This window comes from Cavia porcellus, unplaced genomic scaffold, assembly GCF_034190915.1.
Source record: "Cavia porcellus strain 051 isolate PalLab524CR breed Dunkin Hartley unplaced genomic scaffold, mCavPor4.1 scaffold_7, whole genome shotgun sequence".
Classification (NCBI taxonomy): domain Eukaryota; kingdom Metazoa; phylum Chordata; class Mammalia; order Rodentia; family Caviidae; genus Cavia; species Cavia porcellus.
In genome coordinates, this window is record NW_026947490.1 from 29,195,978 (window position 1) to 29,268,066 (window position 72,089).

Here is a 72,089-nt window from a genome sequence, read left to right on the forward strand (position 1 = left end):
GTCATAGATGGCCTTTATCATATTGAGGTAAATGCCATCTATTCCAATTTTCTGTTAAGGTTCTTATCATGAATGAATGTTGAACCTTATCAAAAGATTTTTCTGCATCTATAGAAATGATCATGTGATTCTTACTTTTGTCTTTATTGATACGGTGGATTACATTTATTGATTTATATATGTTGAACTATCCCTGCATGCCTGGGATGAATCCCAGTTGGTCATGGTGTATAATCTTCTTGATGATTTGCTGCATCCTATTTGCCAATATTTTTTTGAGGATTTTTACCTCTGTGTTCATTAGGGAGATTGGCCTGTAATTATCATTTTTAGGTGGGTCTTTCTCAGGTTTTGGTACTAGAGTAATATTTGATTACAGAAATGACTTAGAAAGGATTGCTTTCCTTTCAAACTCTTCAAAATGATTTTTGAAGAGTTTGAGGAGTGTCAGCATTAATCTTCTTTGTATTTCTTGTAGAATTTCACACTGAATCTGTCTGGGCCTGGACTCTTCTTTGTAAGTAAGGAGTTAATCACGTTTTCAATTTCATTAACAGAGATTGGGTTATTCAGCAGTTTCTTGACCCAGCTTTGGTACTTCATACGTTTCTAAGTATCTGTCCATTTCTTCTGTGTTATCAAACCTATGAGAGTAGAGGTTTTTGAAATAGGTGTTGATGATCTTCTGTATTTCTACAGAGTCTATAGTGATTTCACCTTTTTCATTCCTTATTACATGAATCTGAGCTTTTTTCCCCTTTTTTAAATGAGGTTGGCTAGGGGCTTATCAATTTTATTTATTCTTTCCAAGAATAAACTCTTTGATTTATTGATTCATTGGATGGTTTTCTTAGTCTCTATTGCATTAATTTCTGCTCTGATTTTTTTTTTTGTCTTTTTCATTTTTATCGGTACCAGGGATTGAACTCACAACCACCTACTTGCAAGGCAGGTGCTTATGCCGCTGAACTAAATCCCCAGCCCCTCTGCTCTGATTTTTATAATTACCTCTTTTCTTTTGGCTTTGGGCTTGACTTGCTCTTCTTTTTCTAGATGTTTGAGATGTAGCATCAGGTTATTTCTTTGTATTAGTTCTGTTTTCCTGATGTGGGAAGTCAGTACAATAAATTTTCTTCTGAGGACGGCTTTCATTACATCTCACAGATTCCGGTAAGTTGTATTTGTGTTTTTGTTTGCTTGTGGGTATTCTTTAATTTCTTCTTTAATTTCCTCTGTAACCCACTGATTACTCCAGAGTGTGTTATTCAGTTTCCATGTGTTTGTGGGATTTTTGCAGTATCTTTTATCATTAATTTCTAGTTTCATAGCGCTATGATCCGATAACCTGCAAGGGATAATTTCAACTCTTTTGCCTTTATTTAAATATGTTCTGTGGGCTAGTACATGGTCTGTTTTAGAGTATGCCCAATGTACTGCTGAGAAGAATGTATATTCTGATGTTGTTGGATGGAACACTCTGGATATGTCTATTAAGTCCATTTCTTCACAGGCGTGATTCAGTTCTGTTATTTGTTTGCTGATTTTCTTTCTGATTTATCTGTCCCTTGGTGTCAATGGTGTGTTAAGATCTATTATAATTGTGCTACTGCTAATTTGGTTTTTCATTTCTGTTAATACTTGTTTTATATAACTAGGTGCTCTGTAATTTGGTGCATATATATTTAAGATTGTTATCTCTTCCTCTTGAAGTTTTCCCCTAACCAGTATGTAATGACCTTCTTTATCTCTTCTGATCATTTTTGGTTGAAATTCACATTGTGTGCACACATAATAGCTACTCCTGCTTTTTTGGGGGTTCCTGTTGCATGAAGTATTGTTTTCAATCCTTTGCGTTTCAGTCTGTGAGTATTCTTTTGGGTTAGATGGGTTTCTTGTAAACACCATGTGGTTGGATGTTGTTTCTTGATCCATTCTGCCAGTCTGTTTCTTTTAATTGGTGCATTGAGACCATTTACATTAATGGTTATAACTGTTATATGTTGATTTATTGTTGACATGTTAACTTTCTGCTGTTGCATCTTTATCTTTCCATTCTGTTTAATTGTCTGCTTTGCATAGTGGTTTTTTCCTAAGTGTATCTAAACTGTCTTTCAGTATTCTTTGCAGGGTTGGCTTGGTGATTATGGAGTTCTTTAGCTGTTCTTTTTCATGTAAGTATCTTATTTCTCCATCGATTTTGAAGGACAGTTTTTCAGGGTACATAAGTCTAGGGTGGAAATCATTTTCCTTAAAGATCTGAAATACTTCACTCCATGCTCTTCTTGACTTTATTGTTTGTGCTGAGAAGTCTGCTGTGATTCTGATAGGTTTTCCTTTAAAACTGATCTGTCTTTTCTTTCTGATAGCTTTTAATATTCTATTCTTGTGTTGGATTTCTGAGATGGTGATTATTATATGTCTGGGGTTAGTTTCATTTTGGTTATGTCTATTTGGACTTATTTCTATATGCTTCACTAATCCTGATGTCAGTTTCCACTCTCATGTTTGGGAAATTTTCAGCTATTACTTCTCTAAATATCCTCTTGACATCCTTTATGTTGTCTCCTTTTTCATTTATCCCTGTCAATCTTATGTTGTTTTTCTTTGCATCATCTTGCAGCTAATGAATTGTTATTTTCTGATATCTTCTTATTTTTAAAAGATCTTTCCTTTCCTGTTGACTAGCTGCAATCTTGTCTTTAAGGTCTGAAATTCTATGTTCACTTTCCTTGAGGCAGTTTTGACAACTTTCAATGGAATTTTTGATTTCCTGTATATCTGTTTGCATCTGCTTTATATGTTCTGTTTGTTTGTTTGTTATATTGTTCATCCAGGCATTCTACCTTTTTGTTTAGTTCCTCCAATTTTTTAACTATGTCTTCTTCAGATATGTTTAGCATCCCTTTCATTTCTTTTATCATTTCTTCTTTTACCTGGGAGATTATTTCTAGTTTGAATTCCTTTAAAGCTTCCTGGAGTTGCTTCTTTATTTCAGTTGCTATTATTTCAGGTATTTCAGGTGTATGGCCTGTGTTTTCTTCTCTGTTCGTAGCTCTCAAGGTTTCTTGGGATTTGCTGGAGGCTTGAGATTGTATTTTGGTCTTTCATTTTTTCATTTTTCTATATTTTGTGTTTCAGTATTATTCCAAGGCTTCCTCTGGGCCTGGTGGAAAGCCTCTTCTGTGCTCTCTTCTTCTGGGACTCTGGCCACCATGTTCCACAGATTGAGAGAGGGTCACTGTGTGTGGAGCAGGCAGGCTCAAGCCCTGCTGAACCTCTCAGCTGAGTGGCAGGAAGCCACAAAGTTCCCTGGCTGGCTGGAGCAATGATCTTAACTCCCTCCTGGGGCTCAGGATGATGCATGGACACTCACCCCAGGCCACCCAGTCTCCTGAGTTGAAGTCAGAGGCAGGCAGGCCCAAATCCCCAGTGCTGGCCGAGTACAGCTCCCGGGAAAGTTGGTGTGGGCTAGCCTAAGCCCTACTGAGCTGGTTCAGTGCAGCAGGAAGCCATACAATTCCCTTTCTAGCGAGAGTTAAGATCTTAAACTCCCTCCCGGAGCTCAGGAGGATGCAGGGACACTCATTCTAGACTGCCTAGTCTCCTGATTGGAGAAATTTGAATGAGCGTTTCTTGTACTTTGAGTAACTACTTTAAAGATCCCAATATGGAATGTGTTAACTACTGTTGTTCTCTTATTATTTTCTTACAAAATTTTGTTTTTCCTTTTTTCCATAAAATGAAAAAATCTGAACTTGTTGTAGATCAGCTGGACCCCAGATGGGTGGTAATAGTGCTTGTTTTGCTCTGAGCTCTTTTAGGAAGTTTCCATGAAATGGTGGCCTTTGCTGCGTTGGAAATGTGACAGCTTACACTCCCTCCACCCAAAGACCTCTACATCACAGTGCCCAGGACTGCTGACACAGGGGCCCAGGGATCCATGGAGCAGAATGGAAGTTGTCAGATCTTCTCACTGTTGGGGCCAGGAAAGTCTCCGAACATTTTGCCTTCTGTATTCTATTGATCAAAGTGGTCATGTTGATAGTAGTATTATTAGTAATATTAATTCTAAACTCTCTATTGTATTAAGTATTGTATTAAGTATATTTGGGGAGACAATTGTTTGGGGATTACGTCCTATGGTACCTTACCCACCTGTGTGGTTGTCAATTGCCTCTCCTGTCTGGTGTGTGTGTGTGTGTGTGTGTGTGTGTGTTTGTGTGTGCGCGCGCGCATGTGCGTGTGTGCATGTATGTGTGTGGGATTACCCATCTTGGTCAGAAGCATTGGGAGAACTGTGTATGTGTATAGGGAAATACAGTACAGAGTGTCAGGCTTCCCTGTCCTCAGGATGAGGACAACAGCTGGGTGTTTTCTGAGGACAGTCCTGGGCAGAAAGTCAAGGAGAGGAAATACAATCTATGCCTGTCCTGACAGTCTTCTCCCAGGTGGACACAGTATCTCCTCATCCCATCTGACACGTTGACACTCTGGCTGCAGACCTGAGACCTCTGCCTGTGTGTTCAGGATCTTCCACAAAGCTGCAGACATCCCCAAGTTAAAACCACTATGGATGAGCACCATGGACAGTGCCACCACCCTTCCACAAGAAGTGCCAGAACCAGCCTGGCCAAGGCAGAGGGAGGGCTTCTGGGCAGAGTTCTGACCCTTTGGGAAGAATGGGATCTGACATATTGATATATGGAAACCCAAACCCACAGAAAAAAAAACTGTGTAGTTTCCTGAGGATCTACAATGTGGTGGGAAAGTGAGAGGTATTAGGAATATAGGAGCAAAGTGTCCAGGAATTCTCTTTGTTTCAGGGTCATGTGTGGAATTTATATCCCTCATGGTTCCTCAAGTCCTTACCACGTCTACTCTGCTCATTTCTCCTTGAGAATTCACCTTCTTAATAAGAGTGAGATCCCCACCCACTCATGGCCCATGCTTTTACCATCATGACCACACACCAAGTGGCCCTGTGTCAGGACACCATCTACCAAATGTAGCTGTCCTTCAAGAAAGCCACTGTGTCTGTCCTTTTCTCTGCTGGAAATCATAAGGCATAGCTTGATTGTTCACTGCTTGGCTCCTGAAAGAATAAATTCTTTCCTTAGCCTACGTGGTAGACTCAATGGCTTTCTGTACTATCCCATTCAATCTTGGATGGTCAAAAGCTGACAAAGTGACTCCCCAGGGAAACAGTGGCACATGAGATACAGTAACTGTGTGAATTATGGGATTTACTACTGTCTTAATCTTCTTGGACTGCTGGAGGAAGACACAGTATTACAGACTCAGTGTCTTATGAAGAACAGAAATTTAGTTTTTACAGTTCAGGAGGCATTGTGTCCCCATATGGTGATGAGTGCCCATAAGTTCCTTTGGGTTTCTTTTATAAAGCCACTAACCTGACTCATGAGGGCTCTGGTCCCATGACCTAATCAGTTCCCAAGACATCCCCCTAAAGAGGACTGGAATTTTGATATATCAATTTTAGATAAAGACTGTTCATGTCATAGCACTTGACATTCTACATAAGATCCTGTTCTTAAAATTGGAAGTGGGGCTAGATGGCCTCCCTGACATAGGAGCTTTAATTTACTTTAAAAAAAACCCTCTGTGATTTCTCCAGTACTCCCTTCCCAGTCTGCTGATTTTCTTTACTAACTGGAGATAATAGGAATCAGATGAGCCAGTCCTTCTAACCACTGGCATACTGAACTGTTTTGTGTGGGATCTTGGAGGATTATAGAATGAAAAACCAGGTGGATATTCATGCAGTGGTGATGGTATACATAGAGTGTGTGTGTGTGTGTGTGTGTGTGTGTGTGTGTGTGTGTGTGTGTGTTCCACATCCCAGGAGAGGGGAACCCTGGCAGTGGGTGAGGTTGTGGAAGTTCACAGAGCTTCACAGGTCATGATGTAGAGTTTTAAGTATATTCAGAGGGTGATCAGAGCCAAAGAAGACTATGGAGCTGTGAAGAAATGTGATCTGGCAGGTTTTAAAGATTCCCCATGCGTGGTGGTGAAGATGGCAAGATGCAGTGGCTGAAAGAGGAGGCCAGCATGCAGGCTGCAGCGGTAGTATGGAGGAGACAAGCTGGACTGCACAGGACTAGGGCTCAGTAGGTACACAGATGGGACACAGAAGTTGGCTCCCTTCCAGAATACAACCTTATCATAAGGACAGACAACGTGTCATGATTCCATCAGGACTGAGGCTCTAGAGCAGGTGAGTTCGCTCCAGGACATATCTACCTGGGGTCAGGGGCAAGTGGATGCTCCTATCCCAACAAGAGGAAGGGGATGACCCAGCAACAGAAGGGCCAGTGTGTGTGGGAGGCAGTGTTGGAAATCACAGAGACAAGTGTCACCACCCCAGAGAGATCCTCAACCCTCCCATGGCACCACCACATACCGCACAACATGAGAGCCAGTAGAGGGAGACTTCCTAGGGCAGAAAGCAGCTAGAAAATGTCCAAAACCCCAAGCATCCGGAAGTGGAATGGAAATGGCTCTGATACTGTGATTCCCACAATGGCTTAGAGGTACCTTGTTGTGGCTCCCATGATGCAACATGTCTGCCACAATGATCCTAGGTCAGTCTGACCCAGTCTTGCTCCCCAAATGCACTGCTCCCTTTCTCTACTGCACCTGTGCACTGGCATTAGCCAGTGAGACCACTTCTAATGTGGTTGCCAGGGCAGCACATAGTTACTATTTAGGATACTTTAAAGGCAAAAGGACTGCACTCTGACCTCATAGTTTTGTGGGATTGCTATATGCTTTCGAAGTGATTATGTAACAGCTTATTTCTATTCTTTGAAGAGGAATTGCAGGTGGGAATTTCAGGGGTTTTCACTTGTGTAAGTAGGAAAATGTGCATTCACAGAGGGACATTCTGATGACTGTGTCAGTTAATAGATGATACCCACAGGGGTGGTACAGTGGGCTTGGCAGGGAGATTTGCAGGCTAAGGGTTTCTATAATCACGTTAGCCATCGGTGATGACATGATAGAGCTCCAGGTAATGGTGCAAAGGCAGGGTCCATAGTTATGTGGGTTCATAAACAATATAGGAATCCAAGCAGCCAAAATGATAAATTTTGGAATTTTATTAGCTGAGCTCAGCGACCACTCTCATAGACCCCTGTTTCAAAGTCAAACTGAGTGGTCTTGAACTAGAGGGTCACTAGGAATTCAAATCAAAAAACTGCACAGTAAGACATCTTGTTGGAAACAATTTAGCTAGAAACTTATATTAATTTTGGTTGGCACCTATATCCTGCTTCTTTGTTGAGCAGGTTAATTTTTTTCTCTTGTGGGTGCAGTTCATTCTGCTTTTCTCATGGGACTCCACATCTGTGTCCTGTCTGTGCACCTACTGAGCCCTGCTTTCTCTCTCTCTCTCTCTCTCTCTCTCTCTCTCTCTCTCTGTCTCTCTCTCTCTCTCTCTCTCTCTCTCTCTCACACACACACACACACACACACACACACACACACACACGTGCTGTGTCTCATGCAGTCTAGATCATCTCCTCCCTGCTGCTGCAGCCTGTGTGCTGGCTTCCTCTTTCAGCAACTGCATCTTGCCATCTTCCCCACCATGCCACCAATATGTCCAGGCATTGATAAAAACATTAATGCATTAACCAGTGAGAAAATGAAGTCTTCAACCTGACTCCTTTGAGGAACTGGCTTCTGCCAGAAAACAGAAAATATCCTGTAATTGGACCGTTGCTCTAAAGTTTTGAAATGATTACAGACTCGCTTAATGTCTTGATTGGAGTGTGTGACAGACACTGTCACAGGCAGTGAAACTCAACTCTCATTCCAGAGCATGCCTTCCCTGCTTGTATGCAGAGTGCTCCATCTCCTCCTTGGTCTTGACCCAGACATCTGATACTTAAATGCCATATTTGTTTGTTGGGGATCAGGGGATATGAAATATTTTACTGTGCTGGGGACCAGGTTACATGACCAGAATCCTGTTGTCTTGAGGCTGGTGTGACCTGTGTTGGGGACAGAAGTATGCAGAAGGTGGCCATGCTTCCTGGCTGCAAAGAGAAGGTCCATAACTGCATAATTCCTAGGCAAGATAACATCTGATGAGGACAACCTAAAGAATGAAGGCACATTGAAATTTCATTGTCCATTAACTTTGCCCTATCACAGTCACTGTTCCAGGAAAAATACACCACCCCCTTCCCTGTGCCCTTCACTTGCTAATAATATTGGGCCAACTGCAGAGATTGGTGTGCCTGTACACTAGAGGTAGGCTCCTCCCGATCTCCTTATACCTCAAAATTTGTCTTTTGGTCTTTTTATATTCTCTGTCATTCCCTTCATTGGTATTCAGGGGTTTGATAAGCCCCTGGCATTCCTTACAGCCTGGTACCCTAGAATCTGACCTATGTCGGCCAGAGTGCCCACCTCAATTCTCACTGATGGAGCCCTTCTGATATCCTTAGATTCAAGAAGACCTTCCAGCCCATTGCTAACCTACCTTGGCATTTTGGGAGCCACCGTGATAACCTATTGGGCAAAATTCATGGAGCTATTGTGACTATAGAGAGAACTCACTTTTCTGGCCTTGAGGGACAGACTCTGACACTTGGGTTCCCAAGAGAAGTGAGAATGGAAATGGGTGTGGCAATTGGTAATTAGGGTGTGGATTCTGGCAACTAATATGGTTCCAGAAGGATATCAGTTTCCACTTCCCCATATGCATGAACCTTCTGCAGTGAGAGAGTGTGGGTCAACACCAACTACTTTCTGCCAAGTAACTCTGTCCTAGATCCTTCAGAGTAACTGTTTGCCACCACAGTGGCATAGCTATGAGCACAGCTGATACCAACACTGAGCAAGGCTTCAATCTCAATCCCTGGAAGCCAATATTGTGGCCAACACTTTTGACAAAAAGAAAGATCTTCAATATGGTGATAAGGAAACAGGAGGCACACTCAAACCTTCCTCACTGTTTGGATAATGAAGAAGAAATTTAAATGCCCAGGGAAAAGGAATTAAAAGCTGATTGGTCAAAACCAGGAGTGTTGGTAGGAAAACCCATGCATGGTGAGCTGCTCTACTGGTGACTGATGGACACATCATCACTGAGGATTTCCAGTCCTTCCATCATTCTAGCCCCTCGAGCTGAAGGTGAATGGACATTTGCCTCTTCTGTAGGTCCACAAAGCCCTCTACCTGCTCCACAGTTTTGGGTCACTGAAGATTTTTTGATTTTCTAGAATATCAAGGTCATTTCAGTTCATCCATTAGGGTTCTGTACCCAAGTCTTAAAACACAGCCTGAACAGTTTCTCAGTTCTGAAACTTTGGACTTGTAGGGTTGAGTCTTAAGACCTCTGGAAACTTCACATTAGAGGTGAGGAAACAGTCTCTGGTTTCCTTTTCTCCTTGATGCCAGGAAAACTCTCTCTGATGGATCTTGTTAACCTCTCTAAGTCTTGTCCTTTTTTTTTCTCACCCCAGCAGCCTTTTATAAGTTCCAACAGTTCACACCTTGTCCTCTTTCTCTCTGCTGATTTCTCAAAGTTCTCCTGTGAGGTTCTTATGTCTTTCTGCTCTCTTCAGTCTACAGGGAGCCCTAGACAACCACATTTTCCAGATTTGATGACGGAATCATCATGACTATCCAAATGAGGACCATGCAGTGATACAGATATCTTCCTCTGACCCGCCACACCCCGTGAAACGGTGTCTTGCAGATATTCTGTTCTGCAATGGACTCTCATTACTTCCTCTTCCAACGTTCCCCTCGCTCCTGCTCCAGCTCATGCTTTATTCTCTTGCTCTTCCCCTCAGATCACCGCACTCTCTTCCCACCTATTGGGCACCAATTCCCTCTGCTCTTACTAAACCCTCCAGTCTGATAGTGCAGTCCTGTGAGGTCTGGTTCTTTTTCATTCCTTCAGTGTCACCAAGATTTGATTCATGAGTAAGTTAGCAAATTCTGTTCCTTAACGCAGCCATCTCATTCTTTCTCATTTTTGTTTATTTTCTTCACTTGGAATGCTACTTTACACATGTTGCTCTTTCGGTTAATAATGTTGGAGGTAAAAATGATGTTTTGTGCAAGATCTTCCTATCCCCGTTCTTTGTGCCTGCCCTAACAATTCTGATTGTTTTGGTATTGTAATACTTCCAATAGTCTTAACCTGCAAATTGGTGATCCTACAGGAACAGGAAGTGGAACATTTTGGCTCCAAGAGAAATTCATTAAATTTTGCTAACAGAAGAGAAATCTGCCTAGGATCAATGAATCCTGGAAGGCAAAACAGGCAAGCTGGAGAGTTCACTTCCTGTGTAGCAAATGATGAGCCTGCTCCATGTCCTAGAAGGAGACATTATTTCATCCCTTCCTACAGATGTAACCTTGCAGACTTAGGCAGGTTAAGAGAAGTCCCTGCACCATGGTTTGTGTATAACCAGCAAGATCATGACCAGGCCCCTCAAGAGTAGTCCTTCCTCACTCCCTATCATTCTCTAGAAGATCTCCCTCCAACTAGGGTCCCATAATTATTTGTTAGATATTGGATTGGACAGCCTTCTGAAATGGGCTCAATGATCTCCACCTCTTAATTTGACACTTGCGATACAGATTTTCAGCACCACAACAAGTACACGAGCACAAACAATGTATTCAGCAGGTAGATTTATTAGGCCCATAGTTTTGGTGGCCCATAATTTTGTCTTTGCCAGAGCCCTATTGACTGGATAAACAATGATGGAGAACTGAAGGAAGAACTGGCCACATGCAGAAGTAGTCTGATGTGTAGGGTAAAATAGTTTTGTAATAGTTAGCTTCTGTGAGAACTGACCTTCTGCAGAATTTGTACTAGTCTCTTGGGAGAGCCATGGCCCACTGAGCATTATAATAGGCCTCACTTCCAAGGCTCTGAGACGTTTGACATTGACTCACAGGGTTACCACGCTTCTAGCACAGGCATCATTTGAGTAAAAACCAAATCTAAACCACAGGTACAACTTATATAGTTTTCTTCCTTCCATGCGTGCTGGACCTCATAACTGTGTCCTAATGAGCAGAGCAGAGGGAAGGTGGTCGGGGTGATAGGTGTTACCACCAGGATCACACCATAAAATACTGTATCTGGCCTGTTCTTGTACTGGATTTCTCAGTTTAAAAAAGGGAGATCGTGCTATGAGCTGCTTTATTAAATATCTGTATTGCTAGGAACTGTGGGCAGCATTAACCCAATAACCAGTGAGAAACTGAAGCCCTTGGCCCAATCACTTTGAGGAACAGACTCTTGCCAGCAACCAAGGAGAATCCTGGAAGTGAATCCTTTTCGGTGATCCTCTGAATGATCGCAAGATCAGTTGATATCTTGATTGCATCTTGTGACAGACCCTCTGTCCTGGGGTCAGTAAAATTGGACTCTGACTCCAGACTCAAAGAAACTAGGGGAAAATGTTCTGTTTTAAGTCATTGAGTCTTGATGTACTTTGTTATGTGGGAATAGATAATTAACACACTGCTTTTGGTAAGAGCTTTGATCATTTGGGGGTTTCTCACACTCTCATCCTGATGCAAGGACGGCCTCCCTTCCCTTGATCTTCTCATCTTTATAGTTATCAGTTTCTCCCCCACCAAGAATCATTCACAACACCTCCAAGAGTGGTCCTTGCTCCCACTTGAGCTCCACAGCACTGGTCATAGCTGCCACTGTAATCACAGCGTGCTGACAGTGCACTGCAGCCAGAGACCTTCTACAGATCTAGAACTAGAACTAGAACTAGAACTAGAACTAGAACTAGAACTAGAGCTAGAGCTAGAGCTAGAACTAGAACTAGAACTAGAACTAGAACTAGAACTAGAACTAGAACTAGAGGTAGAACTAAAGACATCCAGTATGTGGGTTCTCACAATCGCTTAAGACATAAGGCTAATCTGATACCCATTATGGCATATGGGAGTGTGGACAGGACATACAGGGCTCTGAATCAAAAGGGCAGGATGTGGATAGGCTGATGATAGAAGGGTCTAGGACACTTAGCTGGGTGAGGGCTCATCTGAGTAGATGAGCCCTGCTCCTTCTTTCCCTCTTTTCTCTCCTCCATCTTCTTTCTGTCCTCCTCTTCCCTCTATCTCTTTTCTTCTTGCCTGTGTCTTGTCCTTTCTTTTTTCTCCTTCCTTCTCCATTTACCTCCCTCTCTCTCCTCAGGTATTCATGTCTCTGTACCTGTGTCTGTCAAACAGGAACTTGCTGGCCCCCAGACCTCACCTTTTTAGGGAAGAGAGTTGGGGGCTGGCTGCATCTGGATCCATGGCACTCAACTGGATTCTGCTTGCACTTGTAGGAAGCCATGCATGGATTCCACAATTCTGCTGCAAACTTATACAACAATCAACTGTCCATTCTCCATCCCAGGGCTCAGAACCAAGTTTTGCACCCAGCACAGCAGTGAAGGATCTAACACCTCACCATGTGATGCAGAGTACTGGGCATCAAACCTCTTTCTTATGAAATTGTGATAGCTAACTCCACAACTAAGACTATGTGACCCCAGCTCTTCTCCTCATGGTCCTGTTATCTGGTAGCTTGCTTCTTAAAAATGGCTGTCTAGTTCTAAATAGCTCACCTCACCTTCTGGAGTTGGATTCCAGATTCTTCTTGCCTAGGACAGAGAATTGAATGAAACAAGCAAAAAGCAGTGGCAAAGTTTATTCAAGAAAGCAAAAATAAAGAGGTGAGTAAATAGAGAAAAACAGCGAGAGCAAAGATAAAACTACACACTGCATCTGGGTCACACGGTGTGGGCTATCACAGAGAGGTATGACCGCACTGGTTCCTCATGGCTGCATTTATTTAATACTATCAAAATCTCGAGGAAACCCATGAGAACTTCTACTTTTGAGGGGCAGTGCTGGGATACCATGCCTCAGGCTGACATCAAACCTAGGCCATCCCATTGAAAACCTGAGTGAGTTCTCCTGAGTTCACTGCAGGGGTTAGGATCCATTCTGCATGTGTCTGGGATCTTGTAGTTAACAGATTCATGCCTACTTCTCCACCCTAACCACACCCTACTCTCCTATCTCAGTGACACCCTAACACCTCTCTTAACTTCTGACCTCACCTGTGTAGTTTTCCCTCTTGAACTAAGGACGGACCTTTCCTGTCTTATTCACTGAATCTCTGTGTCTTACATGTAGACTTCTGTGTCCTCTCAACCAGAATGGTCTCTTCTTTTGATTTGATCCAGAAGGCAGGTCATACTAAGACTTTGGGAAAATGGACATAATCCTATTTCTTTAAAAACAACTCTTTCCAAGTTGCCTTCTGTATTTCTAAACACATTATTGGCTTAAAAATCCTACAACTGTCTTGAGGAAGAAGCACCCAGTATACTTGAGGAAAAAATTACATTTCCAAATCTTTGTGAGGATATCAAAAAAATTTTCAGCCTTTTGAGCTGGACATACTTCAGTTCTCCCCATGTTTTCATTTGTTGGATCAACCTTTGCAGAATGTTAAGAGCTCTGCTGAGTTTTCTCCCACACTCAGAGCAGGCTGGATATCCCTGGTTTACCTCATAATTGTTACCTGGTTATTGCATGGGAATGCTTCCCTGCCATGAGGTTTTATGTCATTCCAGGAGTGAAAGTTCATATGTTGAACTGGTGTATGCTTCCTATGACTTATGTCTAGATCAGTTCCCTACCTCTTTCATGAAATTGTTTTGTTTTTAGTAAACAGAATGGGTTGTGGTCTTACAGAATGCCAACATTTGCTACATATAGGATTGTTCCTTTACTTCTCTTGTCAATATCTCTCATACGGCCCCAATATCCATCCTTATGGTTGTTGTCCTAGTTCAGGTTGTCTCCCTGCCCTGAATCCTCACATCTGCTTCTTCTCTGAATTCTCTGGCTTGATTTTTAGGACCTTGTGTGATCATTGCCTTAAGGGTGCTTCATCCTCCCTCCTCTTTCCAAGCCCACTCTCCACTCAAGGACAGATCCTTACTGTTTATACATGATTATTACAGGCAAACTTCAAAGATGGGCTTTATGATTCCTCTCTTTTATTCATGTTTGTGTACTAATTATCGGTTTCTGTAACAAAATATCTGAGGTTTGCTATTCTGCTAAGAAGATAGGATTATTTGGTCTGCAATTTTAAAGGATAGAAGTATCAAGTAGAACTGGCTGGGTCCCAAATGGTACAAAATTGAAACAGGAACTGGTCACATGCAAAAGTGGTTAAGTGCATGAGGCAAGCTCTAACAACTCCCTCTTCTGTGAACTAAAATCCCATAAATCCTCCATTCATCTCTTCTGAGGGCAGCGCTCCAATAACCTTCTCCAGGCCTGCCTCTTAAGGTCCCATCTCCTGTGATATCTGCACACTGTGGACTAAGCATTCAGTCTGTGAACCCCTAGGGGACAAATCACATCCAAAGCACAACCATGCCCTTGGCTAATCTCCTCCCGCCAGTGTGCAATGGGCCCAGCTACTTGCTTCTAAGGTGGTAAATGTACCATCAAGGTCGCTTTATGAAAGGCTGACTTTGGCCTTGTTTGCTCCCTTCTTTCTCGCTGCAATGAAGGCAGATCATACTGTGAGCTGCCTTTTGGAGAAGCCTATGTTTCCAGGTGCTGAGGGAAGTTTAGCAAAACCACCAATGCAAAACTGAAGCCTTTAGTTCAATGCTTTGAGGAATTGATTCTTGCCAGCAACCAGCAAATTTCTTGGAATTTCATCCTGTAAGCCTCATAAAGATTATAGCATCTGTTGGCTACTAAATCACAGCTTATGACAGACCCTCTGTCACATGACCAGCCAAGCTGCAATCTGATCCCAGGCCCAGTGGAACCATGAGATAATGCTTTTTTTTTTTTTTTTTAGACACTCAGTCTTGAAATAATTTATTATGCAGCAGTAGATAATGAATACACCTTTCTTGGCCAGAGCTTTGATGATCTTGAATTTCATCACATGCATGTCTTGGTGCTAGATACTGACTCCCTTTATAGGATCTTCTTTGCATTTATGTTGGTGCTCAAAGTTTTCCCTAATGAGAATCTTTCTTGACACCCCCAGGAGAAGATCTTGCTCCTCAACCTGATCTCTGCAACTCTTGACATCACCTTCACTGTAACCAGGACATGTTGACAGTGATCTTCTGTACTGGGGATCAAGTAGGGAGGAGGGTCCTCAGAATTATTCAAGGCACAGGATGACTCTGGTTTTCACTATGATAAGTGGGATTGGGGACAAGATATGCAAAATCTCAAATCAAAATTTTTCACCAAGGAGAAGTCCAACCTAATCCTAACCACTCTTAGGATGCAGAAATTATAGAGTTCTAGGTTTGAGACAGAGGCCACTTTAAGGATTACAGTCTGGTGTTCCCCTCAGGTGCCCACATTGCTTCCTCTCTCCTCTTCCCTTCCCTTCCTTCCAGACACCTGACTTTTATGTACTATGGTCATTAGAACCTGGAAACTTGGAGAGTCTGACAGGATTTATGCCAGGACCTTCTGAGAGGGTCCTTCCTTCATTCCCATGGATTCAGCACTCACTCATATCTGAAGCTCCAAGGAATCTATAAAGTTTAGTGTTCATTTCCTGCTGCTACCTTGAAGTCATTTGGTTCATCCATTGCATGAAATTCACAGCCTGTTGTGACCACAGAAAGAAGACTCTTGTCCATCACTTCCTTGAGAGAGGGACTACAACCTCTGGGTCCCTGAGCGAAGAGAAAGTGAAATGAAGAGGTCAGAGTTTTTGGTAGTTTATGTCTGGATTCTGGAAGGATATCAGTGCCACTTCCTTCCCAATGCCCATGAACCTTGGATAGGAGATCCTGCTCAAGACCAGTTCCATTTTGCTAAATCATTGTGTTCTAGGTGTTCCACAGAATCTGGCTGACACCCTTTCTGTGAAAAGGCATGATGGGGCATGGCATATTACCCAACTTGTAACACTGCTTGAAGAAGCAGACAGGAGGCAAGCTCAGTCTTTCCCTGAGTGGCTGGTAGTGGAGGAATTTATGTATTCTAGGAAATGCAGTAGAGATGGACTGGCAATAACTAGGAATCTTGGCAGGACAGTCTATACATGGTAAACTGGTCAAGGCATAACTTGTGGACACTTTGTAATCGAGGAGTTTCCAGTCTGGTCTTCTCTGAAGTTGCTGATGGTACTCCTCACTTCTAATCTAGGTTCACAACAGACTGTTGCTACTCTTTAGTTTCTGCTGAATTTGGTTCACCCAGGCTCTCAAGGTAATTTGAGGCCATGTCTTAGGGTTCTACATCTTCATACTGAAAAATATCCTGAATAATCATGGCCTCTGGAGACTTGAGGTCAGTGGATCTTTCTCTCTCTCTCAATCTCTCTCTCTCAATCTCTCTCTCTCTCTCTCTCTCTCTCTCTCTCTCTCTGTCTGTCTCTCTCCCTCTGAGGAATCTGTCTAAAGACTACTGATTACCTTTCTGTGTTTATCCCTTATTCCTCCCAGCCCATGGTCCTTTGGAAGTGAGTTTCCACAGCTCAGCCATGGTCCTTTCCCCCTCTGATCATTACTTACTTATGATTGTCCCCTGATGACTGTCACAGATTTCTGCCTTCTCCAGTCTACTGGAAGCCCCACATTATCATATTTTCTACTCTTAATGATAGAACTGCTATCATTCTCCAAATGAAGATCCCTAGAATTACAAAAGATGTTTCCTTTTAATACACTGCACCCCAGAAACAATGAGTTTCATAAATTTCCTTCCCTGAAAATGGCTCAGGTACTTCCTTTTCCAACATGTGCACGCCTGCTCCTGCAGATCATGTTTTACCCTCTTTCTCTTCCCTTAGGACCCTCACCCTGGTGCCCTCCTAGTCTCTTGGCCTCTGCCCTCCTCTGCACCTTGGTGTTTCTCATCTCACTCTGCCCTCCTCTGCACCTTGGTGTTTCTCATCTCACCACACAGGAATGATTTCTCAATCCAGGAGCTCACTCTTTCACCTCCCCTACTCTAGACGCATGCCACTCTTCACGATGACATTAGAAATCCACAAGGTTCCCACCGATTCCTTCAGTGTCATCATGAGTTGACACCTCTCTGGTTAGTTAGCAAACTCTCCTGCCTACATGATGCATCTCTAGCCACTGTCACACAGTGACATGTCCCGAAGCAGAGAAGCAGGGGGCTAGCCTGGATGTACTCCTTCTATATCTGCCCAGCTCTGGGACCCTGGGCAATGATTCCTCACTGCCTATTCTCAGGGAAAGTCTTTACTGACCCTAAAACATGGTGGAAGTATTTTTCCTATTTTCTTCACCCAGAAGAGTACTTGACTTAGAATAAGCTCTCAATAGTTTTGACACTTAAAAATAATTCTGTTCTTTGCAAAACATTTTCATTCCAGATCTTCTTCCTCCTCTATCACTATCTTGATTGCATCATTGTTGTCTGTAAATAGAACTTTCAAGGGCCTCCATCGTGCCCTATGTTGCACATATGGGAATAAGGACTGGGTGTTAGTAAACCCTGTTGATCGAACAAAGAAAAACCTCAGTCTCAGCTCAGCTCAGCTCTCAGATAAACTTCAGTCTCAGAGAAACCTCAGTCTCAGCTTTAGGTCCCCAAGTGGCAAAACTAGAAAGCTGGAGAATCACATTCCTTTATAGCCAGGGGTAAATGAGCTTGCTCTTTGTCCTGGAAGGAGATATTATCTTACCCACCAAGGTTTCTGACTGCAAACACAATTCAGAGAACTTGTCTAGGTGAAGACAAGTCGCTGTACCAGACTTTATGTGTACCTAGCAAAATGAGTAAGAGTATCAGAGACTTACAGAGGACCATCTTCTCCAACAGATCTTTCAGCTCTTCTTTATGATGCATGATGTTCCATAATTCTTTTGTAAAATCCCTTTTGCCAAGATGAAAAATTCTTTTACTTGTGATGAATGCATTGGCATATAAAGTGCCAACATCTGTGTAGCTTCCAGTCAGAAAACACGGGATATGTTGCAAACAGAGAAACCCTAATATTCTGATTTCACAATTCTGCGTTTTCTCTCTTCTTGCTGATTGAAGAAGTTAAAAAGGAGAATGTGACAATGTAGACACATAAGGCCCCTTTGTGGGGCTATGAATTCATTGCACTTCCCCTTCTACCAGAATCCAAACTCCACACCTTACACACACCTTACTCAACTCCCTCATATGTCTTAGAGAACATGAACTTCAGGAAGGTGGGATTCTCTCTCTCTCTCTCTCTCTCTCTCTCTCTCTCTCTCTCTCTCTTTTAAGTTAAAATGTTCCATTTATTTTAACACACTTGAATTCAGGGTGGAAAGGTGAAACAATATAGTATTAATATACACAACATATCGAAGATGCAGACGTTTTAAAAATCATGCTGTAGAAGAGATAAAGAATGACACAATGGGGTAGCCGGGCGTGGTGGCTCACGCCTGTAATCCCAGCACTCGGGAGGCTGAGGCAGGAGGATCGTTGCGAGTTCAAGACCAGCCTGGGCTACAAAGTGGACTCAAGGCCAGCCTGAACTGCACCATGAGACCCTGTCTCAAAAAGACCAAAAAAAAAAAAAAAAGAATGACACAATGGGGAACAGGTCTGGTTTTTCATGATTGATTTTTAACCCTGTGTTATTATGATAATATCCAAAAGATTTGGCGGTGATTTTTTTCTATATGCAGTCTTTTAAAGTAGATATAGATTTCCTTAAAATAAAGCTAATTTCCAGAGTGCAGAAAAGTTGAGTATGAGATTCAATCCAGCAATCCAGAGTAACAAAGGGTAAAGATACTAAACAGATGCCTTTTTACTAACATCCAGTCAAAAAAACCCTGACCACCCAAGGGGACTACCTAGAGTCCTCACTGGAAAAGCAACAATTTAGTGCACCAACTCTGGGAAATTTATAATTGTATCTTGTTCTCTATTACATAAGGCAATTTATATAATTAAGTGGTCTTTATAGACAACCTGCATCCATCGAAATTAAACATTCTACAATAGTGTAATTATAAGGCCATGACTTTTCTTTTGGGAAAATCCCTTAATTTTGGGGGTAAGGGGGGTTGAAGACAGAATCTCATTATGGAGTTCAGGCTGGCCTCAAATCCATGGCAATCCTCCAGCCTCAGCCTCCCAAGTGCTGGTATTATACACATGTGCCCATGCCCGGCAATGTAGGGTTTTTATCAGTGTTATTCATTCTTTGAAATAAAATGTTTTAACTGAATTAAAGTCATTTTAAAATACTGCATATATCATGACTAGTATATTAAAATTATTTATGCTATTTATATATAGTATTCAAAGAAAATTTACTACTAAATTCTTCTGGTAGATATTAGTCTGATGTGCTTATTATTTGACTCCATAGGATATTAAATTACAGATTTTAGCATCTATTTTTTCGGCTCACTAATCAGGAACGCAGCTTGTACAGGCGGTGTAGCCACCCAGTGGTCATGATAGGTCTTCAAGTTAGCTGTCACAAGCTCAGTTACAAATCCCAACTGTGTCAGCCAAGTTGGATTCAAGTCTTCATCAAAAAGAGCTGGTGGAGGTTGTCAGATGCCTTCAGTATAGATCCCCCATCCAGCGATGAGCAGAGGAGATGGCAGCAGAGACGGGAGAAAACCTTCAGAAATTGTGCTGAGGAACTGCCCCCTTTTCCACCACACTCGTGTTTCTCATGCTGCGGCACACATGGTTCCTTGCGCCCCTGGTCCTCCCACATCCCCGTGGCCCTCATGATTCCCTCCATCCGTTTCAGTATTTAGCACATCATCTCTCCATCTGAGATTCCCTCCTGCTGTGTACTCACATGACTAGGCCCTGAATTCCCCCCTCAGCTCTGCCTCTCTCTTCCTAGAGTCTCTGAGCCACTTCTGAGGGCTGGGTTTGGGTGTCTATGTCCCTGGGCCTGACAGTCACATGTCCAATTTCCGTTAGCATGGAAAGTGAGGGTCTTCTGTGGGAAGCAAGCAGGACTCAGCCTCGCCCTCTGTGGTGTCTCTCACACACCCCCAGTCCAGAAGACACTGAGCAATGGTACATCACTGTTTGTCCTGGAGGCCCAGACTCACACTTCTGGTGTGCGAGGTTGACCTGAGCTGGACCTGGAAGGGAAAAACCCTAAGTCTCTACCTGGTCTCCAGATCTGGGGTGCTGGGGCTGTCCCGTGTAGGGGTTGAGGATGGAGGGGGAGTCACTGCCAGGCTCAGCACCCACTGGGCTCCCGGCACTTTCCCGTGAGCCTCTCTGTGCAGCATCATTGCAGCACAGGAGCTGGGGCCTCAACCTGGCAGGTGTTTCATATGGGGGGAGGGAGGCCAGGCCTGAGGGCAGAGCAGTGTCCCCATCCCCTTTCCCAGGAGGCCCCTCTTCCTGCATCTGTGAGGCTGAGAAGCTGGAGGGCTCCTGGTCCCTGGTCCTCACCTTGATTGGGGGACTGGCGTGGGAGCCGACTTTCTCTTCATATTCAGCTTCCTCCCCAGTGGTGAGCAGGACTACCCCACTTCAGGGGGTCCAGTGATAGGCCCTCAACTTCTAAGACATCCTGAGCTGTTCTGCTCTCCCTAGAATTAAAATTAAAGGGCTAACTTTGATCTGAGACTTGTGCTTGTTCTGCAGGCCTGGAAGTAACCAGCGGCTCAGGGCTGTGAGGCCTCAGTGAGATTCTTCTTCTCCACTCTGGAAACTCGACTCACACTCCTAGTGACCATCTGTGCCCCTCCCCAAGCTTGTTCCCACTGTTCCTATCCCAGCACTCTGGTGGAGGGACCAAACCTTAGGGACATTTTTCCAGCCACCCTGATGTCACCTTGTTTTGTTTTGTTTTTTAAACTCAAACTTTGCTTAGTTTCTGTTGCATATCAGGTTGGTCCTCTTTCCCCCACAAATCTGCACTTTCATGTGGTCACCTATGTTAGGAAGAGTGAAACCCAGTGTTCCCAGGGTTGCAGCTGTGAATAAAGGCCATGCTGTCTGTGTCTGGGAGCAGGAATCTCCATCCCCGACCACAGCGATGATAAACAGCCCTACGGGTCTCCTGATTCCACTGCAGCTGCCCTCTCTGTGCACCCTGAGGGCAGCAGCATGGACTCTGGGGAGCACAGATGTGCCTGCCCTCTCGCTAGTCTCACGCTGACACCTGCCAGGGGCTCCTATCCCCAGGGAGGCTGTGTGGGTATCAGAACGTGGGCCATGAGACCTTGCCTAGTTGGTCAGCTTCATCACTGGCTGTGTGAGTCTGGTTTCCCCAGAGAAACAGAACTCAAGCCCTATGATTTTGTTTTCCTCAAATGTCTGTGGGTTGGAAACTTAACCACTGAAGTCACCTTAAAGAGTCTTCGGAGGTGGTCTAAGTGGGAGGAAATTAGGATTATCTAAGATTGCGAGTTTGGGGACTTCATCATGGCAATAGTAGGTTTATAAGAAGAGAAGCAGAGACTCCAGCTGGGCTACTTGCTCTGTCCCATCATGTGGTGCTCTTTGCCATTACATGGCAGTAAGAAGGACCTCACCCTTGCAGAGCAGATACTGATTCATGCTCTTTCACTTCCAAGCCTCTAAAGCTGTGAGCCAAATAAACTTTCACTCTTTACAAGGTGCCAGCCTCAAGTCATTTGTTACTGCATCAGAAAGACTATATTTAGTCTTACACACACACACAGTCACAAGTCATTGTGAGTAAAGAGATGAGCCTTATCCTATCCTTTACCCTGGCAAGACAGAGCTCTTATGAAAAGGCAAGAGACTGTAGGAGACAGGGCATCAGATTGTGGGACAGTGCCTGAGTGGGGGAGAAAGATTAGGAATGCCACTTTCCTGGGTGATTTGCACAGCACTATACAGTTCACTCTGGGCCACTTGTGCCCACCTGGGCCACCAGTCTTGTACCAGGACCCAGTGACTCCTGCTTTTACTGACTGACCCCAGCTACCCTCCTTTGTGCCCAGCAGTTGTCACATGTCTAGCCCAGTGAATGTCACCATCTCAGTGTAACTCCCTGAAAAACCCCAGAGCAAAGCTAGCAGTGAAACCCACTCAGCTGGGATCTAGCCGGTTAACAGCAGGTTAAGATACAATGAAACGAGTTTGGGGTGCTTTGATGTGCAGCAGTATGTTACTGAAAAAGTAGCCCACATAGTCCATTAGAGAACAGGGAAAAGGCAAACTTGGAAGTCACTTGTCTAACTTGCCTACCTTCAGTATTAAAAGGGTTGTTTTAAGTTGTAATTTCAAGCCTACTGTGAAGACCCTATCAAGTTCTGTGTTCTATCCACAGCCACATTGGAGCAGCACTTCAGAATCCTGTCCCTGGGTGCTTCCAGGTTAAAAGTGGCCACAAGAGGAAAGAAGCTAAGCAAGTCACAAGGGTGATGGTCAGTAGGACCCAGGTCTGTGGCTGCTTTCACAGGTCATAAAACAGCTTCCACAGGCTGCTGAGTTGTGTGCTCATCTCAGTGATGTGACATAACCGCTGTCTCCTCTGTCTGATGGGAGGGGGTAGGGATTGTCCTACTTGCTCAAGAGTGTGGGGAGGAGTCAATGGAAACATGTATGTAAAGGAACAGCACACAGGCTCCACCTTTGTCATCCTGGAAATGGGAAACAACAGCCCAGTGCCCTGGGACAACAGCTTGAAGTCACCCCCCAGCACCCTGAGGTTGGGGCAGAAATTGGAGGAGAAAGAGCTGCTGTATCCTGAGTGGTTCCGTCCAGGGAAACCTTGTCATTGTTCAGCACACCTGACATGTTGATGCTTTGGTGCCGGATTTTGGGCCCCCATCTCTGTGATTAGACCCTGCACAGAGCTGTGGACCTCAAACCCCTCCAACAGTGCAGTCATCCTGCCTAGGCATCCTCAGAGCCAGAGTCTGTACTGAGCAGATGGGGCACCCTCTTCTGGGTAGAGTCAGGTGGGGCACACACAGAATTTGGAGCATGGCTGAGGATCAGCTTGTGCAGTGGGAGAGTGAGACGACCTGGGAATGCAGTGCAAAGGGTCCAGCTACATCCTCTATCTCAGAATCACTTGTGGAACCCAGATTCTTCCTGACTGACCAAAAGTCCCTGCCATGTTCACTCTGCCCATTCTCTACTAAGAACTCACTTTCCCCTCTGGTACTGTGAGATCCCTACCTATCCCTAGTCTGTGCTCCCCTCATCATGGTCAGCTACCTTGTGACACTGGGGATTGTCCAGTGACTGTTTTCCAACTAAACACTGCTGCCTCTCACAGGAACAGTGGAACTGTTCCACTTACCCGTTGGCTGGAAACTGCAAGGCACGGGCTGAATGTGAACCACCTGGCTGTAAATGAATGAGTGAGAGAGTGAATGAATGAATGAATAAAAATTTTCCTCCATCATTCTGTGATACAAACTTGACAATTCTTCCCTCCTAGCCAATCAATTTAGGGCAGACAGAAATTGGTGAGATGGCTCTACTGGTAGACAGGACACAAAAGACAATCACTAGTGTGACAGGGGCAATTTACTTTGCGGTCTTAGTTTGTTTCAGCAGTTTAAGCAAGACACCATAAAGCAGGTGGCTTATAAATGAGACACATTTATTCCTTACAGTTATGAGGCTAGGAAGTCTAAAATCAAGGCACCAGCAGGTTCAGTGTCTGGTGAGGGCATGGTTTCACATAGATCATGCCTTCTTGTTGGGTCCTCCAATGGTGGCAAGGACAGATGAGCTCTCTGGGGACTCTTCTATCAAATTGCTAATCATATTCATAAGGGCTCTTCCTCCATGGCCAAATTACCAACTACAGGATCCCATTTCTTGTGGTCTTCACCTTGACCATTTGGATTTCAACTTATAACTTGTGGAGAGATATGAGTATTCAGACCATGCTCAACCCCAGCAGGACCTTCTGAAAATTGGGAAGTGGTTCTAGAGGGCCTTCCAGCTCTCTTGACTTGTGTCCCAAGTTCCTCTTTGCGGTGTGGATTCTCTGTGGCCTCCCCCGATCTCTCCTTCCTATTCTTCTGCTTTTCTCTACAAGCTGGGGGCCATAGGAAACAGATGGGCGATGACCCAACTGGGCTGATCATTGGGAGGCTGCAACTGTTCCTATATGAGAAAGAGTTTGGGCACATTGAGGGACTCAGAAGAGTTGCAGGATGAAACACCAGCTGAACATCTAAGAAGCTGTGAGCATGCATGTGTGTGTTTGCACGCATGTGCATGCATGTGTGTGTGCATATGCATGAATTTCTAGCTATGCATGCATAACCCCCGCACCTCCCCTTCTCAATTACCACAGTTGATTAAAACATCACAGCCTCTCCCCAAGGTGATGGATAATGGTTCTGATGAGGGAATGGTGTAGCATGGAACTATCCACGAAATTGAATGGAAGAAGCCAGTGTACTTTTCTGCATGTAAAGTCTTTAGTCCAGCATGTTCAAAGCTTTAGCATTCAAGATGTTACCTCAGATGGCAAAATCTCCAGGCAAGGCAGCAATCGGTGCTAAAGTAAATTTGGGGCTCCTTCAGGGAGGAGGGGTTGTAGCAATACGAAAGGGGAACTTGAGTGATCTTGGAGCACGTGTGGTAGTCCCTCTCTTGCTGTTGTTTTCTAGGAGACTTTCATCTACATGTCATATATTCTCACCCCCCGCTCCTGCTCACAAAGTTCCAAAACATTCTGACAGGAACCAATGCAGGCTCCATCTCCCAGAGTTTCCACCACCTCCTCCCAGTCCTTGCCAGACAGTTAAAAATAATCTTCTGTCAGATGCAGGAGTGTGTGCTTCTATGAAAGGAGTGCCACAAGACTGGCACTCCTCACTTCATCTCTCTGGATTCCTCAGGGCAGACCCACCGTGCTCTGGGGTAATGAGGTGGCAAGCTAGTGAGACACAGCAGTGGTGAGGAAATCTATCTTAAGGGATAAGTGTGTAGCTCGGTGATGCAGTGCTTGTGTAGTGTGTGTAAGGCTCCATGTCTTAGTTATTTTTTTGTTGCTGGGACAAACTACTTCAAACTCACATCTCAAAGGAGTAAAGGTTTATTTTTGCTCACAGTTTGTAGAGATTTCAGTCCATAGTTGACTGGCTCCAAGATGGTAGCATGGCAGACGGGCATTGAAGAGGAGAAACAGTATATGGCGGAGCAAACAGGAAGCAGAGAGCTATCAGTGTAGTGGGGGAGACAGACCCTTCCCAGTCATGCCCCAGGGACTTACCTCCTCTGACCAGGCTTTACCTGTCGTCACATTTTACTACAAACTCATCAGTGGACCAATCCACTGATGAATATCATGTCCCTCAAACCCAGTCACCTCCTGGGAGCCCCGCCACGAGAGTGTGAGGTGTTTGGGGACATCTGTACAAGCCATAACACTGAGCTCCATTCCCAGCATGCAATTCAGTCTCGCAAAACAAAGACGTTTACTCTTTTCAAAATATGCCCGTTCCCTCTTGACTTTCTTCCCTACCAAGTCTGGCTGTACAACAGTGATGAGGCCTCTTGTAAACCTTAGTTCCTCAGACCTGAGTTGAACTGAGTTCCTCCTCAGGTCTTCATTGTGTTTTAGCACTCAGAATGTGCACCCCTACCCAGCACCCTCTCTGCTCAACCTTACTGGGACTGAGCATACAACCTGGGTGAGATCAACCCTACACCCCACCTGCTTGCCCCACACTGAGGGTCCTGGGTGTCCTGGAAGATTTATGGTCTCCCCACTGGGTGGTGGCCTTTGGGGACATTGCCCAGGTCTGCTATGCTGACTTTACTGTGTGAGGAGAGTGTGCCCAGCCTGGAGCTGTGGAGCAGGTCAGGAGAGGCCTCCTGCTCACAAGACCAACCTGGCCTCTCTGTCTATCCTGTCCCTGGGTCCCACCCCAGACTGCACAAATGCTGACAGTCTCAGGTAGGGCTCAGGGGTCTGCTCAGAGGGAACCCATTTTCACACTGCAGAGAAAAGGGGAGGGACATCAGCAGGGAGGGAGAAGACAGGGTCCCTGAGTGGGGATGAGATGGGAGTGCCTAGTGGCCATGGGTGGCGGCCAGCTGATGATGGCTGGGCCCCCAACGGAGCCCAGTCTGAAGCTCCGCCCCCAAGGAGGCACCGCTCTTCCTGTGGGGGCCTGCTGTGAGGCTCCGGCTCTGGGTTCCTCAGAGCAGAGATCCCAGGAGCGGACTCCCAGGGCGGGATGCAGCTCCATCCGGACTTGCTGCTGCTGCTGCCTCTGCAGGCGCTGCTGCTGCTGCTCTGGGCGCAGGAAGGGGCGAGCCTAGAGGCTTACTACCTGGAAGTGAATAGCTCGGTGACGGTACAGAAGGGCCTGTGTGTCCATGTGCCCTGCAAGTTCACCTACCGATCTGAAGATGGGACTCGGTTGGGCCCGGTTTACGGCTACTGGTACCGGTACCCGGACAGGTTACGACGCTGGAGTGGTCCGGTGGCCACGAATGACCCAGAACGACAGGTGTGGGAGGAAACCAGGGGTCGATTCCTCCTCACTGGGGACCCCGAGGACAACAATTGCTCCCTGGACATCAGATATGCCAAGAAGAAGGACGAGGGGTCGTTTTACTTTCGGCTGGAGAAAGGAAACACACGCTATAGTTACATAGATTACCCAATGTCTGTGCGGGTGATGGGTAAGGCCGGCTCGGGCAGCAGCCGGAGGGGAAGTCACAGGGCTGTGGTGGAGCTGGGATGGACCAGCCCTGGGGACCAGGGGCTGAGCATCAGGGCTGTGGGAGGAGCTCAGGCAGGACCCAAGCTGCCTCAAGGCCACGCCTCAGAACCTGGTCCTCAAACCCTCTGTCCCCTCTACTCCCCAGACCTGACCCACCGCCCGAACATCCTCATCTCTGGGACCCTGGTGTCCGGCCGCCCCAGCAACCTGACCTGCTCTGCGTCCTGGGCCTGTGAGCAAGGGACACCCCCCATGTTCTCCTGGGTGGGGGCCTCTGTGTCCCACTTGCATCCCACAGTCACCAGCTCCCCAGTGCTCACCCTCACGCCCAGGCCCCAGGACCACCGCACCAACCTCACCTGTCAGGTGACTCTGCCCGGAGTCAGTGTGACCAGGAGGACGACGGTGCACCTCAGTGTGTCCTGTGAGAGCGGGGCGAAGACGGCGGGGCAGCTGCGGGAGGGGGGATCCCTGGGGGCTGAGAGCCGCTGGGTCGGGACTGGGGGCTGAGTCCTGGAGCCCCGGTAGGGCAGGATCAAGAGGGTGCGGCCTCCAGCCCTCCCCACCTCTGCAGCTCCTGGGGACAGGGACGATGCAGCCCTCAGCCTCACCGCTGACCGCCCTGCTGTGTCTCCTTGCCCCAGACCCCCCACAGAACCTGACTGTAACCATCATGGCCCGGGGAGCCAGCTCAGGTACGGGCCTCCCTGCAGCTGGGGTGGGTGGCACGGGGCCTCTTCAGCCCGGCCAGGGCCTGGACCTCCTTCCCGGGATGCAGGCGGGTCACACAGATCCCTCGTTGGGGCCCAGTGGCTCTTCCCACCCACAGCCCCATGGTCACTTTGAACACCTGTCCCCACCAGCCCCTCCCTTCCTGTCTCCCTCAGACTCTGGCACAGAAGCCTCAGCCTCTGCAAGGTCAGGGAGCTTTCACAAATGGGGCGCTGAGCTCCAGACTGCTCCCTATCCTCCTCCTGCTCTTTATCCCCGCAGTAGCTTCCATCCAAGTGCAGGAGGAGACGCGCAAATGCGCACAGGCACACACACACACACACACACACACTCAGGACATACAGCAATCTGGTCCCAGAAGTCACCACAACAGCCTGCTGAGCCCTGGTCTGTTCCTTCGAGGGTCAGAGAGCTCACAGGGTGTCAGCAGTGCATGCGGCCCTGGTTCTCCATGGCTATGGTGCCTGCTTCTCTGGGCCAGTGGCACTAACTGCATTTTTCTAACAGAAACATGTGATGAGTAGTTGTGAGTATGTGGGTGTGTTTGTGTGTGTGTGTGTGTGACCAGCTTCTAAATATAAAATACAGCTGGGTCTCCTGTTTTTTCTAATTTTGAACGTGAGGGTCAAGCTGTCCTGAACTGATGGGGACAGAGTTCTATCTCTGCCCTCACAGGGTGAAAGCATATGTTTTCCTGCACTTCGGTCCATGTCTGAGAGTCTGTCTCTTTCTCTAGAGTCCAGCACCCTTCTTTCTCTGGGTCTCGTCATCACTCTGACCTCTTGAATCTTCTCTACAGCACCCACAGCCCTGGAGAATGGCTCCTCTCTTCTGGTCCTGGAGGGCCAAGTTCTGCGCCTGCTCTGTGCGGTCGACAGCCATCCCCCGGCTAGGCTGACCTGGTCCTGGGGGAACCTGATTCTGTGTCCTTCTGAGCCAGCGAACCCTGGGGTGCTGGAGCTGACTCCAGAGGACCTCAGGGGTGAAGGAAAGCTCACCTGCCGAGCACAGAACTCCCTGGGCTCGCAGCATATCTTGCTGAACTGGTCTCTGCCGAGTGAGTGACTGGTGGGCTGGGACAGAGAAGCCCCTGCTCTAGACAGCAGCCCACCTTCGTGGGGTGGGGTGGGGGTGGAATTAGCATTGTGCTGGCTCTGCTGTGAGGCCTGGACTCTTCCTCTGCCCAGGCCTCAATGTCCTCTTCCTGCAGGACCAAGGCATGGCGTAGGGTGAGGCTGGAGGAAGGGCAGAGTGAGCTCTTGGGAGCCAGGGGCTGGAGCCTAAGATAGGGGTCTGGGGGTGTCAAGGTCCTTTTGTGGACCAGGAATAGCATGGGATATTTACACAGAACTTAAGGAGAATCCAAAAACCAAAAGCAACAATCGTACAGAACTACCATGAAAACAAAACTTTAGCAATCAATGGAAATAATCATACTAGGATGCAAAAAATCTTCCAAAAATGAATGCAAAGTATATTCCATGATAACAAAATTATCAAATTTTAATAAAAGCAAGCTGCACCCAGCATTTATATGCTTGGCTCTCCTCCCCCAGTCTTGCTGAGCTCTCCCGCCCCATCCTCCCCGGTTCTCCTTTCCAGGAAAGCAGCAGGGAAGCAGAAGTTTAGGGTCCTGCAGAGAGTGGGAGGAAGGGCAGGCGGATTATACACAGTGAATCAGCACAACGGTTCTCATCTGTCAGCAGATGAAGAGGAGCCTCCACCGAGAGGGACGGAGTTGGCTGGAGTGACACTGGGGGCCATTGCGGGAGCCGGCGCCGCAACCCTGTTCTTCCTGTTATTCTGTATCATCTTTGTCATGTGAGCATTGACCTGGGAAACATGAGGGGTCCCCAGAAGATGACAGGTGATGGGCCCAAGGCAGGAGGGACCGAGGCTAAGGCAAACTGCCAGGAGCTCGGGAGAGCACCTTTAGGTTGTTTTAATATTTTTATTTTTTTCCACTATTGGGAATTGAATGCAGGGCCTTTGCACTGAGCTAAATTCCCAGCACTCCCCCCAATTTTTGTATTTTGAGACTAAGTCTCACTAAGTTGCTAAATTGGCCAGACTGGGCTCAAACTTGTGATCCTCCTGCCTTAGCCTCCCAGACTCCTGCAACATGATCACACACAAATGACTGTGCCTTCTGGAGAGCTCCAACATGAAGGCAGCCCCACCAGCTTCAGCCCCATCCCACCACCTTAATAGGAAAAGGGTGGCTGGGGGGCAGGGGGCAGGGTGCCCAGGACCTGGACTCCCACCAGGCTGAATGGCCCCCTGGTGTCTTCATTCAGAGCATGGTCCTGCAGAAAGAAATCTTCCAGGCCAGCAGCAAGAATGAGGGGTCAAGACACCACCAGTGGCTCGGCCTCACAGGTGAGTGAGTGACACGGGACATCTTTCCTGTGTCGGCCTCCGGTTGCTCTGCCATGTGTTGCCCAGTTTTCCCCCACTCCACCCATAAGCTCCTGACCAGTGCTGTTCCATCTCACTGACCTCAGACAATTCCTACCACCCCACTTCCCCCAGGCCGCGCAGGAGCAGAGTGCCTGCCTCTCTGTCCTCCCTTCTGTCACAGCCAAAATGTCATCGTGTTGTGTATCTTCTTCCTCTTCAACATCTGTCCCCTTTCCAGCTTGACTCCCTCATTGCTAAGAACACAGGATTCCTTTCCTGGGCCTCCTCACCTTCCCTGTCCCCCACCCAAGTGATCTTCCAAAAGCTACTAAGCTCAGTTCCTCTGCACCTGAATGTGTGTTTGCTACCCTACACCCATTGTACAGGGCTGGGTAGTAAATATTGTCCTCGTAGACAATACAAGTGGCTGTTAGAGCTCGGGCTACACTACTACAGCAGGAAAACAGCTATAGTGCATATGTCTAGTGGGGAGTATGACTGTGTTCCAATAAAACTTTTATTTACAAAAACAGCCAGTGGGCTAAATTAGATCCAAAGGCTAACCTAAAGAATACAGCCAAACTGTTTAGCACACAGCTCCCACACACTTGCTGGGTCTCAGATCATACTCACTATGCGCTGGAATTAAGGTCAGGTGAGTAAGGTGCTTGCCTGGCATGCACAATTTAAGGGATGCCACAAATTTCTGTAACCAAGACACATAATGTTTCAATGCATGATTTAAAAAAAAACTCAAAATCAAAAAAGAAAAAAAAATAAAAAGAAGGCTGGGGATTTAGCTCAGCGGCATAAGTATCTGCCTTGCAAGCAGGCAGTAGTGAGTTTGATCCCTGGTACCAATTAAAAAAAGAAAGAAAGAAAGAAAGAAAGAAAGAAAGAAAGAAAGAAAGAAAGAAAGAAAGAAAGAAAGAAAGAAAGAAAAAGAAAAACTCGGAATCACTCAAAAATTTCATAACAAGCAGATACTAGAACTTGAGATAATGACAAGTCCAAACAAACCTGCTTTTAAAAGTCATTTAAAACTCTCCAATTGTCAGGAGAAATTGTTGAGCATGGAAATTGGAGAGGCAAAGAAGTAGATTTTAAAAACATTATTGTTTTTGCTTCCAGGAAACCAAATGACAATAAGTTCTATTTGAGGGTATACAAAACATCTTTAGAGCTCAAATAGTGCTTTAATAAAGTTACATTTCAGTTTGTCAATAACATTTTAATTATCTCAGTGCTCTGGAATAAACTGACCACTCAGATTACATACAAACATGTAAATAGGAGCACGAAGTGTTTTCCTTCACCTCAAACTATAGCCGGCTCCGCAGTGCACTCTCACTAAGGCTGGGTTTGTTTAATTTTTGGCCTGCGTGGAATATTTTGCATTCATTTTGATTTTAGGTATTGTATGTTTATATCAATTACTGAGGGTTTTGTTACCGTGTAACGTTTTGTACCTCACCACCCCAATCCCGGCTCCGCCTTTAACCTGCTCCCCACCTCACACTCTGGGAGAACAAGGTCATTTGTGCCTCTGGACCTTTGCATGGGCTGTTCCTTCCTCCTAAAATACCTTGCCTCTGCATTTCTCTGATACATTCCTGTTTATACTTTATGTTGTGGTGTAAATGTTACACTTTTATTTATTTGTTGGATGCAGTGTGACTTTTGGAACGTTTTGAGCAGCAATGAATTAATGAACTCAGGAAGCATTCTTGAGTCCTTGCCGGTACGGATCATCTGTGAAATGCACCAGGAACCTGTGGGCTAATCAGATTTTATTCTAGGTGGGGATATAAACTAAAACAACTAACCAACCACCCAAAAATTAATAAATAAATATGGTGTAAAAGATAGAGACATACTTTGGGGACATGAACGGTCCACAGAATAGGCAGTACTGAGGAGAAGGCTTGAGGATTTTGAAAAACTTATCACCTGTTATAAAGTAATTTATCATAAAACTTACCACCATTACCATTTCTAAGTGTACAGCTGTACAACAGACCCTAGAACGTTCTTAATGCAAAAGTGCAGTTCTGTCCACCAATAATACCTACTGCCCCTTGTGGGCCCAAACTCTCCCCCAAACCAGTCCTTAGCAACCATCCCCCCACTTTCTATTTCTATGCAGTCGGCTTCTGTGCATACTTCGTTTAAGTGGAAGTATGCAGTATTTGTCTTTTTGTGACAATGCACTTAGCATAATGTCCTCAGGGTTCATCTGTTGTATAGCAGCCGACGGAATTTTCTTTATAAGGATGTGTAGTATTCCACTATGCATTCATACCACATTCTTTTATGCATTGATGGATATCTGTACATCTTTATTTGTGCATTGCTTCCACCTGTTGGCTGCTGTGAATGATGGTACAGTGAACACAGGTGGACACATACCTGTTAAGATCCTCTTCCCTATTTCTGGGTATATCTCATAAGTAGAATTTCTGAATCAAATGATGAGATGATAACTTCCTTTTTCTTTCTTTCTTTCTTTCCTTCCTTCCTTCCTTCCTTCCTTCCTTCCTTCCTTCCTTCCTTCCTTCCTTCTTTCCTTCCTTTTCCTTTCTTTCTTAGTTAAGATTTGAACCCAGAGACCTCGCAGCTATATTCTTAGCCCTTTATGTTTTAATTTTTATTTTAAGTCAGGGTGTGGCTGAGTCACGAAATTGCCCAGACTGGGCTTGAACTTGCAGTCCTCTTGTATCCGCCTCCTGGAGTGCTGGGTTATAAATATGAATAAGCTATTTTTTCACAATGACTACACCATTTTCTGTTTCCAGCAATAATGCATAAGAATTCTCATTTCTCTACATCCTAACCAATACTTGCTAACTTTTGTTTTGTTTTGCTTCATATGATTTTCTGAATAGTGGCCATTCTACTGATGCTAGTTTATAATTTTGATTTTTCATTTCTTGCATAGTTAGTGACATTGATATATTTTCATATGCTTATTGTTTGTTTGTATATCTTTTTGGAAGAATGTCTATGCAGGTTACCCATTTTTCCAATCAACTGGCTTGGTTTCTGTTGTTGAATGATAGGGGTTCTTTTTATATTCTAGTCATTGGCCACTTATCAGATAAATGTCTTTCAAGCATTCTTTCTCATTCTGTGGATGGGCTCTGTTTGCTACTTGTGATGCAGATGGCTCCAGTCAGCCCATTTGTTTGCTTCAGAGGTGCAGGGTGTCACCTTCGGCTGCAGCTCTAGATGTTCCTGGGGGGAACAGTAGCAAGATGATAGAGAAAATAAAGAAAAGAGATAAAAGTTGAGGTTAGGTGGAGCCCTGTCTCCTGATGGGAGGAAAGGAACTGCTCAACCACTGCAGTGCACTTATTTATACCCTCAGAAGGTTACTGTCAATTTCAACCCCTCTGTTTTGCAACTTTGTATGACTTGCCTGAGCAACTTGTGTTCTCAGAGCTAGAATAAATTGTTGACATGGAGCTAGAACAGCTTGTTTATGGGGCTCACTTTGGGCTTTCAGTGTTCACAGGACTGACCTTGCTTTAACCTGCATGTGCAGTCAATTTCCAGCTTCAGCTGCTCCCCACATCTCCCTCTTTTGTTTTGTAGTTGCAAGCAATCAGTGGTCATTTGAAATTGGAGAAGCTGTGTTTGTAGGACTCTGTAGGACTCATTGTCAAACTCTTTCCATTTGGAGTGAATTTATGAGGTTAGGATAAAGATTTCTAGTCCAAGGATTTTAAGTCCCTCACTTGGCAATTTAACCAGTCCGTTAATTCATAATAGTGATCAGTTACCAGTGTAGTTGGCAATTGTCAGAATGTTAATGATTTGAGTTTTTTATGGCTAAAATATTACTATGGCATTGTTTTATACATTTCATGGTTATGCTTTTCTGCAGGATGTTAAAGACCAAGTTAAGATGTATTAGTTACAATTAATCTCTTTCTATCTATGAAGGTCAGTTAAGTCTCCTCAGGATTTGCCTTGGAACCATGCACAGCACCTGTTAGTACTTCTGTCAGTGTCAGCCATCTGGATGAGTCACGGCCATTGCTCGACCAAATTGCTTTATGTGCAAGCTTGGGAGATTTTTCTCTCCTGGTGACTCTCCTTAGGTACACTACATATCACTGATCACTTTCCTCTGTGGTCTCACAATCTCCTTGGTCATAAGAACAGGTACTCACTGAGCTATGAGATGTAGAGAGTTTCTCTTACGTCCTGGGTCTTCATTGACCTCAAAAGGTTGGATCCAAAATATTGGCTATCATCTTAGACCATTTATCTTTCAATTTTTGGCCTCCAAACCTCAGTTGTTGAACATCTAGAAGTTTAATGATATTACATTGTAATAAAGGCAGTAAGCTTGATATTATTGTCTTATCTAAATATCAAGGACCTTACAACATAAGATAGAACCATTATTTTCTAATAATCATGGGTGTTCTAATATTTGAATTCCTATAGAATGGCAACAGGTACATATTTATCCAGAAAATTAGAAATCAAAAGCTATACATAATTTTGCAGCATGACTATCATGATGACATTTTATAACATACTTAAATTTCCATTTTGACATAGTGTAACTCTTAATCAATAGTCTATAGCTAATACATACAAAATTTTATGTAACTTGTTGACTTTTAGTGGGATGCATGTCTCATAAGTTTTTATTAAAGGCAAAGATTTGAATCTGAAAGAAAAGTCAGTCTCTACAAACAATCCCTATTTTACATTTTGGAAGATCTGTACATCCTTAGGCATGAATGCATTCAATACACTATTTAAAAAAACAACTGCAATAGCCTTATGAAAACCTTTTGTATCAGAGCATCTTTAAATGTAAAACCTTATTGTCTAGAAAACTTAAACCTTTGATGAATGATCAATGTAAACACATTATCCTAATACATTTTAATAACATTTACTGGGGTGTCTCTCATAAGTTTAGGAGATCACTTGGACCTCCTATCAATGAACAATTGGATAATGTTTCCAGGTAGCTGCTTTCTTATTCATCAATTAGAGTCTTATCCATTCATTTCTCTCCACCCTAAAGAATTTTTGTTTAATTACTGTAACAATTTTTGATGACTTATGAGAAAAACCAAATTTGATATCAATTTGACCAGCTGACAACTCAGGTGGAACTATGCTTTGTTTTGGGAAGTATGTTTTTTAAATCTGTAAACCAAATTAAATTATGAGCAAATGATCCAAAAATTTTTAAAAAAGAGAAAGAGAAAAAAATTGTTAAGTTCAAATGAAAACAGCTGTTCATTTACTGGACAAATAAGTATAAAGCTTAACAGACTAGAAAACAGAAAAACATCTTATAAAATCAGAGTGCACTCCAATATATTTTAGACCAAATTGAATTATAACAATTCTCTTATAATTTTAGAAGTTTGTAATTACAAATAGACTAGTCAGAATTATTTTCAAGTCAATTAGCAGAGATTTTTTATCAGCTTGGTTATTGCCAAGCACTATACTATCTACTCAGACTGTGATTCTCAGTTTTGGTTACCACATTCTGAATCAATTCCTTCAATTGGCCCCAGGTTGGGCCTACCTCTATCCTTGTCTGTCAGCTGTAGAGCAGTCTCCAAAACATCACCACCATAGGACTGAGCATCAGCTTCTTGAAAGGCAGAATCAACTCCTTCTCCAGATCTGGATCCATGATACACTGGACAGCATGCTTTGATACCCAGATAGGCTGTTTAGCACTCTCTGGAAAGACACAAGCCTACCCTTGAGCAACCCAGATAGGCTGTTTAGCACTCTCTGGAAAGACACAAGCCTACCCTTGAGCCCAAATTAGTGCTGGGCTAGTGCCTTCCATTGTCCAGGACAAAGATCTTTGTAAAGAGCCTTTTCTAGCTGCTTTTCTTTTGCCCGATGGGATTGCCTTTCTTCTGCTGTAGTGCCATCTCTAATAGGATTTAAAAAGTTAGTAGTATGCACTGCCAAGTGAAGTCTATTATGAGGCGTAAGTTTTATAGGGAAGGATTCTCCCTTTTGTTTTTGTAATTGAATTTTGAGTATATGGTAGGAATGTTCAGAAATTCCTTGACTTTGAGGACTATAAGGAATTCTCATAGTAAGGGAAATATGAAAAGTTTTGCAAAACATTTGAAAGGAAGCACTTGTATTGGCTGGGCTTTCTCAGTCTTAAGTGCCTGAGGGCATCCAACGGTACTAACACCATCCAAAAAATGAGCAGTAACATGTTTAGCTGCTTCCCCAGTGTGGGAAGAAGCAAAAATAAACCCTTGGGAAGAGTCCACTAAAACATGGACCCAGAATAATGAGCCAAACTGAGGGACAAGAGTGACATCCATTTGCCAGAGATGGTTGGGGCATAGTCTTTGGGTATTAACCTCCATAGAGGGTGAGAGAAAGTTTATTATAAACAAAGAACATTATTTAACAATTTTTCTAGCCTGTGCCTGGGTTAAATTAAAGTTTATTATAAACAAAGAACATTGTTTAATAATTTCTCAAGCCTGTGCCTGGGTTAAATTGAACTATTGGCATAAGGCATTTTGATGAAAGGTGACATAGGAAACAAAAGCCTGTTGAATGGCATCTGATGGAGCAAAAGTGAGAGTAACTAGCAATCCGTCTTTTGAAGCATTTCCTTCAGTGACAGGCCCTGGCAATTGGGAATGAGAACATGAATGACCAATAAAATAGAGAACATTAGGGGACCCAATAGCAAATTGGACAGTGTGAAATAAATGAAAAAGATCTTCCTGGTTAGTGTGAGTGGTGAAAGTTTCAATGTGGTGCATCGCACTGCAAACTTACGTGCTGTCTGAAAAAAGCCTGATTGGAATGGATGAATGATCTCATAAGATCTATGTAACAGCTTGCAATTCTGACTTTGGTGTAGAAGAAAAACCCATATCCTGTACTCAGGAATAGGAGGCCATCACATAACCTCCCCTGCCTGAGGATGAGCCATCTGTGACTCCTCTGGCTATGGGAATTGAGCTTATTTTTGAAGGGAAGAGTGTGCATGGGGAAGCAAAGTGAATTAATTTGAGGGAAAATGACTATCTGTAACAACAAGGAAGTTAGCTAATGTGGTTTGCCAAGAAGAAGAGAATTGTCATAACCACTGTTGTTGAACTGAAGAGAAGGGAACAATAATATTTTGCACCTCACTTCCAAATAACCCAAATAGCACATATCTGCCAGTCTGTAATCAGATCTGCCATATCATCATAAAGTGGTGCAATGGTTTTATGTGGAGTGTGTGGCATATGTAGCCATTGTAGAGGGTCCTGAGACTGCCAAACAGCCCCAGTGGGCATATGTTGAATTGGGAAAATAATTAAAAGCATTGATGAAGATGGGTCAACTCTAGAGAGATGAGCCTTAGAGAGAGCCAGATTAACTTTATCCAAGCAGTTTTAGCCCCTGATGTAAGTATTCTTGAAGAGATGGGGGCCAGGTTTCCCTTGAGAATGTCAAAGAAGGGGGCTAAATCATGAGTGATTAGTTAAGAGCTGGGCAGAGCTGATAATATTATCAAGTAGAGTCTGAAAACCAGTTAGGGTTGTGAGATGATTAACCTGGGTCTGAACAGTTGGGGACACAGTATGTCTTTGTTGACTAAGGTGATCCAAATATGAAAAAGATGCCATGGTTTGCACCTTTTCAGAGGCCATCATTAGGCCTGTATTATGAAGAGCATTATCTACTGTAATAAATACCTGGTGCAAGGTGGATGAGGATTCATGTGCTAGAAGAACATTATCCATGTAATGGATAAGATAAGCATTATCTTGGGTGAGCTTGGTGGACTAACAAGATGGCTGCCACCACAAACTCTTGACATAGGATCGAACTATTTTCCTTTCTTTCTGGCAGACAGCACCATTAGAGATGGTACATAGGGGTCTGGTGATTAAGAGAATGCAAACACAAGACAAAACTTTTTTTATTTTGAGGATGGAGAGAGGTAGTAAAAAAAAAAACCCATTCTTTTAAATCAGCCATCATGAAGGAAAAATATACAAGAATAGCTACAGGGCTGGGCAATCCTAGTGGAAGTGCTCCCATAGTTCTGTGGTGTGATCAACAGTTCACAAACCCTGTAGTAATCTCCACCTTCTTGACTTTTTTTTATTACAAAAATTGGAGTATTGTCTGTTCGTTAACCAGAATATGAGCTGCTGTAAGCTTCTTCTTAGTGAGGGGCCATTGATCAACCTAAACAGTCATCAGACATTCAAGTTCTCTTGAACACTGTCTTTGGGTTCAAAGAAGAGATTAAGGCCCCTCTTGAAAATGTTAAGGCAAATAGCCCACATCAAAATGGTCCTTTTTAGGAATAACTGGAAGAGTTTCTTTCCTTCCTTGATTGTTTTTACTAAGCCTCTGAGTAGGAAGGAAACTTTATTGCAATGTCTGGTGAATCACCAAAGAGTTAAGACTAAGTAAAAACACCTCTATACCCTGTAACACGTCATGTTCTCACAGACTGGTATGGGGGGAGCACATAAGGTGCAAAATGTCCAGAATGGCCAGCATCCTTCCACGTTAACAATTTAGCATTTCTTCTACTAGGGTGAGAAACAGTGTCCACCCCCTGTAGATCTATATTTGCTGTATGCAGAGGCCACACCATAGGCCAGTGGTATTGGGTAATAACTGAAACACTTGCATCTTTGTGTCTAAAAGCTTTAAAATGCTTTTCCTTCAGTGATCAGCTCCATCTTAGGATGATATTATTTAAACTGTTCTACCCAATACAGAGCAGAGGACCCAAAACACTGGAAACCCCTTTTCTTATTTATAGATTTTCCAATTTTTCTCAGGGGAAGAATGATATACGAGGGTCAGGTGTGAACTGAATAATATTTTGAATAGATTGAACCATAACCTTGATCCCCCATGTATAACAAGCATTGATGATACTGATACAGGGGAATGAAACGCCCAACCTACTATGTTGGCGAGTTCTTGTTCTCTAAAATTGAAGAATGAATTTTAGGAACAATGGAGGTAAGGGTAGAATATATTTATTGAGAGAAAGGAAGCTTCTGTCTGAGAGAGACAGAGGGATCCTGAGCGGGTTGCCAAGGACTTATCTTTACCAGCGACTTTTGTAGAGTAAAACCATGGGTTCAAGGTGGGGGTGGGTGGCGGTGGGGGGATGGGGAGACTGGGAACTCACAAAGCAGATGGGCATAAGGTGGGACATAATTATAGGTAGCCAATAAGATCAATAGTTCAGGTAAAATTGATCACATTAGGAACAAATGGGGAAGCCAGTCACATAGAAAGCAGGCATTCCTACGGAGCTGTGACTCTTTCCTAGGGGGATGGGAACTATTTAGGGTATCAATTCCAGCATATGGGTGCATTTGTATGGCCTTTTATCTTGAGGCCTGGCCCACAGCAGGAGGCGTCAGCTTCTCTGGTAGCTGCCAGGTGTCTGCACTGGCTCTGTCTCACTGCCTGTATTTCTAACTAGCTCAGCTTCCTGCAACAATACCAGGCAACAGTTGGAGACTTTTTAAAGTGAAATTGCTGCTACCTAGCAGGAGATCCACTGTTCCATGAAGCCAAGGTTCAGAGAATTCCAGTAGGAATAACATGGGGTCCATTTCAGAAGTTAGTATGAAAATGGAGGACGGACTGAGCTCCAAGCCTTTGCTATCTTTTGTCACTTGTCAGAGTCAGAAACATGCATGGTGTTGTAGGGTAGGGTTGGGAGGAATTAGGGAACGTGCCCCCTTGTTTTGTTAGACCAGTGTCGCAAGAAAGACTCCAAGGGCCTCGCTCTCATGTAAGAACAATGGGGTTTTTATTTGTCCGTGTACACAGGGTCCTCCAAACAGGTGGAAACGGAGAACCCTGAGTTGGGGCAAGGCTGGTGTTTTTAAGGATGAAAACCGCAAAGCAAGCGTTGTTACAGAAGCCAATCATAGCAGTTAGAGTAGAACAGTTGGTGATTTGTCCATTTGTGATTGGTCAGATCATGAGGGGTGACCAGTGGGTCAGAGTTGATTAACTGTCTTGTTTTGCACAGCTTATTTTTAGGTCACCTAGCTCCTGCGTGGCTTGGTTCTGACATACTTCCCAATCTTGATTAGCATAGTCAACAGACTTTATCTCTGAGTTTCCTGACATAATTACCTTACTTTAGCACCACAACCTTTCTATTTGTAGAGGGCAACAATGGTTAGCATATCAATTGGGTAAGATTTTACAATTCTTTACAGAAGAGAGCATTGATTAACATATCAATCTTTTACCCAAGGGAAAAGGAAGACACACATTTACAGTTACAGGTATTACTATGATATAAACGAAGCTATTTTTGTGAAGAATGTACAATCTAATACAATCTGATGCAATTAACACAATTTGTGATGGGGCTTCTGGATAGGGAAGACCCAGGATGTCAGGAGCTATTACCTCAGGCCTTTGTTTTATGGCCTTTAGGAAGTTAAAACTTAACCTAGTTGGATTTGAAGGGAGAAGGGGAGGGGAAGCAGCAGATGGAACGAGCTTTCTTGGTCTCTTCAGTTTGGCGAGGCTAAGGTAGGCCCCACTGGAAGTTTTCCAAAATGGGTTGGCTTTCCACATTAGTTTTGGGTCTACACTCGTTTGCCCAAAGATATCCTTCTCTACACTTTGGACAGATATTAGAAGATTTTGTTGGGAGGACAGATATCATCTGTGCTGCTCCTATAGGAGCAGTAGAGCAATTTTTGGCAAGATGCCCCCCACTCCTGCAGCGGAAACAAGTAACCTTGCCTTTTCCCTTTCCTCTAGGCTGTGAATGAACAATCTTGAGTGAAAGCTGCTGCCAAGGTAGCCCCTGCGCATATGAGGGGCCAGTGTCTGCACAAGTTTGAATCAAATCAGACAGCATAGCCCATTTTTGTGAGCTCTTAAAGCCTATTTCCACAATTTGCATTTTCAAAGACCAATTGTTGAACAATTAACTTGCTAGCCTCTGTATCACTTATAATCCTTCCACTGGCCTGCAATAAGCATGCTGCAAAATCTTGAAAAGGTTCACCAGGACCCTGATGAACGGAAGTCAAATCAGAGGATGTATCACCCTTTGAAGGAAATTCTTTCCAAGCCCTTATGGAGGTTATTTTAATATATTCACATACTCGAATCTCAAAAGTAAATTGATTATTTGGGGCAGCAAAGGCACCGTGTCTCTTGTAGTGGCTATGTTGTGAGCAACATTATGTGCAGCCTGGTCTGTTGACAATTAAAAAAAGAATTCCTTTCCACCATAAATAACCCCTCAGATTTAAACATGCTTTAGCTATTCTTTTTTTTTTTTTTTTTTGTCTTTTTCATTTTTATTGGTACCAGGGATCGAACTCACGACTGCCTGCTTGTAAGGCAGGCGCTTATGTCGCTGAGCTAAATCCCCAGCCCGCTTTAGCTATTCTTTTCCAAACAGTTGGGGCTATAATCTGTCATCCTATAAGTCCTATTATACTTAGGGTAAATGGGGCCCTAGGGCCGTATGTAGTGCTAGCTTGTTTCCTTATTCTTTTAATGTCTTAAAGAGTAGTACAGCTTCATAAAGACATATAACTTGCCCAGATTATTGGGAACTTGAACTTCAGTAACAGAGTAGACACGTTAAAAACCTTCCATCCGGCTTCTTTTAGTGTCAGTTGTAAGGGAGAGAGAGAAAATGGTTCTACTTCCTGAGAGGCAGAAGTTCCAACTTGTGACACAAAATTTTTCTGAACTGAAAAATTGGGAATTGCTGCTTGTGTTTCAGTTAAGGTTATTGGGGTGGCTGTTATCTCACTATCCTTTCCTTGCTTGGGACTTGTCTTAATGCATTGAGCTAAATCTCTTGTATAGGTTTTCCCCAACAAACTTACAACCATTAAAGCACTTCCTAATGCAAATTCACAGAAGTATAGTAAATACAAGAACCCCACAAACAGTTCCATATACATTTGTGGTTCTTGACAATCTATTTGCCCCATGTTTAACATTTGATAAAAATCAATACACCTCTCTCCCTTCTCTCCCTTTTGTTTCTTGTAAGCCTGTTTTTCTCTTTGGCCCTATGAACTCAGTTTTCTCTTTCCCCTGGTGAGCCTGTCTTTCTCAAGTTTTACACCTGATGATATCAACATCATTTCTCTCCCATTTGTGTGCATAATGAGAAGTGTTTCCTCACCCACTGGTTTCTTCTTACCAGTCTTTGTTAAGGTATCATTTGTTGCATTTGGCTGTAGCTCTACATGTTCCCAGGGGGAATAATAGAGAAAATAAAGAAGACAAAAGTCAGGCCAGGTGGAGCCCTCTTTCCTGGTGGGAGGAAAGGAAATGCTCAACCACTGCAGTGCATTTATTTATACACTCAAGAGGTTGATGTCAATTTCAACTCCTCTGTTTTGGAACTTTGTTGATTCACCTGATAACCTCATACTCTCAGAGCTGGAACAGTTTATTTATTTGGAGCTACAACAGCTTATTTACCTGGCTTGCTTCAGGCTTTCATGTTCTCAATGCTGACCTTACTTTAACCCTACACATGTAATCAATCTCCAGCTTTAGCTGCCACACATAGCAGGGAGAAGCAGATGCAAATATTTGGAAACAAATATTTAGAAACAAGAAGATAACAGGAGGAAGCAACTGTGAGGCCCATGTGCCCAGAGAGAGAAGCAAGGATGACTACAGGAAAGAAGTTTGGAGAGGTCAAAAGTATGCAAGCCAGGTGTGAAAATGCCAGTCTGAGAGTTCTGATCACAAGAAAGGAATAATCCTGCCTTCCTTTTCAAGAGTTCCTCCAGTTACTATGTGCAGACACAGTGTGGTCAGGAAAGGGCAGAAGCAGGGAGGTTAGAATGAGGCTGGTGAAGTTTTTGAGGCAGGAGGCAATGGTATTTGCTCCCTGACTGGCTGCTGGGGGGACTTTGAGGTTAAGGCAAAGGGGACTTGCCCTGTGCTGAGTGTAGGTGAAGTGCAGGAGAAGATGAAGATTGAGGCCTAGCCATTTGTACTGAGCAACCAGAAAAATTGATATGCTAGTTCTGGAAGTTGAGAAGACTGCAAGAGAAAAAGATACTCTTTCTGGAAGAGTTGAGTTTTGTATGCACTTGGACAAGGAAGTGAGAGTTTTGAGTATAGATGGTCCCTACTTGTGATGTTCCCACTTAAGATTTTTCAACCTTACTATTATGCATTCAGTAGAACTATACTCCAGATTGTGAGTTTTGATCTTTTCTGGGCAGTGGTATGTGGCCCCAGAACTGTGATACAGGACTCTTGTGATTCTGGGCAGTGGCAGTGAACCACAGTTCCTACTTAGCCACAAGACCACAAGATTATAACTAACACTGCAATAGCCTGCTTTGTTTTGGTTTTTTGGATACAGATATTTGATGTGTTACCTGAGCTGTTCAACACTTTGAATAGTTGTCACCAATTTCATGGAGTTGCTCCATTATTAAGAAGTGTAGCAGAGAAGGGTGTAGTTGAAGGGACCACTTTCCAGGGAAGCTCCATCTCTTACCCTATATGAGTCTGTATCAGGTTCCTGTTGCTGCTGTAACCATTTGCCACAGATATCATGCCTATAATAGTAAATATATATCACCTTACAGTTCTGAAAGTCACATCCGACATGAGTTCCATTGAGCCAAAATCAAGGCAGGCAGGGCCGGCTTCTTCCAGAGGCTCCAAGGTATGAATTCATCTTTATTAATTTTGCCTCCTCTGGAGGAAACCTGCTTTCCTTGGTCAGAGCTCCATCCTCCACTTGCAAAGTCACTAGAGTAACATCTTCCAATCTCTTTCTGCTCTCTTTTCACTTGTGAGGACACTTATAGTCACATTGGGCTGACTGAAATAACCTGGGATCATCTCTCCATCTCCATGCCCCAACTTATTTCTATCTTTAAAGTTCCTCTTACCATAAATATATGGATCTGGAGCAAAATAAGTCAGACTCACTCAGAACAATAAGTGTTACATGTTTTCCATAATGAAATATTTATGGAATCTAAAAGAGGTGACAAGAAAGTAAAAGGGAGATTATTATTAGACAAGAGGAAGAGGATAAGGGGGAGGCTGTAAGGGCAGATACTAGGGGGATGGATATGACCCAAATATATTATATACATTGAAACCTCTTCCCCAGTGTGAAACTAGGAGGGAGAGTGGATAAGGGACATGATACGAGGTGTGAAAATGATCAAAGTATGTTATATGCTTATATGACTTTGCTAAAAGGAGACACAGTGCAGACACAGTATCTGCAGATATACCTCAGCATCATAGTGCCTACCTAGCAAGCACAAGATCCTGAGTCCTGTTGTTGGTGAGAGAGAGAGAGAGAGAGAGAGAGAGAGAGAGAGAGAGAGAGAGAGAGAAAGAGAGAGAGAGAGAGAATGAGAATCTGCCAAAATGGTAATATATTTACAGATTCCAGGGTTCTAGGCTGTGGAAATTTTGGTGGAGGGCATTGTTCTTCCTATCAGGGGAATATAATTTCTTTGACTGTCTGCTTCTCCACCTAATCCCCATTAAACCGTAAACTTCTGAGTATAGGTGCCACATCTGAGTCAAAACACTTCCTTTCTCACTCTTATTGACTATTGCAGTCCATAATTAGATTCTTGTTTGATAGCTAATATATGGCCACCACCTCAATTAACACATGAGCTGCAAGAAGCCAGGTCATCTGTTTATCATGTGCACCATGCACCCAGCTCAGAATGTCTCATGTGGGGGATGCTAGAATTGGGATCATAAAGAAATGGATGCAATCCTGGATTTACAAGGAAATCTGAGCATGTTACTTACTGATTTCAACCTCAGTTTTCACATCTATAAAATGGAGACAAAAAAGTCACTATCTTCTTCATGGAGCTGTGAAAGAGAGTCGGTGCTCATTCCATATTCAATGTTTGAAGAAAGAATGAGTGAAGGAGATTGCAATATAAATGCATGTGAAGGGATGGACTCAGGACTCATGGGCTTGTCTGGATTCTACCCTTTCCTATCCATACCACTCTGCCCTGATCCCATTTTCTCTGTCCCACACAGGGTCCCCTGGTTGAATCTCAGCCAAATGACAGCTCCTCACAGCAGCCTCCCCCATCTGTGGCTGCCCCCTCATCGGATGAGGAAGAGATCCACTATGCGTCCCTCAGCTTCCATGGAATGAAGCCCAGAGACCCACAGGAGCACCAAAGCATCACCAGTGAGTACTCAGAGATAAAGACCCATGAGTGAAAAGTTGCCAATACTGGTTCTGTGTGGAGTAGTGAGAGCACCTCTGGGGATAAGGAAAATTCAGAGTTGGCTGGTCCTGCAGAAGGAAGAACCCTCTAGGTCACTTCACTGAACATCTAGAGCCCGTCCTCAGCAACACTGAAACTATGCTGCTACATTGCATCCCTTCTCTCCTCTCCATCCAGTCCTGAAACTTCCATAATCACCACTCTATTCTGTTTTTATGAATTCGACGTTTTCAGGTTGGACATATACATGACCAGGTTCGACGTTTTCAGGTTGGACATATGCATTGCCGGTCTCTCTGTGCCTGGATCACTTTTTTTTTTTTTTTTTTTTTGTCTTTTTCCTTTTTATTGGTATCGGGGATTGAACTCACGACTGCCTGCTTGCAAGTCAGGTGCTTATGCCACTGAGCTAAACCTCCAGCCCCGTGCCTGGATCACTTAACATGATGTCCTCCAGGTTCATCCATAGGGTGGCGAAAAACACAATAATGCATTGTAAAGAGGGTTTTAAAAAAAAAAAATTCTATCAAAGGTATGATGACTATTTGAGGTGATGGATAAGCTAATTAGTCTGATAATTTCTTAAGATGTGAATCTACTGAAACATCATACTTTACCTAAAAAGGCATATATAATTATTATTTGTTCATTAAAATGAAATGTTAGAATACCTTCCCACTTAGCCTCCAGCTGCTTTCATGTCTGGAAGTGGAGTTCAAGAAATCGCCTCTGCATTGAGATAAGAGAGGTAAACCCAGCTCATGGTCTCTCTCCTCTCAAGTCAAACCAATCAAATGAGCAAAGCTCCTTCACTAAATCTCAGGATAATCTGAAGAATAAACAGTATGGATTAAAATTCACCTACACATGTCACCAGAACAAGAAAAAGAACAGAGCACAGCAGTCATTTGATACATGCAGACTTGGTGGCAAGAAATCAAAGGAAGGATGAACGTGGAAAGTTCCTTAAATCTGGATTCTAGCCCATTTATAGCAGCACTGAAAAACAAAATGTCAGGGAAAAATCTTTTCAAAAAATGTGCAATTTCTGTACTAAAAAATATAGAAACTTACTGAAAGAAATAAAAGACCCTACTGAATTCAAGAAATATACCATGTTCATGGATTTGAAGAACAAAATTATTATGATGTTGGTTTGTTCTATGTTGATTTAAAATAATCCCAGTCACTATATATTTATGTGCATATGTGTATATATGTATACATGTGTGTGTAAGGATATATAACATATATATATATATAATATGTATAAATTGATGAGTTCATTCTAAAATTTACATGGAAATGTAAAGCACCTCGAATAGCCCAGAAACGGTGTTAAAGAAAAGAACAGTAGGTGACATTTCTTCAGACCCTTCTATTAAGCTAGGGTACACCAATGGGTGAGGTGCTGTCAGCAGAGTTATCCCATGGAGACAGGAGAAACTTTTAAACTAATGTTGATAGAACAAGTATGGAAAAAATGAACTTTGACTCCACTACACACACAAAATAGTCTAAGATGAACCATAAACCTGAAAGTGAAATTGGAAACTTAAACTTCTGTGGAGTTCAGTATGGAAGCTATTAGCCATGCAAGGCTGTTGAGACTTGAAAAGTGCTACAAATTAGAAGCAAAAGAAAAATCTAAAGCTCCTATTGGTAATTTTAAGATTGGCAGTATGTTGAACATATTTTACTAAATAAACTACTATTAAAAGTAATTTCATTTGTCTCACTTTACTTTTTATAGTGGTCACTAAAACATTAAAAATTACACATTGCATTGCATTGTAGCTAGTCAGTGCTCTAATGGAAGAAAATTTAAAGAATGAAGGGCCACCCTCAGTAGCCCTGATTTTGTGACCAGACCCTAATTCCCAGTAGCACATGCAGCTCTGAATTCTTCGGTGATGCATTCACTGATAAGTAGTATGCACTTTCATGATCCAATCATTTTCCAACCCTGACCACATGAACATATGAGCCTTTTGGGGGGACATTGTAGATCTAAACCATAACACTTAGCTTCCCCTTAATTTAAAAGTAGAAATTTAGAGAGAACATCTCTGAGAATGCAGTGATTTCTGTGAGTGTGTCTGCACTGATGAAAATTTGTCCAGAGGCCTGCCAGGTCCCATGGGCCTGCAGACTGGCTGAGGAACACAACGGGAAGAAGAGAGAGAAAAATAGAGTAGGAGAGGAAGAGACTGATTGTTTGATTGATTGATTGATCGATTCATCCTGGCCCCTCCTCTCTGGTCCATTCTGTCCTTATCCTCTCCCAGATTACCATCCTCCCTTACCAGCCTCCAGTCCATCCTCCTGAGACCTTCATATGGATCTCAGTAAAGCCCAAGTTGTGACCTGCTCTCCTCTGCTCAAGGACCCTCCGTGTCTCCCTAGCATTCCTATAATAAAGTGCCAAACTCTATGCATGATTGTGAGATACTGTCAACCAAAACTGGTCTTTATGACTCATTCAGCCTCCTTTACAGCTACACTTACCCCACCCCATCTCCCAGTGCATTTCATTCATTCATTCATTCATTCATTCATTCATTCATTCATCATGATTCCCACACTCTGTGCCCCACTGTAAATGCAGCCCTCTTGGTGTTCTGCATTCTTTTCTAACTCTAGGTTTAGGCAGGCCGTTTCTACTCCTGACACACTGATCCCTACTCCCTCCTCATCATCCGTGTCTACCCCCACAGACTCACATCTACCTTGCTTTACTCTCAACTCTGTCACCTCCTTCCTGCTTGGGGCCAGGTGACCCTTCTGAGCTCCCTCTCCCTCTAGGGCTCCCCAAATCTTGGGCCTGACTACTGAGGCTATTACAGTCTGGTGACAGTCTATGTCTCACATAAGGGCAGTAGCTTCAGGGAGGAAGGTCCTGAGCTGTGTCAGTCAGCATTTGGTCCACGGAGTCCCAGGTGGAGCACAGGGCACCCCTCAATGGTTACCTGGGTGCATGAGTACACCCCTAAGATGGCCTATGTAGAGTTTGATTTCACAGCTAAATTCACTGGTGCAGGTATGAAGACACTCACAGGTGTGTATGTGACACCTAAGCCTTGGCTGTGCATAGGAGACAAAGATTTTGGAAACCCTGCTGTAGGCCTTGGGAATGGAAGCTGACTTCATGCAAGGGCAGTGCACACACCTGTCAGTGATGTCAGTGATGTGCAATGGCTGTGGATGTTGGGGGACATGGAGGGTCCTACAGGACAAAAAGGTTTGTAAAGTGACACAACCTGTGGCAGGGAAGGGATCTGGACAGATGGGGGCATCTGGAGAGGTGACTGCAGGTCCCAAAGTTCATTGCTGTGGGTATGGATGGAAATGAGTCTGTGTGTGTATGTGTGTGTATGTGTGTGTGTGTGTGTACCTGCATGTGCCTAAGGCAGTGTGTCTATGCCTATGGGCCAGGTATGTGAGCCCAAAACAGTGCTGCTGAGATCCTGTCCCTCCCAGCTGTCCCCTGGGAGTTCCTGGCAGTGGTCTCGGTGGGCTATTCCTGGGCCCCTCCCTGCTGTCTGCTCTTCAAACCTGGAGGGCAGATTCTGCTCTTTCCCACCAGCAGGAGGCACCCCCAGGAGCTGCACCTGGGTCTGGTGTGCTCCCTGAGATGCCTGTCATCCCCGAGGGACAGGTTCCCTCAGAGCCCGACGCTCTCTGTCCTTTCACAGCCCTGCGTCTCCCCAGAGGCTGCTGTGCCCCCTCCCCACTTCCCACATGGACTCTGCCCAGCTGGCTGGGAGGGACCAATGAGTTGGTCCTGATCTTTATGGCTTTATGCTCGTTTTGTTAGCTATGTACTGATACTATTTTTATATTTATTTATATCATTTTGTCCTGGTTACCCATACAACAAACAACACAGCATCACTGTTGGGATAACTAAGAAATAACAAAGCAAAACAATGACAAGTTGGAAGGCATTTTAATGTGCATCTCTGTTCCGTTTTATTGTTCATCCTACACAAGGCTACACTCAATTTTTCCATTGTGATTGAGCTGTCTTGTTTTGCAGCCAGCTGCTTATTCCCTTGGGAAGTGTACAAGGGCTGTTCAAAATATATGATGAACGCTTAAATTAAAAGATTGATTACAGTGAAACACACATTGCTGTTAGTCTCCTTCAAAATACTCCCCTTCATTTCAGATATCCTTGTGCAATAGTTTTTCCCACTTTCTGAAGCAGTTCTGGGCATCCTCATTTGGGAGTGTCTTTACAAGGTGTGATTTAAAAATACAGTAATTGCAACTGCCTAGTGCTGTCCAAGGGAAAGGCAGGCTCAGACAGTCATTACTGATCCTGCACTGTGGGATTTCTGGCCCTTACCTAAAGTCAAAATGACCATAGAAGGTGGACATTTTGAACTGACTTAGGACACTGGGGCAGTTACAACAGCCCAACTGAGGACACTCCCAAAGGAGGACTTCTGGAACTGCTTCAGCAAGTGACAACTACTATTATGGTTTGTGTCTGGGTGTCCCTCCAAAGCCTCATGCAGTCATGGAGGTGGCTGAATTTAGCATTTGTGATTGGTTGGTTGTCTCGCACTAGGATTGGTGCTGCACCCACCCAAGGGTGGATAGCCTGCATACAGAATAAGGGAGGGAAGGAAGCCTGCTTTTCCCTTTTTGCCTTTTTCGCTCCTGTTGCTTGTGGCATGGCTGCCCTTTAGCCATACGACTCTGCCTGGGCACCAGCTGAGTATGGACTGAAATCTCCACAAACTGTAAGCTGAATAAACCTTTTCTTCCTTCATTTTGGTCATCAGCTATTTTGTCTCAGTGAGAGAAAAGTAACCAAGAAAACTAACATGAGATATGTGTTCAAAGTGATTTTGAATGGAATTATGACAATATGTCTTCCTGTAACAGCCAAAGGTTTAACCATTCATAGTATATTTTGGTCACATCTCATATTCCCCCACATCATTAAATATTCTTCCATTGGCCAAAGACATGCATTATATATCCAAACCAAACTTTATGCAGTCGGGCACTGCATGAGGCTATTTTTGGCAATAATAAACCAGATATAGAATGGTGGTCCCATAAAGTTATAATGGAGCTGAAAATTCCTATCTTCTAGTGACACTGTGGCCATCATGGTGTCCTCACACAGCACACAATCCATCTTCATGATAATGCTGGTGTGAATGAGCCTACTGTGTACTAGATACATAGAAGAGTAGAGCATGCACCTAGGTCAGTGCAAGACACTTTATGATGACAATAATAAATGGTCATGTTACTGGCTCATGTATTTACTAAACTTTTAATCTTTATTTTAACGTGTGCTTCTGCTTAGTAGAAAAAAATAGATTGCACATGCCTCTCTGTCAGCACTCAGGGACACTACAGCAGGTGGATTGTACTTAAAGACCACTCTGGGCAACTTGATAAAAATCAAAAGCTCTGTGTAAAGGCTCTGTATTGCATCCCTAGTATACAGGCTCTGTATTGCATCCCTAGTATACACACACACACACATCAACAGGCAGAGTCCTGTGCCATGCTGGTGGGAATGCTGCATGTCTACTGTTTACTGTGCTTCCAGATTGCACCGTTCCTTTTATGACTGGTGCAATTTCATGTTTTGTTCGTCCTGACCCTAGGACTCTGGCCATTCCACATACATGTATGTACCAGGTGACCTCAGTGGCAGTGGGCCATGCTATCTGTGTTGGTATAAGCATCTTCTATGATGGCATAAGCACAATGATGGAACTGCTCAGAGACACACTTCTCAAGGCCAACTCAGAGCAGCACTTGACTCTTCACAGATGGGCAGCAAGGAATGGACATCCATGGTAACAATTGGTTTATCTGTGTGAGACCCTCAAGACTGAGGACATCAAATGTCTCTTGTGGATTTGTTGATTTCTCTGATCAGTACTCAGTAAATTAAGTTACAAAAACCCAAAACTAGCTGTCTTAAAGATTTCAATTCAATATCCATGTCTTGGTTTTGTTCATAGAGCTAATGAATTTGATAATCACAGGTGGACCACGTGATTGTCGATAGATAAAAATCCTTTTAAAAATCGGTGGCATTTACAAACACAGTTAATTAAATCCTCATAAATATTTTATGATGCATTTGTACTTTAGAAAAAAAAAAACACTTCACTTGCATGAGACCTAACAAAATCTTCCCAGATACTTGTTACCCTATAAATCTAATTAATTAAATATAAAATATAGAGACTCAGGTTTTTTAAAACATTCTGATGTTGTTTACAAACTTCATGAGATTCTGTTATGCCACTTGACATAAATATACAAACTGGATGTGCCAGCTTGTGTTGATGTTTTAAGCTGTATTCATGAGAGAGCTGTGTCTATAATGGGCCATGTTCTCCTAAACCTCTGTATCACTTTCCTGTTCTTGCTGGAACAACTTGCTCCAAACTCAGTGACTAAGAACAACATCTCCATAGGTCAAAGGAATACAGTGGGTCTTATGGGGCTGGCATCAGAGTGTCACGGATTTTGTTGCCCTGGAAGTTGCTGAGGAGAATCTATTTCTGTGTGGTTCCAGTTTTGAGGGTCACTTTTATTGCTACAGCCCTTTCTTTCATCCTCAGATCACATCACTCTGACCTTTGCTTCTGTGGCCACTTTCTCTTCTTTGACTTTGATTCTCTTGCCTCCTAAGGACCTTTGTGGCTACTTCTAGCTTCTGTAGACCTGAGAGACCTTATTGTGTAAGACTGTGTTCCACTGAAGGTGTCCAACAGTAGTGATGTTGATTACTCTGTGACATGTCCTGTAGGATGAAGTTGATGTCCATCTCTTAAAGAACCTGGGGCATGAAGTCCTAGGTGAGTTCCACAGCTTCATGATCACCCAAGTTCCCTCCATGTTGTTGCTCTGTGACTCTTCTGGCTCCCAACTCCTGACCCAAGATGGCTGCCTGAGCTCCATCACCATATCATGTCCTGGACAACAGGAAGTAGGAGGTGTGGGAAAGATTCCCAGTATTAAGGACACTTCTGTTAATGTAATCATGGAGCCACAGGGGAAGCAGGAGAATGTGTTAGTGTGCATGGCTAGTAATGCTTGTCTGAACAATCCAGACCAGCGAGGCAGAACATGTTCCACCCACAGCCATGGCATGAACTGAATGTTTTATGCCTGGGACTCTGTGAGGACCCTCCTTCCATTAGATGACTTGGATGGTCTTGAGCTTTGGAGACCCATTCCCTCCAGGAGACCCCAGAGCTGGGCCTGGCCCATCCCAGCTGGATCTTCCACGACCTGGAGCATCTTATCTGAAACTTTAATTCTTTGGTCAGGAGAGGTGGCATCCAATGCTCAGATAGCAGCCTGGGGGACATCCCTGAGGAGCCCTCATCCCTCTCTGGGGTCAGCTTTCACCTTCTTATCAAATGAGCAAAAAACATCACAGCCCTGTCCAAACCACCGTTCTATCCTGCACTTCCACATCTGTATCGGGTGTTAATGAATGGCTGCTCCTCCTGTGCTCAAGACTGAGGGCCACAGAGGATTAACCAGATCCCTTGGGGAACTATGTGGTCCCCAGAAAGCCCATCGTGTCAAATGTATCACAGCTGCAGAAGCCATGGAGTTGTGTGACACGGCAACCCTGGCCTTGGTGTCCATCCTCCTGGGGACAAGAATAAGAATCTATAGAGAAGGTAAGAGGCAGGAGCCCTCAATCAACCTCCAGAAAATGAGTGTGGAACAGGAGAGTAGTAACATTAGCAGTAGCAACAACATTACTAATAATAACATTGATAAAAATATCTATATCCGGTGCTTATCATGCATTGTTAGTGAGATTGTAAATCTTTAGATACATCTGTCTGGTGGTAGGGTCAGAGTCAGGCATCAGAAGGCCTTTGGTGGGCACAGAGATGGACTGGGAAGGTTCTGTGATCCCTGTAACCCTGGGCAGGCAGCAGGGGGCGTCCTCTCCTGGCAGGGGATGGGAAGGCTGGATACAGAGTGGTAAGGGTCATCCTCTGGACTCCACGGCAGAAGAAAATCGCCTGATTTCTGTGTGCCTCAGGAACCTTGCCTACAAGTGGGCATCATGGCTCCTACTTTAATGAACTTTTATTTTTTAACAGAAAAAATTTCATTGAAAAATTAGAGGGAAGATGGGGAAAGATGTAGTTTTGGCTGATGGAGGGGAGCACACTGGTACAATGCTTCAGACTGGCAAAGGCCGGGAGTCCAGCTTTCAAGGACCAGCTGGTTGATGGTTACCTCAGCCCTGATCTGGTAGCTCTGGAGTCCTCACACTGAGGGATTGTTTCTTTCCCAGGAAAGCACTGTCTGTCTGCCTGTGGTGCTTTCAACGGAGTGTGGGGCTCCACCTCCCCTGGAACCCAGGTGACCACTGATTTAGGACACCTAGAGACATCTGGGTGCAGCTGAGTGTCCCACGAAACCTCTTCTCTTGGTGTCCTTACTCCTGAAGGGGGACGAGATCCCCTGGCTTCAGGGCTCATCCACCCTCTCCAGTCAGCTCAGAGGCAGACGCTCACTAGCGTTCAACAAACCCCACTCCGTGCTGGGCAGGGATCTGACCTGAGATTTACGGGAGCAAAAGGTACAAAAGAAAGGTCAGGCTTTGTTCTGATTTTGGTTACCTACTGGGCATTTTCACACCAACTGAAGAACCATAGTTTAGGGCAAAAATGGCTTCTAAGTTCCGGAAGAAAACACAAACTATTTTTAATGAGTAGCAGGTAGGATCTCAGGGTTCTACCAGCTCCCTGTCCCTGCGGTGACCACTGACCATGTCATGACTCTGCCATTCACCCTGAGAGACCTTAGCCTCCTTAATCTTATGAAGGAAGAGACAATGATCCTCACACACATATTTTTTCTTCTAAATTTTTTTTTTGTCTTTTTCCTTTTATTGGTACTGGGGATCAAACTCACGACTGCCTGCTTGCAAGGCAGGCGCTTATGCCGCTGAGCTAAATCCCCAGTCCTTTCTTCTACATTTTTAACTATTTCACTCTCTGGTTTATCTTTCTATTGGGTGTTTAAGACCGAGTAGATAATCAAAATTAACCTGCCCTTTCCTATTAAAATCAGGCCACCACCTCTGCAAGTTTGAGAATTAAAACCAAGCAGGATGAAATGAATGCTCAGGGCTACAATAACCAATGTCAACAGCAACAGAGCTCAGGAGAGAGCTGGACCCTTCAATCGTCCCGACTGTGGGATCCAGACACCTGGAAATGCAGGTCCATCTCTCATACCTCCCCGGGCAGCTGGAGTCAATGTGTTGCTTAAAAATTTGAAACAGCACTACATCATATTGGGTGGAGATGGCTGTGATTTGTTGAGTGAATGCTAATTCATGAGGGTAGTTTTTTAACATGGCTTGCATGAGAGGCTGTGGCAGCAGCTATAAAACCCTAGGGGAACAAGTTGATGGAAATGGTAGATGTTAAAAGGTCGCTGTAGATCATAGGAAGCTATTCCGATAGTCAGGGTGATGGGTCCACACACAAACAACTCATATCCTACATGTACTGTGGTGCTGGTCTTGCTAGAAATTCTAACTGAGCTCTGCCCAGTGGGGAAGGCGGCCTTGTATGTATCTTCATGTGACTCCTTCTCTTCCTTTCCTCCTCTTCCTCTTTCTTTTCCTTCTATTCCTGCCTCTCCTCCTCCCATTCCCACCTTTCTCCTCCTCCTTTCTATTGGTGTCTAAAACCGGAGCCTTTGCACTAAGCTGTATCCCTATCCTGTTTTTATTTTTTATTTTTATTTCAAGATAGGGTTTTCCTAAGTCACTAAATTGCCCAGGCTAGATTTGGACTCGAGATCCGTTGGCCTCAGCCTCCCTGAGTTCTCAGTTTCTCTTTCTTATTTTCTGGAAGTTACTTTTCTGGGCACACCACTTTCTCCTTTGAGTTCAAGTCTTCATTGGAGTTAGCAGAAAAACTTTAAGCAGGAAGAAAGGAAGAAATCCCTATTTTATTTTGTATACTCTACAAAAACAAATCAAGCTTACATTTTTGCTAGTGGCAGGCAAGACTTTACAGAATTCTTATCTCTTGTATAAAATATTTCAGAAAAAAATCATTCGTTTATAATGACTCAGCTGCTTCACTGAACAGAACTGAAAGAAGACTCTTTGATATTTTGCTTATGTATAAAGAACAACTGGAAATCCTTATTCCTTCAGGTGTCTAGGGTTATGGAATTGCTTTCCATCTCTTGCACATTACCTCCAAGCTGTGTGTGTGTGTGTGTGTGTGTTTCATCTTATAAATGGGCTAATTTTCTTTAAAATGAATTTCTAACAATCAGGGAATTTTTATGTCTTTTAGAGTCCCAATACCCCCAGTGCCTCAAAGAATATCCAATTTTGAGGCTTTAACACTCCTTTATCTTTCATCAGTTCCTTGATCAGTTTATCTTTACCCATGATCTTGGCTAAATACTCATAAATCACAGAATTCATAGTTGCAAAGTTAAATAAAGTTGACTTGATTTACTTTTCTAATGGCTTCGAAAATGAAACCCATGAAAGAGTTCTAAAGTCACAAAAGCAAAATGTTTTCAGAGTGGAGTGCTAACAACATTTCGTGATTAGACATCTGTAGCTAATCAGATTTAATGTGCAAGGAGCACACACACAGTGAAAATAAAAACTCTGCCTCTTTGTGACTCAGATCTGAGAGTCATTATCCATTCCTCCTACAGATGATCAACTGAACGTAGCTCCAGGACCAACACTGAGAAAGTTTTCCATGTGCACTGCTGTGCGGTCCCCGCAGGGACCTGGCTAATATCCCCAGCCCTCGCTCCTCATTTACCCTCCCCTTTGCTGTGGATCGCACACACACACACTTGCATGGTTATTTTTGAGAGAACTAATGGAATAGCTCAGTTCCTCCCCCAAATGCATAGCCTCACTCTATAAACGAGGAAAGTGCCAGAACTTTCCGGTAGAGAGGCGTCTTGCAAAACACTTTACCAGACTTCCTGACCAGACCACTGAGGCCAGTGATACCAAGAGAATAATTATTCACAGTTTCACAAGGGACAGTCACAGCCAGGAGTGGCGCCAGGGGACATGAAGGCCAAATGTGATGTGATATCCTGCTGGGATCTGGGACCAATAGGACACCGAGTAAAAACAAGGAAACTTAAACACATTATGGACTTTGTTCATCAGGAATGTGTCAGGCTTGATTTATTAATGGAAACAAAGGTACCATGCTAAGTCTGACGTTGACCATGGCGAGGATTAGGCACCAGGGTGTGGGAACTCTCTATGCTGTCTTTTCAATGTTCTGTAAACCTAGAACTGTCCTGAAATTAAGGTTTATTTTATTGAGAAGGGTCTTGTATAATTCAGCCTCGCCTTGAACTCACTATGTATTCCAGGCTGGCCGAGTACCTGTGATGATCATTCTGCCTCAGGTTCCCCAGTGCTGGGATTACAGGCACACATCACAATGCCTAATTCTTTATTTTCATTTAATTTAAATTTATTTATTTTTTAAAATTTTATTTAAAGAGAAAAAAGGGTAGTAATAATACAGAATTAAAAAAAGGAAACACTAAGAAATCACTAGTTGATAAATTACATACTGTCATCTTAGAAATAGTTGTTCAAGTCACAAAATTAAAGCATACAAAATGTACATTCCAACAGTGAGATTGCAAACAGTTCTGTTCAATGATCCAACAAAAACTTAGTAATATGGTCATCTATCTTACACACCTAACATACATGCAGTTATATCCTTTTACATTTACTTTATAGACATATTTACTATACCAGAAATTGAATTCAGGACCTTGCGCTTGCCAGGTAGGTAAATGCTGAGCTATAACCCCAACCTCTAATTTTATTTTAAACTTCTACATAAAAGCATAAAAACCACACAAACTTATGAGCTGCCATGTGATGTGTCAGTGCAGGTACACACTGCCCAGTGTTTAAATCAGGGAAAACATACCCATCTCCTCAAGCATCTACCCTGTCTTTATGGTGAAAACATTTCAGGCCTCTCCCCAGCTCTTTGGAGTGCTCACCACCTCCTCTAGCCCCCTTGAGTGGCAGGATGGGGCAGCACCCTGGACCCCTTGCTGTCTCACCCGTGACCCCTCCCCTTCTCACCCTTCCCGCTCCCCCTCAGCGCAGGTCACCACTGCTCTGCTCCCAGCTTGTGAGACCAGCTTTGTGATGCTCTACATCCCGGTGTACACCTAAAAGCCACAAACTGCTACCCGTGACACGGGGCTCTTCATCTGATGCTTGCTTTGTTCAGCAGCAGCAGCAGTGGCTTTGGTGAAAAACACTTTAGGGGACACCCACATCGCCTTCCAGAAATCCTCTGTTTGGTATTTGCATCAGCTTATGTAACCATCACTACAGTAGATTTTAATAGCATTTTCGGTAACCTAAGAGGAAACTCCATTCCCCTAAGTCATCATCCACTTGCCCCATCTGCCCCAGGCCTGCAATCACTAATTTATTTCTTCTTTTTCCAAGCTGTGTAAATAAATAGACTGAGCATGCATACACATGAAACAGAATGTGTCTGAAAGACTTTTATAAATACACATATACTAGCAGATCCGTAGGGAAATAAAGATAACTGGTTTACGCATACACACACACACACCACATACATATTCCAAGGCTGCCCAATGATAGCAGCACTGTAACCTATGTCCTTCCTCTTCCTGTCACCAAGGCTGTGATGAAGCACTTAGCAAATTTCTGTTTCTAAAATAAAGTTTCAAACTTCCATTGCACAAGGTTGCAACAGAACGTGCCAACGTTAGGAACCAGGGAAAGTTGCAGAGGCTGGAATTCAGAGTGCAGCCACCAGGTGGCAGTCACGACGCTCCTCTTTGTGGTCCTTCCGGAGACTCCGGAAGAGTCCGGGCCAGCTGGTGCGGAGCCTGCTCACCTCCCTTTCCAGCTCGCGTCTCAAATTCTGGAATTGCTAAAGACCACTTCGCCGACCAAAAAGAAGCGAGATCCTCTCTATTCCCAGCCCCTGATGCCCTATTTTGTTCAACAAATGAATAAATACAACTCTTCCATGCTTCTTTGTGCTCTACTGGGTTCACCTTGGAACTGACACACAGCAGGAATGATGCTTGCGGGTGGGGAAAGCCGTGCCAAAGTGCAGAAGGCAGACAGGTGGCCAGGGGATGTCAGAAGAGATCTTGTCTTACTTTCTCGCTCTAGAAAGAGATGAAGTGGGCACAGAGGAGCTCCAAAGATTGCCTGGTGCTGATAGCAGGGGCTGGGGGTTCAACTCCTATGTGCCTCTTACGATGTGCACCGTGATCACCTGGCTTCTGGCCTCCTTGTCAGGGCTCCCCCTTGGTCCTGCAGCCCTTGACCCCTTGAAAGAGGGAAGCTGGACAGCAGGTGATCGCAGAAAAGGGCTCAGTGCACAGAGCTGGGACACTGAGTCTCTCAACCCCTAGGTCCAGACTGAGCACCCAGATTTCAAGCTCAAAGTGAACATGTCCTTGAAAATGAGGGAACCTGTACATCCGCACCCTGCACTGTCTCCTGGCCTCGGGTTTCTGGGGCCAAAGCCACAACTGCGTATGTCTCCAGGTCCAGAACGAGAACAAACCCACAAAGGATCCTCTTGTGGCTGCCGACCACCCAGACCAAGCAGTGTGGCTGGAGACTGGAGGGTGATTCTACCTGGGAAATAGAGTTGACCCCGGGGAGGACAGCAAAGAAGGGAACACTTCCTTTTGAGTTGAAAGAAAAAATGCACACTATAATTACTTATGTGACTTCCTTTCTTTGTATGTGACGGGGCACAAGGATTGAGGATGCAGACCTCATGGGACCAGAATGCTGCGGAATGAGTTGTGTCTTCCTAAAACTCATATATTGAAGCCTTAACCCCCAATCTGGTTGTCTTGGAAGCAGAGCTTTTAGTAGGTAATTGAGATTACATAAGGTCAGAAAGTTGGGGTCTTGATTCGGTAAGATTCCAATTAATACCAAGTTGACTACAAATGAAGATCAATCTCTCTGTCTCTCTGTCTCTGTCTCTGTCTCTGTCTGTCTCTCTCTGTCTCTCTGTCTCTGTTTGTCTCTGTCTGTCTGTCTGTCTGTCTGTCTCTCTCTCTCTCTCTCTCTCTCTCTCTGTCTCTCTGTCTCTCTCTCTCTTGCTCTTACTGAGGAGAGGCTGTCTGAGGACACAGAAGAAGACAGCCACCTGCAAACCAGAAGAGAGCCCTGACCAGGAAATAAATCAACTGCACCTTGATCTTTTTTTTTGTTGTTGTTCTGCAGAGGTGTAGAAGATAAATGCCTGATATTTAAGATTCCTGTTGCAGCAGCCCAAAGAAAGTAAGACACTGAAGCAGCCTCTGGTGAGGGGGGAAGAGTCAGAGCCTTTGTGGTGGATTGATAACTGGTGGTCAACTTTTAATACCAGCTGAACTGAATCAGCATGGTGCTGAGTGTGGAGGGCCCGCCTGAGGATGGTTGCCCCCATAAAAAGGAGAACTGGAGAGGAAGAAGTGGTGTTGTTGGTTCTCCCATTGCAATAGGTTCTCTTGGAGAAGGTTGTCAAGTTTCTTTCCTGATACGAACTTGGCTGTTCTCATTGTCAGGAGAGCTCAGGACCTTGTTGTTGCTGAGAATGGCTGTGGCTCACTTTGGGGGAGCCCTGGTCTTTACAATTTTCAGGCTCCAGAGGGGAAGATTGTGCTATTCAGTCTCCTGGAGAAGCCTGTCACATTGGCTTCCTGATACGAACTCAGCTCTTCTCATCGTTGAAGGAGCTAAGCTCAGAACCTCACTGTCACTGAGGATGGCTGTGGTACTTTTCAGGGGAGCTCTGGTTCTTACTTTGAGCACTGCTTTCTGGCTCCAGTACAAATCCCTCAGACTACTGGCACAGATTGTTCATCCTGCTGGGACAGACTTTCTGGTTTCTACCACTGATCTTTGGGCCTTTCCAGCACAGATCAGTTAAACAGATTGCATGGGTCCTTGTCGTGGGCTGTAGGCCCCCAGGTGGACTCATGCAGGAGGTTGCCATGGGATCCAGGTGCTCAGCTGTATTCTTTGGATCTTAGTGTGTGGACAGATTTCCTGCACTCTTTCTTTGTATTTGACTCTCTGGCCATTATAAAGTAATATGATAACTTACATGTCCTAATGTGTTCCACTGATCCTCAGATCTATTATTTTTGCCATTACCATGCTGATTTTATCACAATAGCTTTGTAGTATAATTTCAAGTCTGGGATTGTGATGCTCCTGCCTTCCTTTGTTGCCCAGGATTGCCTTTGCTATTCTAGGTCTCTTCTGCTTACAAATACATTTTAGAAGAGTTTTCTCTAGATATGTGAGGTGTGCTAATGGTATTTTGACAAGAATTGCATTAAACCTGTATAACAGTTTTGGGCCATACTGGCCATTTTCACAATTTTGGTTCTTTCTATCCAAGAGCAGGGATAGTTGTCCTTTTTCTTATATCCACTTTGATTTCTTTTGTCAGAGTACTGTAAATTTTAATATGTAGATCTTTTATATCCTTTGTTACATTGATTCTTAAGTATTCCAGTTTTTTTTGAGGCCATTGTGAATGTTATTTCCATAATTTCTCTCCCCATGAGTTTTTTGTTTGTGTACAAGAAAGGTATTGATTTTTGAGTGCTGACTTTGTATCTAGCTACGCTGCTGAATTTGCTTGTTAACTCTAGTCATCTTTGGGGGTCTTTTAGGGCATAATGTCATCTGAAAATAAAGATAATTTAACTTCTTCCTTTCCTACCCTTATTTCTTTTATTTCTCTCTCTTATCTCATTGCTCTGGCTAATATTTCCAGAACTAGATTGAATAAGAATGGTGATAGTGGAGATCCTTATCTTGTTTCTGATTTTAGAGTGAAAGCTTTCAATTTTTGCTCATTTAATATGATGTTGGCTGTTTGCTTGTCATAGATAGATTTTATCAGATTGAAGTAGAGACCATCTATTCAAATTTTCTGTAGGGATTTTTTAAATCATAAATGAGTGCTAAGCTAGCAAAAGCTTTTTATGTATCTATTGAGATTATCATGTGATTTTTGTCTTTGACTGTCAATGTGATGTTTATTGATTTTCATATGTTGAACCATTCTTTCATTCTTGGGATAAATTCCACTTGGTAATTGTGTATAATCTTCTTGATGATTTGTGGCAGTGTGTTTGCTAGTATTTTATTGAGGATTTTTGCATCTATGTTCATTAGAGAGATTAGCTTATAGTTTTTATTTTTGGTTGGGTCTTTCTCTGGTTTTGGTATCAGAGTAACACCTCTTGGAATGAGTTAGGGAGAATTGCTTCCCTTTCAATTTCATTAAAAAGTTTGAGGAGTACTGATATTAAATCTTCTCTAAATTTCTTGTAGAACTCAACCATGAATCCATCAGGACCTGGGGTTTTCTTTGTTGGTCAGTTTTTAATTACATTTTCAATTTTAGTAACTGATATTGAGTTATTTAAAATTGTTATATCTTCTTGATTCAGCTTTGGTAATTCCTACATTTCTAGAAATCTGACTGTTTCTTCTGTGTTTTCCAGCCTATGTGAGTAAAGATTTTCAAAGTAGATGTTGATGATTTTATGAATTTTCACAGGATCTTTGGTAATTTCACCCTTTTTGTTCCTGATTTCATGAATTTGAGTCTTTTCTTTTCCTTTTCTTGATAAAGTTGGCTAGGGGGTCTATCAATTTTGTTTATTCTTTCAAAGAATAAACAAAACTCTTGAAGTCATAAATTCCTTCTACTGTTTTCTTAGCCTCAATTGCATTAATTCCTGCTCTGATCTTTATAATTTCTCCCCTGCCTACAAGCTTTGGTTTTGACTTGCTATTTTTCTAGAAGCTTGAGGTACTGTATTAGGTTGTTTATTTCCCAATGTGAGAATTCACTGCTATATATTTCCTTCTTATGTAGCTTTTGCAGTGTCTTTTGCCATTGATTTGCAATGTCAGTGCACTATGATCAGATAACGTGCATGGGATAATTTTAATTTTTTTGCACTTACTTGTATGTTCTATGAGTTAGTATATGGCCTATTTTAGAGAATGTATCATGTGCAACTGAGAAGAATGTTTAGTCCAGTGTTGTTGGCTGGGACATTCTTTAAACGTCTACTAAGTCCATTTGTTCACAGGTTTGATTCAGTTCTATTATTTCTTTGCTGAATTTTGTCTAGTTGATGTCTTTGTGACAATGGGTGTTAATGTCCCCCGTTTCAATTAGGTTATTGCATATTTGATGTTTCATGCATATAAATATTTGTTTTATATAATTGGGTGCTCCTGTATTTGGTGCATGTGTATTTATGATTGTTATCTCTTTCTCTTGAATTTTCCCCCTAATGAGTATATAGTGACCTTATCTCTTTTATAATTTTTTGGTTTGAAGTTCATATTGTCTAGAAACAGAATATCTATGCCTGTGTTTTTTCTGTGTTGCTGTTGCATGGAATATTGCTTTCCATCCTTTGAATTTCAGTCTATGAGTTTCTTTTTTATTTAAATGTGTTTCTTGCATACAGCATATTGTTGGATCTTGTTTATTGACCCATTCTGCCAATGTGTTTCTTTTAATTGGTGAATTGAGGCCATTTATATTAATGATTATAACTGATACGTATTGGTTTACCTTTGTCATGTTATTTTTCTGTTGTTGGTTCTCTGCTTTTCTCTTTTAATTGCATTCTCTCCCTACCTGGTTTCTTTCTGTTATTGTTCTGGGAATTGTGATCATTTTTATCTCTGTCTAGAATATATTTTGGTACTGTCTAGGGTTGGTTTGATGGACATGAATTTCTTTGGTTCTTTGTTGTGGAAGTATCTTATTTCTTCATTAATTTTGAAAGATAGTTTTTCAGGATACATAATCTGGGTTGGAGGTTGTTTTCTTTTAGGGCTTGAAATATTTCACTCCAAGCTCTTCTTGACTTCAGGGTTTGTGTTGAGAAGTCAACCATTATTCTAATGAGCTTGCTTCAATGGGTGTTATGTTTCTTTTCTCTAACAGATTTTAATATTCTGTTTTAGTGCTGAATCTGGGATCTTGATTATTATATGGCTGGATGTAGATTTATTTTAGTTATGGCTGGTTGGAATTCTACATGCCTGACTTGTCTTTGTCAAAACTATTCTTGGGAATAGTTTTTTTAAAATGTTGTTTGTGTTGATACCTGCATTGTCATTTATTACCATCAATCTTATATTGTTTTTCCTTGCATCATTTTGAGCTGCTGAATTCTTGATCCCTTGTTATTTTAATATTTCCTTTCTTTCATGATTGCTAACTGCAATCCTGTTTTGAAGATCTGAAAATCTGTCTTTAGTTTCATTCAAATGGTTTTCTCAGCTTTCAATGGAATTTTTCATTTCTTATATATCTCTTTGAATCTGTTTCATGCATTCTAATTCTTTACTACATTGTTCATCCAAGGTTCCCTTCATTTTGCATGTACCTGTACTTTTTTTAATCTATGTTTTATTCTAGCTATGCTGAGCAACTCCTTCATTAAGATTGTTATTTTTTTTTACCTGAGAGATTATTTATGATCTGATTTCCTCTATAGTCTCATGTATTTGTTTCTTTACTTTGCCTGCTATCCTTTCAGAAATTTCAGGTGTATAACTTCCACTGTCTTCTATATTGATGTCTCCTGTAGTTGATCCAGATTTACTAGGGTATGAGATTATAATTTACTCTTTTGTTTTGTTATTTTTGCCTTCTTATTAAGATTTGTGTCTTTGCAATTCCACTAGTCTTGACTGTCCACCATATGATTCATAGTGTTCTACTGTGCAGTTGATGTTCACCCAGTTGCCAGATCCCACTGTAGGGGAGGAGCCATTCACCTGAATTCCTTGTGGGGAGCCAGTTGGATGAGTCCTGAATTTTTTCTGGGCTGACTAGCCTAGGTGTATTGATGTGAACCAGCTCTTAGCATATATTGTTACTGCAGCTTCAGACTGTTCCAGGCTGCCATACCCACCTGTCCACAATGTGCACCCCAACCAGGGCTCCAGTGCATCACGGGGGATCTTGCATGCTCAGCGGGGTTCCTTTGGATTGGGGGAGATCTCAGCAGTGCTTTTGCTACTCTGTCAAGGTCCTCTGGATGGGGAAGGACTCACCTATGCCCTTTCCTGCCTGTCAAAGTTCTCCAGGTGAGGGAGAGAGGTCACCAAGACTTCTACCCACCCACTAAAGTACTGTGCTTGTATGGTGGACTCACATGCTCTTGCCTCTCTGCTGAGATCTTCTGAATGGAGGGATGTGTTGCCAAGTCTCCTACTGGCCTGCCAGAGTTCTCCAGTAGAGAGAGGGGTCACTGATGATTCCACAAGCCCACTGAGGTATTGCAGGTGGGGAAAGGGAATCACCAACACTCCTACCAGCTGCTGAAGTCCTCTGGGTGGGGAAGAAGTATCACTGATACTCCTACTGGATTCTGAGGACCTCTGGGACCAGGGGATGTGTTGCTCCTGCTGGATGCTGAGGACCTCTGCATGGAGGAGAGGGGTTGACAATGCTCCCACTAGCTGCACTCCACCAGTTGTGGGTTGGGCTTGCCAGTGCTTTCCTAGGCTGCTGAGGCCCTCCAGGTGATATGATTGATTCTTACCCCCGATACTGTCAGTACTTGACTTTCTTTGGTATGTCATGTCAGGGAATCACATGATACTAGCAGTGTTTTTCCACCATTCTGATATACAACCTTACACACAAAAATGCAAAAATCATGCAAAAATCCCATAAAATATTACACAATTCAGACTCTCCAAAGCTTAATGTCATAGATTTGGAAAAGGAGAAAATTATAGGTAAAGAGTTTAAAAACCAAATGGTTAACATGTTTGAAGAGATAAAAAAAGAATCAAATAAGCAAATGAATAAGATGTTCAATGAGCTGATAGAGAATGCAATAAGCAAAAAAAGATAATTATATGCTGTCCAATGAGCTGAAAGAAAACACAAAAAGAGGTTTCAATATAAGAAGTCAATGCAGATTATGAATGATAATTTGGTAAATAATTAGGTGTTGTGAAAAAGATAAGTAGATTCCAATACAAGCACAGTGGACGATTTTAATACCCCACTCTCACAAGGAGTCTGGTCTTGGTTAAGCAAACACTTCACAAAGATATGAGAGTATAACTCTTCCTCTGAACAAATGAACCTAACGGATGTCTACAGAGTTGTGGGAGAGTAGGATTTGTTGACCTTTCCCAGGAGTGGGAGAGGGAATAGAAGGCTGCTCCTTCCTTTATTTACCAGCAAGAAGATTGATGCTCACAATAGCACAAGCAGGGCCACATCAGTCTGAGGGCTAAACAAAAGAAAACAACAGACACGTGTGGACTTGAGGTCATGTTCCTTGGTAATCATTTACATTTTCTTGACCCCTGGATTGGTGACTGCTACATTGTCTTGTGTTACACATAAAAACAGGACATTCTAGATTTCCAGTGTTCTTGCACCCTTGAGGTGCAAGCCCTGTGGGTCTATCTTGCTTGGAAATTTGTTTCTTTCTCTTCTATTCCTCATCATACCTCCTAGGCCAGTTTGCAAGCTGGCTCCTACACAGAGTGCTTCATCTAACAACAGCAGAATGCACTCTTCTCAGCAGCCCACAGAATTTTCTCCAAGTAGACCTTACTTTAGGCCACAAAGCAAGTTCAAAGAAATACAAAATAATTGATAGACTCTCTTGCATCCTATCAGATCATCACAACAGAATGAAACTAGGAATCCCCAGGAAAAGAAAGCATAGAAATAACACAAATACATGGAAATTAACACATTCCTGAATAATCTGTAACAGGAGAAAACAAAGATTAATGACAGTGTCAACACATACCAAAGCTTGTGGCATGCAATGAAAGTAGTTCAAAGAAGGAATTTTCTCCTTGTGTCTGCCTATATTGAGAGAAAAAAAAACTACCAAATTAATGGTCTAATTGTGATAGCTCAGACCCCAGAATAAAACCCAAGGAAACAAGAAATTAAAATTTGGGGAGCAAAGGCTTTATTTTAGGCCAGGCCTGGTGACACAGCCTCTGGTAGCCAATTTGGAGACTGTGCGCCCCAGAGACTGAAGAAAGGGATTTTAAAACCAGGGGGTAAGGGGGACAAAACCCGCAGAGCTGTTAAGCTGTTGATGTCAAGTCTGGAAACTGTAAAGCTGTCCACTTAGTTCTGATAACATCAGATAACATGTCTTTCAAGTTACTCCCATTCTGCAGATAAGCATTATCTCGGAATAGCACATCTGCAATGACATTCGGAGAGGAAGGTAGAAAGTTAATTATTTTGGGACAGCTTGTGAAAAAAATAAATAGATTCCAATACAATAACATGTGGAAGGTGGGGGAGGCAGTTAATTATCTCGGGACAGCTGGTTAGCACTAACATGTGAGAAGGAGTCGAAAGTTATAAGAAGCTGAAACTTGGCGGAGGAGGAGCTGCGCGGATCCGGAGCGCCTGCAGAGGCCCCTTCCTTTGTCTGGAGGAGGAGGGGTCCCGGGTTCCTGAGGCACCTCGGCCTGTGCCCAGCCGCGCCTGGCCATCGGTGTGCGGAGGAGGAGCTGCGCGGATCCGGAGCGCCTGCAGAGGCCCCTTCCTTTGTCTGGAGGAGGAGGGATCCCGAGTTCCTGAGGCACCTCGGCCCGTGCCCAGCCGCGCCTGGCCATCGGTGTGCGGAGGAGGAGCTGCGCGGATCCGGAGTGCCTGCAGAGGCCCCTTCCTTTGTCTGGAGGAGGAGGGGTCCCGGGTTCCTGAGGCACCTCGGCCTGTGCCCAGCCGCGCATAGCCATCTGCGTGCAGAGGAGGAGCTGGGTAGATCCGGAGTGCCCGCAGGAGGCCTTTCCTTTGTCTGGAGGTCTGTGGATATCTCTGCAAGCAGGGAGGGATCACAGGCTCCTGAGGCACTGTGGTCTGTGGTGAGTACCCTAACCCGGCTGCGATCCAAGAGCTGTGGATCTACCAAGGGGCAGGTGGGCGCACAGTGTCCCTGAGGCCCAGCTTGTCTGGAACCGCGGAGTTCTGAACAAGCAGAGAAGGGCCATTGGTTCTGCAGGCCCAATGGCCTGGGGTAGAGTGGTGCCAGAGTCTCAGTAGCTGCAAACATAGAAGGGGATTTTCAACAGATCCTGAGGAGGCTTTCAAATAACACTTGAAACACAGAAATATAGGAAAATGACAAAACGAAAGACCAAATTACAACCTCAAACCTCCAGCCCATCTCAGGAAACCCTAGGAGAAGTGTATTTAGAAGAAAATATATCCCATCCTCCTCATATATTAGACACAATAGCTACTGAAGTTGACAAGCAACTCCAGGAAGCTTTAAAGAAATTCAAACTCGAAATAATATCCCAGATAAAAGAAGAAATGATAAAAGAAATGAAAGAGATTCTAAATATATCTAAAGAAAACACAGATAAAAAATTGGAGGAACTAAACAAAAAGATAGAATCCCTAGAAGAGCAATATAAGAAACAAACAGAATACATAATGCAGATGCACAGAGATATACAGGAAATAAAAAACTCCACTGAAAGTTGTAAAAACCGCCTTAATGAAAGTGAAGATAGAATTTCAGACCTTGAAGATAGGATTGCAGCTAGTGAACAGGAAAGGAAAGATCTTTTAAAAATAACAAGGAATCAGGAAACAACAATTCAACAACTGCAAGATGATGCAAAGAAGAATAACATAAGAATGATAGGGATTAATGAAAAAGAAGGAGACAACATAAAGGATATCAAGAGGATATTTAGAGAAGCAATAGCTGAAAACTTCCCAAGCATGAGATCAGAAACTGACATCAGGATCAGTGAAGCATATAGAACTCCAAATAGTCATAACCAAAATAAAACTACACCCAGACATATAATAATCACCATCCCAGAAATCCAACACAAGAATAGATTATTAAAAGCTGTCAGAGAGAAAAGACAGATCACTTATAAAGGAAAACCTATCAGAATCACAGCAGACTTCTCATCACAAACAATAAAGTCAAGAAGAGCATGGAGTGAAGTATTCCAGATCCTAAAGCAAAATGATTTCCAACCTAGACTGATATATCCTGCAAAACTATCATTTAAAATAGATGGTGAAATACGATACTTCCATGACAAAGAACAGCTGAAGAACTTCATGAACACCAAACCAACCCTGCAAAAAATATTGAAAGACAGTTTAGATACACAAAGGAAAAAACCACTAAGCAAAGCAAATAATTAAACAGAACAGAAAGATAAAGATGCAACAGCAGAGAGATAAGAATCCTACAATTAAACAACATTTAACAGTAATAACCATTAATGTAAATGGTCTCAATGCACCAATCAAAAGAAACAGACTAGCAGAATGGATCAAGAAACAAAATCCAACCATATGCTGTTTACAGGAAACCCATCTAACCCAGAAGGATACTCACAGACTGAAAGTCAAAGGATGGAAAACAATTCTTCATGCAGCAGAAATCCAAAAAAAGGCAGGAGTAGCCATTCTGTTTGCAGACAATGTGAACTTTAAACCAACAATGACCATAAAGGATAAAGAAGGTCACTACATACTCGTAAGGGGAAAACTCCAAGAGGAAGAGATAACTATCTTAAATATATACGCACCAAACTCCAGAGCGCCCAGTTATATAAAACAATTATTAACAGAAATGAAAACTCAAATTATCAGTAACACAATTGTAACAGGAGACCTTAATACGCCATTGACACCAAGGGACAGATCGACCAGACAGAAAATGAGTAAAGAAATAACAGAACTGAATCATACCTGTGAACAAATGGGTTTGATAGACATATACAGAATGTTCCACCCAACAACATCAGAATACACATTCTTCTCAGCAGTACATGGATCATTTTCTAAAATAGACCATATATTAGCTCATAGAACATATTTAAACAAGTGCAAAAGAGCTGAAATCATCCCTTGCATGTTATCGGATCACAGCGCTCTGAAATTAGAAATTAATGATAAAAGATACCGCAAAAATCCCACAAACACATGGAAACTGAATAACACACTCTTGAGTAATCAGTGGGTCACAGAAGAAATTAAAGAAGAAATCAAACAATACCTAAAAGAAAATGAAAATGCAGATACAACTTACCGGAATCTGTGGGATGCAATGAAAGCTGTCCTGAGAGGAAAATTTATTGCACTGAGTTCCCACATCAGGAAAACAGAACGAATACAAATAAATAACTTGATGCTACACCTCAAACAGCTAGAAAAAGAAGAGCAAGTCAAGCCCAAAGCCAAAAGAAGAGAGGAAATTATAAAAATCAGAGCAGAAATCAATGCAATAGAGACTAAGAAAACAATCCAAAGAATCAACAAATCAAAGAGTTGGTTCTTTGAAAGAATAAATAAAATCGATAAGCCCCTAGCCAACCTTATTAAAAAAAGGGAAGAAAAAGCTCAAATTCATGCAATAAGAAATGAAAAAGGAGAAGTCACTACAGACCCAATAGAAATACAGAAGATCATCAACACCTATTTTGAAAACCTCTACTCTCAAAAGTTTGATAACACAGAAGAAATAGACAGTTTCTTAGAAGCATATGAAGTGCCAAAGCTAGATCAAGAGGATGTAAAATTGTTGAATAACCCAATCTCGGTTACTGAAATTGAAAATGTAATTAAGTCCTTACCCACCAAGAAGAGCCCAGGCCCAGATGGATTCACTGCAGAATTCTACAAGAAATACAAAGAAGACCTAATGCCGACACTCCTCAAACTATTCAATGAAATTGAAAGGGAAGCAATCCTTCCTAAGTCATTCCTGGAAGCAAATATCACTCTAGTACCAAAACCTGAGAAAGACCCAACTAAAAAAGAGAACTATAGACCGATCTCCCTAATGAACACAGATGCAAAAATCCTCAATAAAATATTGGCAAATAGGATCCAGCAAATCATCAAGAAGATTATACACCATGACCAAGTGGGATTCATCCCAGGAATGCAAGGATGGTTCAACATACGCAAATCAATAAATGTAATCCACCATATCAATAAAGCCAAAAATAAGAATCACATGATCATTTCTATAGATGCAGAAAAAGCCTTCGATAAGGTCCAACATTTATTCATGATAAAAACTCTACAGAAAATTGGAATAGATGGTCTTTACCTCAATATAATAAAGGCCATTTATGACAAACCAACAGCCAGCATCATACTAAATGGCCAAAAATTGAAAGCCTTTACTTTAAAATCAGGCACAAGACAAGGATGTCCTTTATCACCACTCCTATTTAATATAGTACTGGAAGTACTAGCCAGAGCAATTAGGCAAGAAAGAGAAATAAAAGGGGTAAAGATAGGAAAAGAAGAAGTTAAGTTGTCATTGTTTGCAGATGACATGATACTCTACATAAAAGACCCCCTAAGCTCCATTGAAAGACTCTTAGAAACAATAAATAAATTCAGTAATGTGGCTGGATACAAAATCAATACTCAGAAATCAATAGCATTCCTATACACAAACAACAAAACCACAGAGAGGGAAATAAGGGAAACTGGACTATTCACATTAGCAAGCAAAAAAATGAAATATTTAAGAATTACTCTTACGAAAGAAGTGAAAGACTTATACAGTGAAAACTATATTACACTGAAAAAGGAAATTGAAGATGATCTCAGAAAATGGAAAGACATCCCTTGCTCATGGATAGGAAGAACAAACATTGTGAAGATGGCCATTCTCCCAAAACTCTTATACAGATTCAATGCAATCCCAATAGAAATACCATCAACATACCTTATAGATCTAGAGAAATCACTCCTAAATTTCATCTGGAACCAGAAGAGACCTAGAATCGCAAAAGCAATTCTAAGCAGCAAAGACAAAGCAGGAGGCATCACAATCCCTGACTTGAAATTATACTACAAAGCAACAGTAGTAAAATCAACATGGTATTGGAATCAAAACAGAGCTGAAGATCAATGGAATAGATTAGAAGATACAACCACAACTACAAACACACTCAACCACCTTATCTTTGATAAAGGAGCCAAGCAGGTTCACTGGAAGAACGACAGTCTCTTTAATAAATGGTGCTGGAAAAACTGGCTCTCCATTTGCCGAAAACTAAAGCTAGACCCATGTCTATCACCATGTACTAAATTAAAATCTAAATGGGTCAAAGATCTGAATATTAAAACAGAAACGCTAAACCTATTGGAAGACAAATTGGGTAGAAACCTTGGAGACATAGGAGTAGGTAGAGAATTCATGAATAGGACTCAAACTGCACGGGAAATACTTCCCAGAATCAATAACTGGGACCACTTCTTATTAAAAAGTTTTTGCATGTCAAAAGAAATCTCCAGCATAGTGAAAAGAAAACCCACAAACTGGGAAAAGATTTTAGTGAACTCTCTCTCAGACAAGGGACTCTTGTCTAAAACATATAAAGAATTAAAAAAACTCAGACCTTCAAAATTCAAAGATCCAATCCAAAAATGGGCATCTGAGATGAATACGCACTTCTCAGATGAAGAAATGCAAATGGCAAATAAATACATGAAAAAATGCTCATCATCATTGGTCATTAGAGAAATGCAAATTAAAACCACACTGAGATACCATCTCACTCCTGAAAGAATGGCCAGGATCAAGAAAACCAACAACAACAAATGCTGGAGAGGCTGTGGGGAAAAAGGAACTCTCCTGCACTGTTGGTGGGAGTGTAGACTGGTACAGCCTTTGTGGAGGTCTGTCTGGAGGTTTCACAAAAAGTTGGGATTGGAAATCCCATTTATTCCAGCTATTCCACTTCTAGGCATATTCCCAGAAGAACTGAAAGCATCATACCACAGGGATATATGTGCACCTATGTTTATAGCAGCACAATTTGTAATCGCCAGATCTTGAAAACAACCCAAGTGTCCATCAACTGAGGAATGGATAAAAAAGTTGTGGT

The 72,089-nt window shown here is 43.1% G+C and overlaps 1 protein-coding gene and 1 long non-coding RNA gene across 5 annotated transcripts; one reads left to right on the forward strand and one right to left on the reverse strand.

The window, feature by feature from the left end:
* Nucleotides 1-12,709: 12,709 nt before the first annotated feature.
* LOC134476718 (uncharacterized) lies at nt 12,710-18,070 on the reverse strand. The gene is made up of 3 exons (XR_010048522.1): nt 17,844-18,070; nt 16,584-16,704; nt 12,710-15,740 (listed from the first exon to the last, which is right to left on the reverse strand). It is a non-coding gene; the product is annotated as an uncharacterized LOC134476718 (long non-coding RNA).
* An 8,055-nt stretch (nt 18,071-26,125) lies between these two features.
* LOC100715115 (sialic acid-binding Ig-like lectin 8) lies at nt 26,126-58,166 on the forward strand. 4 transcript variants are annotated; one of them, XM_063253220.1, is made up of 7 exons: nt 26,126-26,655; nt 26,842-26,928; nt 27,341-27,391; nt 28,228-28,485; nt 29,132-29,249; nt 29,726-29,807; nt 57,876-58,166. In XM_063253220.1, the coding sequence occupies exons 1-7, from the start codon at nt 26,205-26,207 to the stop codon at nt 58,149-58,151; spliced, it is 1,323 nt and encodes a 440-aa protein (XP_063109290.1). In that variant the 5' UTR covers nt 26,126-26,204; the 3' UTR covers nt 58,152-58,166. The 4 variants fall into 4 exon arrangements, with proteins under 4 accessions (XP_063109290.1, XP_063109288.1, XP_063109289.1 ...); XM_063253218.1 differs by having other exon boundaries at nt 26,130-26,655; nt 26,842-27,120; XM_063253219.1 differs by having other exon boundaries at nt 26,132-26,655; nt 26,842-27,120; nt 29,135-29,249.
* Nucleotides 58,167-72,089: the final 13,923 nt, after the last annotated feature.

What these genes read in the sequence shown, in the direction of transcription:
- LOC100715115 (XM_063253218.1), top strand. Translation starts at nt 26,205, where the DNA reads ATGCAGCTCCATCCGGACTTGCTGCTGCTGCTGCCTCTGCAGGCGCTG. An exon ending in GGCCCGGGGAGCCAGCTCAG is followed by an intron (nt 27,392 to 28,227) that starts GTACGGGCCTCC and finishes TCTTCTCTACAG; the next exon opens with CACCCACAGCCCTGGAGAAT. An exon ending in GCTGAACTGGTCTCTGCCGA is followed by an intron (nt 28,486 to 29,131) that starts GTGAGTGACTGG and finishes CTCATCTGTCAG; the next exon opens with CAGATGAAGAGGAGCCTCCA.